Source organism: Leptodactylus fuscus, chromosome 3 (assembly GCF_031893055.1).
Source record: "Leptodactylus fuscus isolate aLepFus1 chromosome 3, aLepFus1.hap2, whole genome shotgun sequence".
NCBI lineage: Eukaryota > Metazoa > Chordata > Amphibia > Anura > Leptodactylidae > Leptodactylus > Leptodactylus fuscus.
In genome coordinates this window covers 242,064,524-242,135,027 of record NC_134267.1, presented here as the reverse complement: position 1 = coordinate 242,135,027, position 70,504 = coordinate 242,064,524, and the positions used below count along the sequence as shown (strand labels likewise).

The 70,504-nt window shown below is 53.8% G+C and overlaps 2 protein-coding genes across 3 annotated transcripts; one reads left to right on the top strand and one right to left on the bottom strand.

Moving 5' to 3' along the window:
• Positions 1-15,253: 15,253 nt before the first annotated feature.
• On the top strand, positions 15,254-20,125 carry LOC142198683 (putative G-protein coupled receptor 139). The gene is made up of 2 exons (XM_075269711.1): positions 15,254-15,323; positions 19,131-20,125. Exons 1-2 carry the CDS (start codon positions 15,254-15,256, stop codon positions 20,123-20,125), a joined length of 1,065 nt encoding a protein of 354 aa, XP_075125812.1.
• Positions 20,126-20,601: 476 nt separating this feature from the next.
• Positions 20,602-67,873, bottom strand: CCDC121 (coiled-coil domain containing 121). 2 transcript variants are annotated; one of them, XM_075266852.1, is made up of 2 exons: positions 67,762-67,873; positions 20,602-21,898 (listed from the first exon to the last, which is right to left on the bottom strand). In XM_075266852.1, the coding sequence occupies exon 2, from the start codon at positions 21,896-21,898 to the stop codon at positions 21,032-21,034; it is 867 nt and encodes a 288-aa protein (XP_075122953.1). In that variant the 5' UTR covers positions 67,762-67,873; the 3' UTR covers positions 20,602-21,031. The 2 variants fall into 2 exon arrangements, with proteins under 2 accessions (XP_075122953.1, XP_075122954.1); XM_075266853.1 differs by lacking the exon at positions 67,762-67,873 and adding an exon at positions 56,191-56,205.
• Positions 67,874-70,504: the final 2,631 nt, after the last annotated feature.

Here is a 70,504-nt window from a genome sequence, read left to right as displayed (position 1 = left end):
AATAACTTTATGTACAGTAAACACAGAACGCGTCACGTGATGTTCAGTCTACCACTCAGAACACGTGACTGATGTTATTTGGGCGGGTCTGAGCCCGGGCGGGGCCTTTTAGTATGTGAAGGATCCGGAGCTGACTGTGCAATTATCTATAAGGAGACCGTGCTCAATGCCAAAGACTGGGGCAACTAAAGGGGGCAGTAATGTCCTTACAGGTGCCCTCAGTACAATGTCCTCCTCCAGGTGCCCTCAGTATAATCCAAACCTCCCAACTTCTGAAGAACAGAAAATTTAGTAAATTTAGCCCCGCCCACTTTTATGTTGACTCCGCCCATTCTCATTCATTTTCCATGTGCCCCCCCCCACACACAGTATACTCCTCCTACAGTCACCTGTACACTATATATCCCCCGTCCATCTCTGCCCCCAGATTCATGTCCCCTCCATCTCTGCCCTCAGATTCATGTCCCCCCTCCATCTCTGCCCTCAGATTCATGTCCCCTCCATCTCTGCCCCCAGATTCATGTCCCCCATCTCTGCCCCCAGATTCATGTCCCCCCTCCATCTCTGCCCCCAGATTCATGTCCCCCATCTCTGCCCCCAGATTCATGTCCCCCCTCCATCTCTGCCCCCAGATTCATGTCCCCTCCATCTCTGCCCCCAGATTCATGTCCCTCTCCATCTCCTGCCCTCAGATTCATGTCCCCCCATCTCTGCCCCCAGATTCATGTCCCCTCCATCTCTGCCCCCAGATTCATGTCCCCTCCATCTCTGCCCCCAGATTCATGTCCCCCCCTCCATCTCTGCCCCCCAGATTCATGTCCCCTCCATCTCTGCCCCCAGATTCATGTCCCTCCATCTCTGCCCCAGATTCATGTCCCCTCCATCTCTGCCCCCCAGATTCATGTCCCCTCCATCTCTGCCCCCAGATTCAATTCCCTCCATCTCTGGCCCCCAGACTCATGTCCCCCCATCTCTGCCCCCAGATTCATGTCCCCTCCATCTCTGCCCCCAGATTCATGTCCCCCTCCATCTCTGCCCCCAGATTTCGTGTCCCCCCCTCCATCTCTGCCCCAGATTCGTGTCCCCCCCTCCATCTCTGCCCCCAGATTCATGTCCCTCCATTCTCTGCCCCCAGATTTCATATTCCCTCCATCTCTGCCCCCAGATTCATGTCCCCCCCCATCTCTGCCCCCAGATTCATGTCCCCCCCCTCCATCTCTGCCCCCAGATTCATGTCCCCTCCATCTCTGCCCCCAGATTTCGCGTCCCCCCTCCATCTCTGCCCCCAGATTCATGTCCCTGCATCTCTGCCCCCAGATTCATGTCCCCCCATCTCTGCCCCCAGATTCATGTCCCCCCATCTCTGCCCCCAGATCATGTCCCCTCCATCTTTGCCCCCCAGATTCATGTTCCCTCCATCTCTGCTCCCAGATTCATGTCCCCCCATCTCTGCCCCCCAGATTCGTGTCCCCCCTCCATCTCTGCCCCCAGGATTCATGTCCCCTCCATCTCTGCCCCCCAGATTCATGTCCCCCCCTCCATCTCTGCCCCCAGATTCATGTCCCCCCATCTCTGCCCCCCAGATTCGTGTTCCCCCCCTCCATCTCTGCCCCCAGATTCATGTCCCTCCATCTCTGCCCCCAGATTCCATGTCCCTCCATCTCTGCCCCCAGATTCATGTCCCTCCATCTCTGCCCCCAAGATTCATGTCCCCCCCTCCATCTCTGCCCCCAGATTCATGTCCCCTCCATCTCTGCCCCCAGATTCATGTCCCTCCATCTCTGCCCCCAGATTCATGTCCCCTCCATCTCTGCCCCCAGATTCATGTCCCTCCATCTCTGCCCCCCAGATTCATGTCCCCCCCATCTCTGCCCCCAGATTCATGTCCCCCCCATCTCTGCCCCCAGATTCATGTCCCCTCCATCTTTGCCCCCAGATTCATGTTTCCCTCCATCTCTGCCCCCAGATTCATGTCCCCCCATCTCTGCCCCCAGATTCATGTCCCCCTCCATCTCTGCCCCCAGATTCATGTCCCTCCATCTCTGCCCCCAGTTTTCATGTCACCCCTCCATCTCTCCCCCCAGTTTCATGTCCCCCCATCTCTGCCCAGATTCATGTCCCCCCCTCCATCTCTCCCCCAGATTCAGTTTCCCCTTTCATCTCTGCCCCCCAGATTCATGTCCCCCATTTTCATGTCCCCTCCATCTCTGCCCCAGATTCATGTCCCCCATCTCTGCCCCCCAGATTCATGTCCCCCCCATCTCTGCCCCCAGATTCATGTCCCCTCCATCTTTGCCCCCAGATTCATGTTCCCCTCCATCTCTGCCCCCAGATTCATGTCCCCCCCATCTCTGCCCCCAGATTTCGTGTCCCCCCTCCATCTCTGCCCCCAGATTCAATGTTCCCCTCCATCCTCTGCCCCCCAGATTCGTGTCCCCCCTCCATCTCTGCCCCCCAGATTCATGTCCCTCCATCTCTGCCCCCAGATTCATGTCCCCCCCATCTCTGCCCCCAGATTCATGTCCCCCCCATCTCTGCCCCCAGATTCATGTCCCCCTCCATCTTTGCCCCCAGATTCATGTTCCCCTCCATCTCTGCCCCCAGATTCATGTCCCCCCCATTCTCTGCCCCCAGATTCATGTCCCCTCCATCTCTGCCCCCAGATTCATGTCCTCCATCTCTGCCCCCAGTTTTCATGTCCCCCCCATCTCTGCCCAGATTCATGTCCCCCCCTCCATCTCTCCCCCCAGATTCAGTTCCCCTTTCATCTCTGCCCCCAGATTCATGTCCCCATTTCATGTCCCCCTCCATCCTCTGCCCCCAGATTCATGTCCCCCCATCTCTGCCCCCAGATTCATGTTGCCCCATCTCCTGCCGCCAGTTTTCATGTCCCCCCTCCATCTCTGCCCCCCAGATTCCATGTCCCCCATCTCTGCCCCCAGATTCATGTCCCCCATCTCTGCCCCCAGATTCATGTCTCCTCCATCTCTGCCCCCAGATTCATGTCCCCCATCTCTCCCCCAGTTTCATGTCCCCCATCTCTGCCCCGGTTTCCATGTCCCCATCTCTGCCCCCTAGATTCATGTCCCCCCATCTCTGCCCCTCAGTTTTCATGTCCCCCATCTCTGCCCCCAGATTTCATGTCCCTCCATCTCTGCCCCCAGTTTTATGTCTCCCCATCTCTGCCCCCAGTTTCATGTCCCCCATCTCTGCCCCCAGATTCATGTCCCCATCTCTGCCCCCAGTTTTTATGTCTCCCCATCTCTGCCCCCCAGATTCATGTCCCCCCCTCCATCTCTCCCCCAGTTTCATGTCCCCCCATCTCTGCCCAGATTCATTTCCCCCCTCCATCTCTCCCAAAGTTTCATTTTCCCCCATCCTCTGCCCAGTTTCATGTCCCCCCATCTCTGCCCCCAGATTCATGTCCCCTCCATCTCTGCCCCCAGATTCATGTCCCTCCAACTCTGCCCCCCAGATTCATGATCCTCCATCTCTGCCCCCAGATTCATGTCCCCTCCATCTCTGCCCCCAGATTCATGTCTCCTCCATCTCTGCCCAGTTTCATGTCCCCCCATCTCTGCCCAGTTTCATGTCCCCCTCCATCTCTGCCCAGATTCATGTCCCCCCTCCATCTCTCCCCCCAGTTTCATGTCCCCCCATCTTTGCCCCCAGATTCATGTCCCCCCATCTCTTGCCCAGTTTTCATGTCCCCCCCCATCTCTGCCCAGTTTCATGTCCCCCCCATCTCTGCCCACAGAATTCCATGTCCCCTCCATCTCCTGCCCCCAGATTTCATGTCCCTCCCATCTCTACCCCCAGATTCATGTCCCTCCATCTCTGCCCCCAGATTCATGTCCCCTCCATCTCTGCCCCCAGTTTCATGGTCCCCCTCCATCTCTGCCCCCAGTTTCATGTCCCCCTCCATCTCTGCCCCCAGATTCCATGTCCCCTCCCATCTCTGCCCCCAGATTCATGTCACCCTCCATCTCTGCCTAGTTTTCATGTCCCCCATCCTCTGCTCCACAGTTTCATGTCTCCCTCCATCTCTGCCCAGTTTTCATGTTGTCGTCCCCTTCATCTGCCCCAGTTTCATGCCGCCCCCCCCTTCATCTGCCCCCAGTTTCATGGATCCGCTTCATTATGTTCCATCTCAATGTTTAACACAAAACCTACTTATAGTCACCTTTCCATCGCTCCCCCGCTGCTCTCTCTTCAGTCCCTCATTCACAGAGTTGGTAGGCGCGATGTGAGTGACGTCCATCACATCCACTAGCAGTAGCTAGTGTCACTGAGCTGTGACAGCTTCTGCCTTACTAGCATATGTATTCAAACTCATCTGAGTTGAAACCAGGGACATACCTCCCACCGACCAGGACTGCGGGATAGGACACCAAATTCGTGAATATCCCATGGAATCCAGGACGCTTGGGAGGTATGATAATGTCCTCTTCCAGTTGCCCTCAGTCCACACACATGTCCCTCTCCGCTCCTGCTTCACCAATGTATTTAACTCAGCTACATCCTCTTAGGACGCAGATGAGTTAAATCCAGGACATAAACTCCCACTGAAAGGGGACCGTGGGACAAGACACGGAATCTGGGACTGTCCCCGCTGAATCCAGGGCGGTTGGGAGGTATTACTGGTAGTAGTTTGGCAGTATATACATCCTATCTCTCCTGGTAGTAGTTGGCGGTATATACATCCCTATCTCTCTCCTGGTAGTAGTTGGCGGTATATACATCCTATCTCTCCTGGTAGTAGTTGGCGGTATATACATCCTATCTCTCCTGGTAGTAGTTTGGCGGTATATACATCCTATCTCTCCTGGTAGTAGTTGGCGGTATATACATCCTATCCTCTCCTGGTAGTAGTTGTGGCGGTATATACATCCTATCTCTCCTGGTAGTAGTTGGCGGTATATACATCCTATCTCTCCTGGTAGTAGTTGGCGGTATATACATCCTATCTCTCCTGGTAGTAGTTTGGCGGTATATACATCCTATCTCTCCTGCTAGTAGTTGGCGGTATATACATCCTATCTCTCCTGGTAGTAGTTGGCTGTATATACAATCCTATCTCTCCTGGGTAGTAGTTGGCGGTATTATAACATCCTATCTCTCCTGTTAGTAGTTGGCGGTATATACATCCTATCTCTCCCTGGTAGTAGTTGGCGGTAATATTACATCCTATCTCTCCCTGGTAGTAGTTGGCGGTATATACATCCTATCTCTCCTGGTAGTGGTTGGCGGTATATACATCCCTATCTCTCCTGGTAGTAGTTGGCGGTAATATACATCCCTATCTCTCCCTGGTAGTAGTTGGCGGTATATACATCCTATCTCTCCTGGTAGTAGTTGGCGGTAATATACATCCTATCTCTCCTGGTAGTAGTTGGCGGTAAAATACATCCTATCTCTCCTGGTAGTAGTTGGGCGGTATATACATCCTATCTCCTCCTGGTAGTAGTTGGCGGTATATACATCCTATCTCTCCTGGTAGTAGTTGGCGGTATATAACATCCTATCTCTCCTGGTAGTAGTTTGGCGGTATATACCATCCTATCTCTCCTGGTAGTAGTTGGCGGTAATATACATCCTAATCTCTCCTGGTAGTAGTTGGCGGTATATACATCCTATCTCTCCTGGTAGTAGTTGGCGGTATATACATCCTATCTCTCCTGGTAGTAGTTGGCGGTAATATACATCCTATCTCTCCTGGTAGTAGTTGGCAGTATATACATCCTATCTCTCCTGTTAGTAGTTGGCGGTATATACATCCTATCTCTCCTGGTAGTAGTTGGCGGTATATACATCCTATCTCTCCTGGTAGTAGTTGGCTGTATATACATCCGATCTCTCCCTGGTAGTGGTTGGCGGTATATATACATCCTATCTCTCCTGGTAGTAGTTGGCGGTATATACATCCTATCTCTTCCTGGTAGTAGTTGGCGGTATATAACATCCTATCTCTCCTGGTAGTAGTTGGCGGTATATACATCCTATCTCTCCTGGTAGTAGTTGGCGGTATATACATCCTATCTCTCCTGGTAGTAGTTGGCGGTATATACATCCTATCTCTCCTGGTAGTAGTTGGCGGTATATACATCCTATCTCTCCTGCTAGTAGTTGGCGGTATAATACATCCTATCTTCTCCTGGTAGTAGTTGGCGGTATATACATCCTATCTCTCCTGCTAGTAGTTGGCGGTATATACATCCTATCTCTCCTGGTAGTAGTTGGCGGTATATACATCCTATCTCTCCTGGTAGTAGTTGGCGGTATATACATCCTATCTCTCCTGTTAGTAGTTGGCGGTATATACATCCTATCTCTCCTGGTAGTAGTTGGCTGTACATACATCCGATCTCTCCTGGTAGTAGTTGGCGGTATATACATCCTATCTCTCCTGGTAGTAGTTGGCGGTATATACATCCGATCTCTCCTGTTAGTAGTTGGCGGTATATACATCCTATCTCTCCTGGTAGTAGTTGGCGGTATATACATCCTATCTCTCCTGGTAGTAGTTGGCTGTATATACATCCGATCTCTCCTGGTAGTGGTTGGCGGTATATACATCCTATCTCTCCTGGTAGTAGTTGGCGGTATATACATCCTATCTCTCCTGGTAGTAGTTGGCTGTATATACATCCGATCTCTCCTGGTAGTAGTTGGCGGTATATACATCCTATCTTTCCTGGTAGTAGTTGGCGGTATATACATCCTATCTCTCCTGGTAGTAGTTGGCGGTATATACATCCTATCTCTCCTGGTAGTAGTTGGCGGTATATACATCCTATCTCTCCTGGTAGTAGTTGGCGGTATATACATCCTATCTCTCCTGGTAGTAGTTGGCGGTATATACATCCTATCTCTCCTGTTAGTAGTTGGCGGTATATACATCCTATCTCTCCTGGTAGTAGTTGGCGGTATATACATCCTATCTCTCCTGGTAGTAGTTGGCTGTATATACATCCGATCTCTCCTGGTAGTGGTTGGCGGTATATACATCCTATCTCTCCTGGTAGTAGTTGGCGGTATATACATCCTATCTCTCCTGGTAGTTGTTGGCGGTATATACATCCTATCTCTCCTGGTAGTAGTTGGCGGTATATACATCCTATCTCTCCTGGTAGTAGTTGGCGGTATATACATCCTATCTCTCCTGGTAGTAGTTGGCGGTATATACATCCGATCTCTCCTGGTAGTAGTTGGCGGTATATACATCCTATCTCTCCTGGTAGTAGTTGGCTGTATATACATCCTATCTCTCCTGGTAGTAGTTGGCGGTATATACTTCCTATCTCTCCTGGTAGTAGTTGGCGGTATATACATCCTATCTCTCCTGGTAGTAGTTGGCGGTATATACATCCTATCTCTCCTGGTAGTAGTTGGCGGTATATACATCCTATCTCTCCTGGTAGTAGTTGGCGGTATATACATCCTATCTCTCCTGGTAGTAGTTGGTGGTATATACATCCTATCTCTCCTGGTAGTAGTTGGCGGTATATACATCCTATCTCTCCTGGTAGTAGTTGGCGGTATATACATCCTATCTCTCCTGGTAGTAGTTGGCGGTATATACATCCTATCTCTCCTGGTAGTAGTTGGCTGTATATACATCCTATCTCTCCTGGTAGTAGTTGGCTGTATATACATCCGATCTCTCCTGGTAGTGGTTGGCGGTATATACATCCTATCTCTCCTGGTAGTAGTTGGCGGTATATACATCCTATCTCTCCTGGTAGTAGTTGGCTGTATATACATCCGATCTCTCCTGGTAGTAGTTGGCGGTATATACATCCTATCTTTCCTGGTAGTAGTTGGCGGTATATACATCCTATCTCTCCTGGTAGTAGTTGGCGGTATATACATCCTATCTCTCCTGGTAGTAGTTGGCGGTATATACATCCTATCTCTCCTGGTAGTAGTTGGCGGTATATACATCCTATCTCTCCTGGTAGTAGTTGGCGGTATATACATCCTATCTCTCCTGGTAGTAGTTGGCGGTATATACATCCTATCTCTCCTGTTAGTAGTTGGCGGTATATACATCCTATCTCTCCTGGTAGTAGTTGGCGGTATATACATCCTATCTCTCCTGGTAGTAGTTGGCTGTATATACATCCGATCTCTCCTGGTAGTGGTTGGCGGTATATACATCCTATCTCTCCTGGTAGTAGTTGGCGGTATATACATCCTATCTCTCCTGGTAGTTGTTGGCGGTATATACATCCTATCTCTCCTGGTAGTAGTTGGCGGTATATACATCCTATCTCTCCTGGTAGTAGTTGGCGGTATATACATCCTATCTCTCCTGGTAGTAGTTGGCGGTATATACATCCGATCTCTCCTGGTAGTAGTTGGCGGTATATACATCCTATCTCTCCTGGTAGTAGTTGGCTGTATATACATCCTATCTCTCCTGGTAGTAGTTGGCGGTATATACTTCCTATCTCTCCTGGTAGTAGTTGGCGGTATATACATCCTATCTCTCCTGGTAGTAGTTGGCGGTATATACATCCTATCTCTCCTGGTAGTAGTTGGCGGTATATACATCCTATCTCTCCTGGTAGTAGTTGGCGGTATATACATCCTATCTCTCCTGGTAGTAGTTGGTGGTATATACATCCTATCTCTCCTGGTAGTAGTTGGCGGTATATACATCCTATCTCTCCTGGTAGTAGTTGGCGGTATATACATCCTATCTCTCCTGGTAGTAGTTGGCGGTATATACATCCTATCTCTCCTGGTAGTAGTTGGCTGTATATACATCCTATCTCTCCTGGTAGTAGTTGGCTGTATATACATCCGATCTCTCCTGGTAGTGGTTGGCGGTATATACATCCTATCTCTCCTGGTAGTAGTTGGCGGTATATACATCCTATCTTTCCTGGTAGTAGTTGGCGGTATATACATCCTATCTCTCCTGGTAGTAGTTGGCGGTATATACATCCTATCTCTCCTGGTAGTAGTTGGCGGTATATACATCCTATCTCTCCTGGTAGTAGTTGGCGGTATATACATCCTATCTCTCCTGGTAGTAGTTGGCGGTATATACATCCTATCTCTCCTGGTAGTTGTTGGCGGTATATACATCCTATCTCTCCTGGTAGTAGGTTGGCGGTATATACATCCTATCTCTCCTGGTAGTAGTTGGCGGTATATACATCCTATCTCTCCTGGTAGTAGTTGGCGGTATATACATCCTATCTCTCCTGGTAGTAGTTGGCGGTATATACATCCTATCTCTCCTGGTAGTAGTTGGCGGTATATACATCCTATCTCTCCTGGTAGTGGTTGGCGGTATATACATCCTATCTCTCCTGGTAGTAGTTGGCGGTATATACATCCTATCTCTCCTGGTAGTAGTTGGTGGTATATACATCCTATCTCTCCTGGTAGTAGTTGGCTGTATATACATCCTATCTCTCCTGGTAGTAGTTGGCTGTATATACATCCTATCTCTCCTGGTAGTAGTTGGCGGTATATACATCCTATCTCTCCTGGTAGTAGTTGGCGGTACATACATCCTATCTCTCCTGGTAGTTGTTGGCGGTATATACATCCTATCTCTCCTGGTAGTAGTTGGCTGTATATACATCCTATCTCTCCTGGTAGTAGTTGGCTGTATATACATCCTATCTTTCCTGGTAGTAGTTGGCGGTATATACATCCTATCTCTCCTGGTAGTAGTTGGCGGTACATACATCCTATCTCTCCTGGTAGTAGTTGGCGGTACATACATCCTATCTCTCCTGGTAGTTGTTGGCGGTATATACATCCTATCTCTCCTGGTAGTAGTTGGCTGTATATACATCCTATCTCTCCTGGTAGTAGTTGGCTGTATATACATCCTATCTCTCCTGGTAGTAGTTGGCGGTATATACATCCTATCTCTCCTGGTAGTAGTTGGCGGTATATACATCCTATCTCTCCTGGTAGTGGTTGGCGGTATATACATCCTATCTCTCCTGGTAGTGGTTGGCGGTATATACATCCTATCTCTCCTGGTAGTAGTTGGCGGTATATACATCCTATCTCTCCTGGTAGTAGTTGGCTGTATATACATCCTATCTCTCCTGGTAGTAGTTGGCGGTATATACATCCTATCTCTCCTGGTAGTAGTTGGCGGTATATACATCCTATCTCTCCTGGTAGTAGTTGGCGGTATATACATCCTATCTCTCCTGGTAGTAGTTGGCGGTATATACATCCTATCTCTCCTGGTAGTAGTTGGCGGTATATACATCCTATCTCTCCTGGTAGTAGTTGGCGGTATATACATCCTATCTCTCCTGGTAGTAGTTGGCGGTATATACATCCTATCTCTCCTGGTAGTAGTTGGCGGTATATACATCCTATCTCTCCTGGTAGTAGTTGGCGGTATATACATCCTATCTCTCCTGGTAGTAGTTGGCTGTATATACATCCTATCTCTCCTGGTAGTAGTTGGCGGTATATACATCCTATCTCTCCTGGTAGTAGTTGGCGGTATATACATCCTATCTCTCCTGGTAGTAGTTGGCTGTATATACATCCTATCTCTCCTGGTAGTAGTTGGCGGTATATACATCCTATCTCTCCTGGTAGTAGTTGGCTGTATATACATCCTATCTCTCCTGGTAGTAGTTGGCGGTATATACATCCTATCTCTCCTGGTAGTAGTTGGCGGTATATACATCCTATCTCTCCTGGTAGTAGTTGGCGGTATATACATCCTATCTCTCCTAGTAGTAGTTGCCGGTATATACATCCTATCTCTCCTGGTAGTAGTTGGCGGTATATACATCCTATCTCTCCTGGTAGTAGTTGGCGGTATATACATCCTATCTCTCCTGGTAGTAGTTGGCGGTATATACATCCTATCTCTCCTGGTAGTAGTTGGCGGTATATACATCCTATCTCTCCTGGTAGTAGTTGGCTGTATATACATCCGATCTCTCCTGGTAGTGGTTGGCGGTATATACATCCTATCTCTCCTGGTAGTAGTTGGCGGTATATACATCCGATCTCTCCTGGTAGTAGTTGGCGGTATATACATCCGATCTCTCCTGGTAGTAGTTGGCGGTATATACATCCTATCTCTCCTGGTAGTAGTTGGCGGTATATACATCCTATCTCTCCTGGTAGTAGTTGGCGGTATATACATCCTATCTCTCCTGGTAGTAATTGGCGGTTTATACATCCTATCTCTCCTGGTAGTAGTTGGCGGTATATACATCCTATCTCTCCTGGTAGTAGTTGGCGGTATATACATCCTATCTCTCCTGGTAGTAGTTGGCGGTATATACATCCTATCTCTCCTGGTAGTAGTTGGCGGTATATACATCCTATCTCTCCTGGTAGTAGTTGGCGGTATATACATCCTATCTCTCCTGGTAGTAGTTGGCGGTATATACATCCTATCTCTCCTGGTAGTAGTTGGCGGTATATACATCCTATCTCTCCTGGTAGTAGTTGGCGGTATATACATCCTATCTCTCCTGGTAGTAGTTGGCGGTATATACATCCTATCTCTCCTGGTAGTAGTTGGCGGTATATACATCCTATCTCTCCTGGTAGTAGTTGGCGGTATATACATCCTATCTCTCCTGGTAGTAGTTGGCGGTATATACATCCTATCTCTCCTGGTAGTAGTTGGCGGTATATACACCCTATCTCTCCTGGTAGTAGTTGGCGGTATATACACCCTATCTCTCCTGGTAGTAGTTGGCGGTATATACATCCTATCTCTCCTGGTAGTAGTTGGCGGTATATACATCCTATCTCTCCTGGTAGTAGTTGGCGGTATATACATCCTATCTCTCCTGGTAGTAGTTGGCGGTATATACATCCTATCTCTCCTGGTAGTAGTTGGCGGTATATACATCCTATCTCTCCTGGTAGTAGTTGGCGGTATATACACCCTATCTCTCCTGGTAGTAGTTGGCGGTATATACATCCTATCTCTCCTGGTAGTAGTTGGCGGTATATACATCCTATCTCTCCTGGTAGTAGTTGGCGGTATATACATCCTATCTCTCCTGGTAGTAGTTGGCGGTATATACATCCTATCTCTCCTGGTAGTAGTTGGCGGTATATACATCCTATCTCTCCTGGTAGTAGTTGGCGGTATATACATTCTCTCTGAATGATCTGTGACAATTACACAATTATCTTCTTCTCCGGCCTTCGGGGACCGGCATTTAATAATCTTTGCGGCACCGGCAGCCTCGTCTCCGGGGGATGGGCTGTCATCTCAGCTCAGTGCACCATGACTGATCGCAGTGCCTGGAGATTATCCACTACTATATAGGGCACGGGGGACACCGAAAATAACCACAAGTACATGAGAACCCAGGAGTCACTGACAACTGCTGGAATGTCATAGACAGTGCAACTGTGACCCTCAGTAACCCCATAATCCTGGGTGACAACCAGTATGGCCTCTGTCACAGTCTCACATAGGTTGTCACCAGCTGTATCATGTGTCCTTCTATTCTGAGCAGTCAGGTATCTTTTACCTGTGATCTCCCCCAATTCACTGCCTAGGAAGAGGTGATAGGTCCGACCTTGGATGTGACTGTATTGGAGTACATTCACTTTGCTTCACCTCTGCTAGGCATCTTCGTGGTGTCCAGGGGTCCCCTGGTGCCCTCTGGCGTTCCTAAAGTGTCTTAAGGTCAATGTTAAAGCCTTTGATTTGGCCTCAGTGGTCACATGGGGTGCGCCAATATCATGGCACCCAGCATCATGGTGTTGGCGCACTCACGTCGTCTAGAGACTGTTAGAGGATACCGGGGGTTGCAGGACACCATCAGGCCAGGTGAGTATCACTGTTTGTTGTTTCTACTCCGCTCCCTTTGGCCCCAACTTAGTATAATTTGGGGTCTGAGGAGACCTCATAGTATAATAATAGCACTAATGGGTTTGTGCCCAACAGGTTTCATCCAAAATGAGCCAGCGGGCCGAACCTCACAAATGGTTAACAAAATGAACCTCATGAGATTTCTCCACCTCTGATCTGGAGATCCACTGAAAAAGTAAAACCTCTCAGGAGGACATTATGGGATCAGTCCCCATGTTAGGAGCAGCTACAGAGTTATTGGCTGATGCCCAGGCCATTAGATTGGCTGCCCATGACGGGGCCTTATCTCGTATCTCGGGGAGCCTTGTGGATGAGGTCTCGGAAAATACTGCATACAAGATCTAAAAATGAACTATGTGCTACAACGTTACAGGAGGACAAGTTTTGGGCCTTCCCTGGATGAGATCTTAAAAAAGGCATCTGATAAAAGAAAGGATTCCCAGAAGATAGAACGTGCAAATGTCCAGTCGAGGGTCTATAAGGAGTAGATGAGGAGGGAGAGAAAACCAACAAAATCCTCCTTAACCCCCATCATTGTTCCAACATCTCGTACAAAGAATAACTTTTTGGTTGGGAAAGTTGTAAAGGTTTTGTCCAGGAACAAAGGTAACCATTCAGGAGGGCCTGAGGAGGGTCTTCTATTCCTCCTGGTTTGGGGTGACCTCCTCACCTTCCCCTTCCGCCTAGGACAGGACTTTTTGGACTTCTATCCATGCTTGAGTCAGGAGTGCTGGATCCTGATGATCGGAGAGAGGTCGGCCATTTTTCAACGCCTTGGGTCCTATTGAATAATTATAAACTTGACGTTTCTGAACATGAAGACATGAAATTCAAAATGGAGAACCTAATATCCTCCTCCCCTGATTCCTTGGATATTTATTACCACATTCCACTCATCTCCTAAGATTCTTCACATCTGCGGTTCAAGCTTTAGGACGATGGTTCTCAGCTAAGAACCTCTGGTCTATATCACATGTGATCTGAACTGTCCAGCCTGCGGGGTTAGGGTTATTCGTAGAGGCTGAAGGACGTCTCTGGTCACATCACAACCCCCGGGACCATCAGCTGCCATAACCTGGGACAGCCAAATGAATTAACAGCCCCTTGGACAACCCCTCTAAAAATCTTGTAGTCTTTAGTTAAAGCCTTGTGAGCGGGGTGTTGTCTATGGGATGTCGTGGAAATTGGCGGTAAGATCGAGCAGGACGCTTACTATTCCTGCTCCCTTTTTAGCCTCACAAAATAATGTGAGACCATAATTTGGTGTTGATTTTGGAAGTGGAATTCTGCCTCGTGAGCACAGACTTACTTTACCTCCTTAGGCCTCATTCACACGCCAGCGACGGATCTGATGTCCATAAAAATGGCCGTGAACGTTCTTTTTGCATCTGCTCTGCTCCGTTTTTGATGGCCGTTTGTCAACCATTGTGCATCAGCTTATAATGGGCTGTTACATAACAGGCGAATTTCATTGTTTCCAACGGACATAACTCAGACGTCAATCCTTAAAAACCAATCCCTTGATTTCTATTGGGTCTGTTTTTCCATGAAAATTGGCAAAGACGGAGCACGTTGGTTTTTCTAACTATCCGCTTTCTCTGTCCCTCACTCATTCACTCTGTTTTTACTATGGCCATGCCCGTATTAAAGACACTTCCCCGTACATTCTCCTGCCATCTAGTATTTTGTCGAGTTGAGTGAATGGGCCCAGGTGAGGGCTGTCTCTGGGGGTTTCAGCTGATTATTCGTGACAGTCTCACATGGCGTCAGAGCCCAGGTGTCTGGTATAATGGCGCTCTGTGCTGGGATGCCTTCTGACTGTCAGTATGTGAATGAGGCCCCTGGGAGGCGCTATCTCTCTCTCTCTCTAAATGACACTAAACATAAGTAGAGTTTACTCAGTGGACACTTACCTCACACTGAAGTGGCCAATCAGGGCCAGGAAGGGGGTATGAGGAGGGCTATTAAAGGCATGAGCAAGGATGGGGGTCCGTGAGGAGAGGAGAATGTATGTGGTGTATAACAAGGGTATCACTGAAGGCGAGAGGCAAAAATCAGACAGACTCAGTATTACAGGGGCAGTTATTGACTAAGCGCTGAGTCTTGGGGCAGTGACTGTAGGGAGTAGGTGTTGGCTCAAGCATGGTCTATTATAGGCAGTAGTTGCATAGAAAAGGGAAGCTGCAGTTAGTGGTGGTCTTGTGAGAAGAGCGGTCACTGGAGAGGGGCCGTGTCTGGGGGCAATTGTTGGCAGCAGTGGATGTTTTAGGTTGGGTTTTGCAGTGGTAGTTGGAGAGGAGAAGCATGTGAGGGACAGATATAGCTTAGATACAGTGTGTGGGGGAAAAATTGAAGGAAAAGTATATTTTACCTATTGGGGGTTTGAAAACCATCGGGGGTACAACGATGGACGAGCCTTGGATCCGGACTGTGCAGAGGCTCTTTTACCCCATCATGTGTGTGTTTGGGATGCCTGGTGAGTGTACGTGGTTTCATGGTGACATGGTGTGACCGAGCTCCTAAGACCACCACAATGCGGGAACCACCAACACTGGAGTTTTGCCCTTCAGTGGCTCTTGTATGCCAGTATCTCGAGTTACCGATTTGCCAAGAAAGCTCAGCAATTTTCCTTAAATGGGTTTTTCCAGGTCAATGATATGAATGATTTATTAGTCTGACAGCCGGGACCCATGTCGATCAGCTGTTTAAAGAGCTTGTGCCATTTCGGTGAGCTACCCGTCCTTTCCTTAGGACAGTGACATTGTGCCCATTAGTCACAAATAGGTACTATTCCGTTATCGGGCCAGCAGCAGCGCAGTTCAGCAGCAGCTTTCGGGACAGCAGTTCAGCAGCGGGAATTACAATGACATCCGAGGACTGCTGGCCCGATGCTTGTGCCCAGTAACCAGTACATCGATGACCCCCCTCCCCCATCCTTCTCCTCCTGCCAGTGCTGCCCCCCAGCTCTCCTTACATCTTCCCCGTACCCTCTCCCCGCCACACGACTAGGCCTCACCTCAGCGCTAGTACCGAGACCGAAAGGAAAGACACCGGGGCTCAATCCAGGCCCTGACAAGAAACACGCCGACTATAGGAACGGTGAGCTACAGCGAGCCGGAGGGACAAACTTTCTGCAGCGTCCGGCGGCTATCTAGTAGCATTCATTGCTCAAGATTTACGGTGAGGCCTATTACAGGGAGAGGGTACGGGGCAGATGTAAGAAGAGCTGGGGGGCAGCACTGGAAGGAAGAGGAGGATGAGGGCATCGATCGATGTACTGCCTACTACACACAAGCACGGCCTCTATCATCGGGCCAGCATCGGCTTAGTCATGTGGCGGGGAGAGGGTACGGGGTAGATGTAAGGAGAGCTGGGGGGCAGCACTGGAAGGAGGAGGAGATGGAGGGGGGGTCATTGATGTACTGGCTACTGGGCACAAGCATCGGGCCAGCAGTCCTCGGATGTCATTGTAATTCCCGCTGCTGAACTGAACTGCTGTCCCGAAAGCTGGTGCTGAAATGCGCTGCTGCTGGCCCGATAACGGAATAGTACCCACAAATATATGGGGCTCAGATGCCAAACCAAGCACAATCACTATGCGATGGATGGCACTGTGCTAATCAGTGAAGAGGCCATAGCACTTGTCCAACTTCTGCAGCCCCTTTATTCACGCGGCCTGATGTTGATGACCTATCCTAAGGACAGGAGATCAATATCATAGTCCTGGAGAAGCCTTTAACATTTTTGTTATGTGTAGTAAGAAGGATTTTTTACAACTTTTCTGGAAGGTCTCCCTTAACTGCAAAAAAGATATACTGCTTGTGCTGATAATTTTGAATCAGTGACTGGCGGTATTATCGCTGCATTCTGAAATATTGGGGGCTCGTTCGGGATATCAATATATGTGGCGGCAGCAAATGCTAAATCAGTTTGACCCTCTATGGATAAAGCGGGTTTGTCCCATGGCAGTACTGTTAAAGGGGTGTGGTTATATATAACGCTTTATAGATACAGATGGGGGTGTATTTATCAATAGTAGTCCACAACTTCTCTATTTACGCCAAAATTTCCAGTGAACAGTGTTTCCAACATATTTATGAACATCAATTCCTATAACTCACACCAGAAAACTGGGATGTCTGATAGGGATTGTGGCAAACGTGCATCAATATCGGCAGAAAACCGCACTATGTACAATAAATCAGATGGGGGCATCTGCCATGAGCATTGCCACATTACAGCACCAAAACGATTGTAGACAACCAAGGAGAATCTCTGGAGTTATTCCAATGATTCTGTTCTTTGGTTCTGGGTCATTGTGTGGATCTTTCCGTATACCCTTCATATAGTCACCTCCTTTCTTACTACAATGGGTTGGTGGTCTCTCAAGATTACAATCTGATTTTCTTTATTGTTTGTCTGCCTTGTCTTGCCTACAACAGATTATTTATGGGCAAGTTATTAGGACCGACCTCCTGCCCATACATGAATTACGGATAGGGTTGAGCCGATCTTGAGATTTCAGGATCAATTTTAAAATCCGATTTCCGATCATTTTCCAGCCGATCTCGATCATGAAATTTGCTCGATCGCGATCGGAATCCGATCTTTTCCAATCCCGATTGCTCAACTCTAGTCAATGTTTCTCTATGGGAAAAGTCACTTTTAGGGTTGAGCCGATCTTAAGATAACCTCCGACCGCGATCAGCCTGGAAAAGATCAGGATCAGAATTCTGATCCCGATCGTGAAATTTACTCGATCGCCGATCGGAATCTGATCTTTTCCGATCCCGATCACTCAACCCCAATTATGGAACGTTCTTTTGATTACTAATCCTCGTTCTATGTCCTTCGAGGGTTTATGCACTTGAGGGGTTCTCTTGTTTTTAGCTATTGTTATAGATATCACAGTGATTGGTTATTGTGTCCATTCTTAATGATATAGTGACAGCTACAACAACCCACCACTACTAGTCCTGGCTTTTTCACGCTCCTGAGCGGCACATCTGCCTAGTTATGGTAGACTTGTCATTCAAATGTCAAGAAAAGACGGGTAACAACTTCTATAGCAGCTGTCATGGTGATACCACTAGAATCAGATGTTTTTACAAGAAGGAGGAGGATTGGATCTCAGCTCAGGTAAAAGCAGAAACATTCGCTGGTGTTCCCTTATTAGTAAGCCATTCCTATGGTACTACAAGTCTAAGCATGTCCAGCAGCCTGATCAGTCACCCCAGCAGAGACTTTGGGATAGCTGACTCACATTTCAGGTAACATTGTGCGAGGTTTGTTCCCATGGGGCAGATGTGTAGTTACCTGGAGGACCCCGTGTAACAGCTCTACTACAGAGCACCCCCACCCCCTGGGTGCTGACGGCACCGGCACAATTAATGTACAAGAATAGTCTTGTCTGGCTCGGGAATGTCAGCGCTTCAGGTGTACACAATTACTAATGGGGCTGCACAGGTGGAAGTCTCTGTCAGTTACCAAAACCCCTCAGTCTTCGCAGCCATACAAGAAAGCAGGACAGCTACACAGTCCAGTCCCATTAATGTGACCACCTGTCACAATCCAGAATAACCCCCTTTGGCAGAGCGGACGGCTGCGAGACGTGCAGGAAGAGAGGGGATGTTGTGATGATGTCACTGGGATGTTGAGCCATGCCGACTCCAGTGCCGTGGCCAGCTGCGCTAGGTTACGCGGTTGAGCGTCCATGGCGCGAACATCCCGATCGAGGTGGTCCCACAGATTCTCGATTGGGTTCAAGTCCGGGGAATTTGTTGGCCAAGCGAGTACGGTAAACTCATTCTGGTGCTCCTCGGACCACGCACGTACACTGCGAGCTTTAGGACACGTCGCATTGTCCTGCTGGTAGATGAGGAAAAACAATTCACATGTAGGGGTGAACATGGTCCGCAAGGATAGAAGCATACTTGTGCTGATCCATCGTGCCTTCCACAATGATGAGTGCACCCAGATGGCCGATGACACGTGCCTTCTGTGATTGGTTATTTAACGTTGACGTCAAAAGTAGGCGGTGCTCAGATTAATAGGACTGGACTGTGTATATAGCAGATCATCCTGCAATGAGGTCATTAATGGTAAACAGGAGATCCCAGGAATCCAATATCTTTATCTCTGTAGTCCCCACCTTCTTGGCCCCAAGCTTCATTTCTCCACCTTCTCCTTCAGGGGGTTCTAGGATGAGCCGATGTCTGTAGTCGCTGAGATCTCTGTCTTATAAAGTTGATCTGTTGACTGATCAGTTTTTCTTCTCTTGTAGCCAGCCTGATGACCATGGCCGTACTGTGGAAGGGGAACCTGGACATGTCCAAGTCCATCATATACTACCTGGTGGCCCTAGCAGTGGCCAATCTCCTACTCATCCTCGTGGTAACAGTTTTTCGGGATATCTTCTACTTCTACGTGGACATTACTCTGTGGTGGCCGGAGCCCTCCTGCGGGGTCAGTAACTGGATCTATTTCACATGTGTCTACTCCCTCATCTGGCTCACGGTGGCCTTCTCCGTTGACCGTTATATCATTGTATGTTGTATGAAGCTGAAGCTCAGGTTCTGTAAGCCCTCGGTCACGCGGTGGGTCATCATTAGCGTGTACGTATGTGCATTCTTTGTAGCCATGCCGACCTTGTGGATGTATGTACCGGTCCGTACCACTAAACCAGATGGGACCCTCTTTCATATTTGTTCCCTACATCGCAACCTGAGTTCGATACCTTTCCTGTCAGTCTACGACCACATTCAGACCACGGTTTGGATAGTTTTCCCGCTGGTTTCATTAGTACTGACCAATGGCTTGACTGTCTGGCACATCAGTTTGACCACCAAGGTACGACTAGGCCTGAAGGGCTCATTCACTGGGAAGCAAATAGAAGATCCGGAGGTGGCGAGGAGAAAAAAGTCTGTAACTCTCCTGGCAATGATTTCCATCTCGTTTCTGGTTCACTGGCTGCCTAAAATGGTTGTCAAAGTGGTGGAAAGGTTCACGTATCCACCGGTCAACCGCTACGACTTCTACCATCCAGTCAACGTGGTGAGGATGTTGTGTAACATGCTGATTGTCTTCAGCTCATTCAGTAATCTGTGTATCTACTCCCTCACCGTCACCAAATTCAGGGAGGAACTGTTCAGAGGTGCCAAATTTACCATTGGTTACCTCTGCAACAATCCTCGCTCGCCCTTCCTTCCACGCAAACCTACAGAAATCTTCACGATACAAGACACCACGAAGCTGACGGCCGCTATGGAAAACAGATAAAAGGTGGACTGTACTCGTGTGACCGGAGAACGTCTCATCTCAGTTAGCCAGATCGCTGACGGAACTCCAGACACGGTAATGACACGGGACCCGGTATCTCACTAGAGATGTTACGAAGGCAAAACGTGCGGACAACGGACAGGCATAAATGCGTATGGACGCAAGAAATGATCAGACTCAATGGTAACGGATGTGGGTGGGGTGGGGGGAGTGACAGTATGGAGCATATACAGTACCATCCTCCAGGAGGCGCAGCTGCACCATGAGATACGGGGTCCACTGCTATGTAATGCTGGCTACCCTAGGACATGGCGTATACCATATCACTGTCCTGTAGTGTGCAACTTGCTGAATAAACATGTCCCCTGCTTCTGAAGTATTGATATGAACTGCAGAGGTTTTTCACAGAATAATGACCACAGGGGGCGCTGTATGACTGGCACTATTACGTTATTATTGTTTGATGACAGCTCTGATACATGATTCACTGACAGGAGGAGCAATACAATAAGCGAATCGTAAGCCAAGCCACTAGTCAACTGTGGGCCGACAACCCGAGACAAATCCAACCTAAAACCAGTCACATGCTGATGTCGGCCATTGAGGTCCTGCAATCTTCTTCAGGCGTCTATACGCCGGCTGCAGGCTACAATGTCTTTCTGGGTAGTCTCAATCTTTCTGTTTAACCCCTGCGTGTTGTTGATAACCATCATGTGACTGGTTATAGTGAGATCGGGGGTCACCGTATAGAGCCCCCGGAGTAAAGTATTACTGGTACATGAGGGTGGCCACATGACAGTCAATATGGCGACAGGAAGTGGCTTCGAGGGCGTGTAGATGATATGTAGACCACACCACTGTGGAGTATGAGCCGTGACCGGGCAGTCAATCCTCTCCTCAGCTTCTTCATAGATTCGGGAGGGTGGGCGCCATCTTTAGCTTCCTCTGAATGTTCCCTACCTCGTTGCGGCACTGTTGCTCCCTCAGCAGCTGCTTGTTCTTGTCTTCGAGCCTTTTCTTCTGGACTTGTAGAAGTCGGTATTGCTGGATGAGCTGGAGCAGTTCTTGTCTCAGGTTCTGGTTTTCCTCCTTGACCTTGGTGCTGACCTCCTGCAGGGCCTTCCTGGCCTCCTCCTGGGCTTTCTGGGTAAGCTGGGTGAGTTGCTGCTCTGAGTTTTTCTGACATTGATTTTTCTCACGCAGGAAGGCGCTCTTCACCCGTAGCAGGGCCTCGGCATGCTTCCCACGATGGGCCATGACTTCATCTTCCAGACGTTTGATGAGGGAGACTTGCTCCTTCTGAAGCTCTCTCATGGGCTCCAGTTCTTGCAGCTCCTTCCTCAGGTTGGCGAGTTCAGCTTCTCTCCTGAGCAGAAGGTCCCTTAATTCCTTTTCTTCAGCAGAGAACTTAGACTCAAGTTCTTCTTTCTGCTGCTGAATGTTCTGCAGCTCCCGCTGGTTCTGGTCGTTCAGGCTGATGATGACGTCTTGGCGTCGCTGGCTTCTCTTGCTCATGTACAGAAGATATTCCTGGCTCTCCACCCGGACCTTCTCAGCCTCTTCTTGAAGGAACTCGTTCTCTCTCCGTAGCTGCTCCAGTCGTCTTCTCAGTCCGTCTTGTTCTGCCACCAGCTGGTTGTGTTCATCCTGCAGCCGAGCCTCCCGCTCGCTCACCACAACCTCCTTTACCTCACATCCCTCCTCTGAAGGTTCAGGGGCTTCACGTTTGGAGGATTTAGATGGTTTCCCTGGTGACTTTTTCTTTGGTGGCATCTGTAAATTACACAAGGTAGGTGAATTCTAGACCACTAGACCATCTGGCCACCTATTATCTCGGTGTACAGTCAGCCAATATACGATTATCCCAATATATTATTAACCCTATGATAACAATGTACTACCCTGTGAATGAACTACGAGAGCATTCACATCATATAGTGCGGGGATCCCAAAAACTACAGAACTTACTGAAGCCCGAGACAATACAGGCATACAAACATGCGAAAAGTATAAGCGGGGCCCTCACCGAGGTACTTCCTTATCATAGTCCTTTATTTCATCCTTCTTAAAACAGATTGCACAGGAAGAGAGGAAAAGCAAAGCGACGGCCGTTTCGTGCACACAGCACTTCGTCAGGCGTGTACAGGAATATAGGCCACTATGGAAGTTTTATTTTACCTTTAACCCATTAGTGAACCTGAGCCCGATCCCCAAACATCTCTCACCCAACTACAATTTCAGGGATCAGCGCAAACTCCAATCCTGGACATTTAACCCCTTAAAAAGTGATGACAAGTGTAAATTTTATAAAAAAAAAAATCAAAAAAAAAAAAAAAGAATTTGGGTATCAGTGTCCGAAAATTGTTGAACTATAATAATAATAATAACAACATTTTTATTTAAATTATTCATCTCGCACAGTGAGGACGTTACCAGAGAACTCGACAGGATGGAAGGTGTCGGGGAGAACAGGATGGAAGGTGTCGGGGGGAACAGGATGGAAGGTGTCGGGGGGAACAGGATGGAAGGTGTCAGGGGGAACAGGATGAAAGGTGTCGGGGAGAACAGGATGGAAGGTGTCGGGGAGAACAGGATGAAAGGTGTCGGGGGGAACAGGATGGAAGGTGTCGGGGGGAACAGGATGAAAGGTGTCGGGGGGAACAGGATGAAAGGTGTCGGGGGGAACAGGATGGAAGGTGTCGGAGGGAACAGGATGAAAGGTGTCGGGGGGAACAGGATGGAAGGTGTCGGGGGGAACAGGATGAAAGGTGTCGGGGGGAACAGGATGAAAGGTGTCGAGGGGAACAGGATGGAAGGTGTCGGGGGGAACAGGATGGAAGGTGTCGGGGGGAACAGGATGAAAGGTGTCGGGGGGAACAGGATGGAAGGTGTCGGGGGGAACAGGATGGAAGGTGTCGGGGGGAACAGGATGGAAGGTGTCAGGGGGGAACAGGATGGAAGGTGTCGGGGGGAACAGGATGGAAGGTGTCGGGGGGAACAGGATGAAAGGTGTCGGGGGGAACAGGATGGAAGGTGTCGGGGGGAACAGGATGAAAGGTGTCGGGGGGAACAGGATGGAAGGTGTCGGGGGGAACAGGATGGAAGGTGTCGGGGGGAACAGGATGGAAGGTGTCGGGGGGAACAGGATGGAAGGTGTCGGGGGGAACAGGATGGAAGGTGTCAGAGGGAACAGGATGGAAGGTGTCGGGGAGAACAGGATGGAAGGTGTCGGGGGGCACAGGATGGAAGGTGTCGGGGGGAACAGGATGGAAGGTGTCGGGGGGAACAGGATGGAAGGTGTCGGGGGGCACAGGATGGAAGGTGTCGGGGGGCACAGGATGGAAGGTGTCGGGGGGAACAGGATGGAAGGTGTCGGGGGGAACAGGATGGAAGGTGTCGGGGGGAACAGGATGGAAGGTGTCGGGGGGAACAGGATGGAAGGTGTCGGGGGGAACAGGATGGAAGGTGTCGGGGGGAACAGGATGGAAGGTGTCAGAGGGAACAGGATGGAAGGTGTCGGGGAGAACAGGATGGAAGGTGTCGGGGGGCACAGGATGGAAGGTGTCGGGGGGAACAGGATAAAAGATGTCGGGGGGAACAGGATGGAAGGTGTCGGGGGGCACAGGATGGAAGGTGTCGGGGGGAACAGGATGAAAGGTGTCGGGGGGAACAGGATGAAAGGTGTCGGGGGGAACAGGATGGAAGGTGTCAGAGGGAACAGGATGGAAGGTGTCGGGGAGAACAGGATGGAAGGTGTCGGGGGGCACAGCATGGAAGGTGTCGGGGGGAACAGGATGGAAGGTGTCGGGGGGAACAGGATGGAAGGTGTCAGGGGGAACAGGATGGAAGGTGTCGGGGAGAACAGGATGGAAGGTGTCGGGGGGCACAGGATGGAAGGTGTCGGGGGGAACAGGATGAAAGGTGTCGGGGGTAACAGGATGGAAGGTGTCGGGGGGCACAGGATGGAAGGTGTCGGGGGGAACAGGATGGAAGGTGTCGGGGGGAACAGGATGGAAGGTGTCGGGGAGAACAGGATGGAAGGTGTCGGGGGGCACAGGATGGAAGGTGTCGGGGGGAACAGGATGACAGGTGTCGGGGGGAACAGGATGGAAGGTGTCGGGGGGCACAGGATGAAAGGTGTCGGGGGGAACAGGATGAAAGGTGTCGGGGGGAACAGGATGGAAGGTGTCAGAGGGAACAGGATGGAAGGTGTCGGGGAGAACAGGATGGAAGGTGTCGGGGGGCACAGGATGGAAGGTGTCGGGGGGAACAGGATGGAAGGTGTCGGGGGAACAGGATGGAAGGTGTCGGGGGGAACAGGATGGAAGGTGTCAGGGGGAACAGGATGGAAGGTGTCGGGGAGAACAGGATGGAAGGTGTCGGGGGGCACAGGATGGAAGGTGTCGGGGGGCACAGGATGGAAGGTGTCGGGGGAACAGGATGGAAGGTGTCGGGGGGCACAGGATGGAAGGTGTCGGGGGGAACAGGATGGAAGGTGTCGGGGAGAACAGGATGGAAGGTGTCGGGGGGCACAGGATAGAAGGTGTCGGGGGGAACAGGATGGAAGGTGTCGGGGGGAACAGGATGGAAGGTGTCAGGGGGAACAGGATGGAAGGTGTCGGGGAGAACAGGATGGAAGGTGTCGGGGGGCACAGGATGGAAGGTGTCGGGGGGAACAGGATGGAAGGTGTCAGGGGGAACAGGATGAAAGGTGTCGGGGTGCACAGGATGGAAGGTGTCGGGGGGAACAGGATGGAAGGTGTCAGAGGGAACAGGATGGAAGGTGTCGGGGGGAACAGGATGGAAGGTGTCAGAGGGAACAGGATGGAAGGTGTCGGGGAGAACAGGATGGAAGGTGTCGGGGGGCACAGGATGGAAGGTGTCGGGGGGAACAGGATGGAAGGTGTCGGGGGGAACAGGATGGAAGGTGTCGGGGGGAACAGGATGGAAGGTGTCGGGGAGAACAGGATGGAAGGTGTCGGGGGGCACAGGATGGAAGGTGTCGGAGGGAACAGGATGGAAGGTGTCGGGGGGCACAGGATGGAAGGTGTCGGGGGGAACAGGATGGAAGGTGTCGGGGGGAACAGGATGGAAGGTGTCGGAGAGAACAGGATGGAAGGTGTCGGGGGGAACAGGATGGAAGGTGTCGGGGGAACAGGATGGAAGGTGTCAGGGGGAACAGGATGAAAGGTGTCGGGGTGCACAGGATGGAAGGTGTCGGGGGGAACAGGATGGAAGGTGTCGGGGGGAACAGGATGGAAGGTATCGGGGGGCACAGGATGGAAGGTGTCGGGGGGCACAGGATGGAAGGTGTCAGGGGGAACAGGATGGAAGGTGTCGGGGGGAACAGGATGGAAGGTGTCAGAGGGAACAGGATGGAAGGTGTCAGGGGGAACAGGATGGAAGGTGTCAGGGGGAACAGGATGGAAGGTGTCAGGGGGAACAGGATGGAAGGTGTCGAGGGGCACAGGATGAAAGGTGTCAGAGGGAACAGGATGGAAGGTGTCGGGGAGAACAGGATGGAAGGTGTCGGGGAGAACAGGATGGAAGGTGTCGGGGGGAACAGGATGGAAGGTGTCGGGGGGAACAGGATGGAAGGTGTCGGGGAGAACAGGATGGAAGGTGTCGGGGGGAACAGGATGGAAGGTGTCGGGGAGAACAGGATGGAAGGTGTCGGGGAGAACAGGATGGAAGGTGTCGGGGGGAACAGGATGGAAGGTGTCGGGGGGAACAGGATGGAAGGTGTCAGAGGGAACAGGATGGAAGGTGTCAGAGGGAACAGGATGGAAGGTGTCAGAGGGAACAGGATGGAAGGTGTCGGGGGGAACAGGATGGAAGGTGTCGGGGGGAACAGGATGGAAGGTGTCGGGGAGAACAGGATGGAAGGTGTCGGGGAGAACAGGATGGAAGGTGTCGGGGAGAACAAGATGGAAGGTGTCGGGGAGAACAGGATGGAAGGTGTCGGGGGGAACAGGATGGAAGGTGTCGGGGGGAACAGGATGGAAGGTGTCAGAGGGAACAGGATGGAAGGTGTCAGAGGGAACAGGATGGAAGGTGTCAGAGGGAACAGGATGGAAGGTGTCGGGGGGCACAGGATGGAAGGTGTCGGGGGGAACAGGATGGAAGGTGTCAGAGGGAACAGGATGGAAGGTGTCGGGGGGAACAGGATGGAAGGTGTCGGGGAGAACAGGATGGAAGGTGTCAGAGGGAACAGGATGGAAGGTGTCGGGGAGAACAGGATGGAAGGTGTCAGGGGGAACAGGATGGAAGGTGTCAGGGGGAACAGGATGAAAGGTGTCGGGGAGAACAGGATGGAAGGTGTCGGGGGGAACAGGATGGAAGGTGTCGGGGGGAACAGGATGGAAGGTGTCGGGGGGAACAGGATGGAAGGTGTCGGGGGGCACAGGATGGAAGGTGTCAGGGGGAACAGGATGGAAGGTGTCGGGGAGAACAGGATGGAAGGTGTCGGGGAGAACAGGATGGAAGGTGTCAGGGGGAACAGGATGGAAGGTGTCGGGGGGAACAGGATGGAAGGTGTCGGGAGAACAGGATGGAAGGTGTCAGGAGGAACAGGATGGAAGGTGTCGGGGGGGAACAGGATGGAAGGTGTCGGGGGGAACAGGATGGAAGGTGTCGGGGGGAACAGGATGGAAGGTGTCAGGGGGAACAGGATGGAAGGTGTCGGGAGAACAGGATGGAAGGTGTCGGGAGAACAGGATGGAAGGTGTCGGGGGGAACAGGATGGAAGGTGTCGGGGAGAACAGGATGGAAGGTGTCGGGGGGAACAGGATGGAAGGTGTCGGGGGGAACAGGATGGAAGGTGTCGGGGGGAACAGGATGGAAGGTGTCGGGGGGAACAGGATGGAAGGTGTCAGGGGGAACAGGATGGAAGGTGTCAGGGGGAACAGGATGGAAGGTGTCAGAGGGAACAGGATGGAAGGTGTCAGGGGGAACAGGATGGAAGGTGTCAGAGGGAACAGGATGAAAGGTGTCGGGGGGAACAGGATGGAAGGTGTCGGGGGGAACAGGATGGAAGGTGTCGGGGGGAACAGGATAGAAGGTGTCAGGGGGAACAGGATGGAAGGTGTCGGGGGAACAGGATGGAAGGTGTCGGGGGGCACAGAATGGAAGGTGTCAGGGGGAACAGGATGGAAGGTGTCGGGGGAACAGGATGGAAGGTGTCGGGGGAACAGGATGGAAGGTGTCAGGGAGAACAGGATGAAAGGTGTCGGGGGGAACAGGATGGAAGGTGTCGGGGGGAACAGGATGGAAGGTGTCAGAGGGAACAGGATGGAAGGTGTCGGGGGGAACAGGATGGAAGGTGTCGGGGGGAACAGGATGGAAGGTGTCAGAGGGAACAGGATGGAAGGTGTCAGAGGGAACAGGATGGAAGGTGTCAGAGGGAACAGGATGGAAGGTGTCGGGGGGCACAGGATGGAAGGTGTCGGGGGGAACAGGATGGAAGGTGTCAGAGGGAACAGGATGGAAGGTGTCGGGGGGAACAGGATGGAAGGTGTCGGGGAGAACAGGATGGAAGGTGTCAGGGGAAACAGGATGGAAGGTGTCAGGGGGAACAGGATGGAAGGTGTCGGGAGAACAGGATGGAAGGTGTCGGGGGGAACAGGATGGAAGGTGTCGGGGAGAACAGGATGGAAGGTGTCGGGGGGAACAGGATGGAAGGTGTCGGGGGGAACAGGATGGAAGGTGTCGGGGGGAACAGGATGGAAGGTGTCGGGGGGAACAGGATGGAAGGTGTCGGGGGGAACAGGATGGAAGGTGTCAGGGGGAACAGGATGGAAGGTGTCAGGGGGAACAGGATGGAAGGTGTCAGAGGGAACAGGATGGAAGGTGTCAGGGGGAACAGGATGGAAGGTGTCAGAGGGAACAGGATGAAAGGTGTCGGGGGGAACAGGATGGAAGGTGTCGGGGGGAACAGGATGGAAGGTGTCGGGGGGAACAGGATAGAAGGTGTCAGGGGGAACAGGATGGAAGGTGTCGGGGGAACAGGATGGAAGGTGTCGGGGGGCACAGAATGGAAGGTGTCAGGGGGAACAGGATGGAAGGTGTCGGGGGAACAGGATGGAAGGTGTCGGGGGAACAGGATGGAAGGTGTCGGGGAGAACAGGATGAAAGGTGTCGGGGGGAACAGGATGGAAGGTGTCGGGGGGAACAGGATGGAAGGTGTCAGAGGGAACAGGATGGAAGGTGTCGGGGGGAACAGGATGGAAGGTGTCAGGGAGAACAGGATGGAAGGTGTCGGGGGGAACAGGATGGAAGGTGTCAGGGGGAACAGGATGGAAGGTGTCAGGGGGAACAGGATGGAAGGTGTCGGGGGAACAGGATGAAAGGTGTCGGGGGGGCACAGGATGGAAGGTGTCGGGGAGAACAGGATGGAAGGTGTCGGGGGGCACAGGATGGAAGGTGTCGGGGGGAACAGGATGGAAGGTGTCGGGGGGAACAGGATGGAAGGTGTCGGGGGGAACAGGATGGAAGGTGTCGGGGAGAACAGGATGGAAGGTGTCAGGGGGCACAGGATGGAAGGTGTCGGGGGGAACAGGATGGAAGGTGTCGGGGGGCACAGAATGGAAGGTGTCAGGGGGAACAGGATGGAAGGTGTCGGGGGAACAGGATGGAAGGTGTCGGGGGAACAGGATGGAAGGTGTCGGGGAGAACAGGATGAAAGGTGTCGGGGGGAACAGGATGGAAGGTGTCGGGGGGAACAGGATGGAAGGTGTCAGAGGGAACAGGATGGAAGGTGTCGGGGGGAACAGGATGGAAGGTGTCAGGGAGAACAGGATGGAAGGTGTCGGGGGGAACAGGATGGAAGGTGTCAGGGGGAACAGGATGGAAGGTGTCAGGGGGAACAGGATGGAAGGTGTCGGGGGAACAGGATGGAAGGTGTCGGGGGGCACAGGATGGAAGGTGTCGGGGAGAACAGGATGGAAGGTGTCGGGGGGCACAGGATGGAAGGTGTCGGGGGGAACAGGATGGAAGGTGTCGGGGGGAACAGGATGGAAGGTGTCAGGGGGAACAGGATGGAAGGTGTCGGGGAGAACAGGATGGAAGGTGTCAGGGGGCACAGGATGGAAGGTGTCGGGGGGAACAGGATGGAAGGTGTCGGGGGGCACAGGATGGAAGGTGTCGGGGGGAACAGGATGGAAGGTGTCGGGGAGAACAGGATGGAAGGTGTCAGGGGGAACAGGATGGAAGGTGTCAGGGGGAACAGGATGGAAGGTGTCAGGGGGAACAGGATGAAAGGTGTCGGGGTGCACAGGATGGAAGGTGTCAGGGGGAACAGGATGGAAGGTGTCGGGGGGAACAGGATGGAAGGTATCGGGGGGCACAGGATGGAAGGTGTCGGGGGGCACAGGATGGAAGGTGTCGGGGGGAACAGGATGGAAGGTGTCAGGGGGAACAGGATGGAAGGTGTCGGGGGGAACAGGATGGAAGGTGTCGGGGGGAACAGGATAGAAGGTGTCAGGGGGAACAGGATGGAAGGTGTCGGGGGAACAGGATGGAAGGTGTCGGGGGGCACAGAATGGAAGGTGTCAGGGGGAACAGGATGGAAGGTGTCGGGGGAACAGGATGGAAGGTGTCGGGGGAACAGGATGGAAGGTGTCGGGGAGAACAGGATGAAAGGTGTCGGGGGGAACAGGATGGAAGGTGTCGGGGGGAACAGGATGGAAGGTGTCAGAGGGAACAGGATGGAAGGCGTCGGGGGGAACAGGATGGAAGGTGTCAGGGAGAACAGGATGGAAGGTGTCGGGGGGAACAGGATGGAAGGTGTCAGGGGGAACAGGATGGAAGGTGTCAGGGGGAACAGGATGGAAGGTGTCGGGGGAACAGGATGGAAGGTGTCGGGGGGCACAGGATGGAAGGTGTCGGGGAGAACAGGATGGAAGGTGTCGGGGGGCACAGGATGGAAGGTGTCGGGGGGAACAGGATGGAAGGTGTCGGGGGGAACAGGATGGAAGGTGTCGGGGGGAACAGGATGGAAGGTGTCGGGGAGAACAGGATGGAAGGTGTCGGGGGGCACAGGATGGAAGGTGTCGGGGGGAACAGGATGGAAGGTGTCGGGGGGCACAGGATGGAAGGTGTCGGGGGGAACAGGATGGAAGGTGTCGGGGGGAACAGGATGGAAGGTGTCGGGGAGAACAGGATGGAAGGTGTCAGGGGGAACAGGATGGAAGGTGTCAGGGGGAACAGGATGGAAGGTGTCAGGGGGAACAGGATGAAAGGTGTCGGGGTGCACAGGATGGAAGGTGTCGGGGGGAACAGGATGGAAGGTGTCAGGGGAAACAGGATGGAAGGTGTCAGGGGGAACAGGATGGAAGGTGTCAGGGGGAACAGGATGAAAGGTGTCGGGGTGCACAGGATGGAAGGTGTCAGGGGGAACAGGATGGAAGGTGTCGGGGGGAACAGGATGGAAGGTATCGGAGGGCACAGGATGGAAGGTGTCGGGGGGCACAGGATGGAAGGTGTCAGGGGGAACAGGATGGAAGGTGTCGGGGGGAACAGGATGGAAGGTGTCAGAGGGAACAGGATGGAAGGTGTCAGGGGGAACAGGATGGAAGGTGTCAGGGGGAACAGGATGGAAGGTGTCAGGGGGAACAGGATGGAAGGTGTCGGGGGAAAAGGATGGAAGGTGTCGGGGGGAACAGGATGGAAGGTGTCAGGGGGAACAGGATGGAAGGTGTCAGGGGGAACAGGATGAAAGGTGTCGGGGAGAACAGGATGGAAGGTGTCGGGGAGAACAGGATGGAAGGTGTCGGGGGGAACAGGATGGAAGGTGTCGGGGGGAACAGGATGGAAGGTGTCAGAGGGAACAGGATAGAAGGTGTCAGAGGGAACAGGATGGAAGGTGTCAGAGGGAACAGGATGGAAGGTGTCGGGGGGAACAGGATGGAAGGTGTCAGGGGGAACAGGATGGAAGGTGTCGGGGGAAAAGGATGGAAGGTGTCGGGGGGCACAGGATGGAAGGTGTCGGGGAGAACAGGATGGAAGGTGTCGGGGGGCACAGGATGGAAGGTGTCGGGGGGAACAGGATGGAAGGTGTCGGGGGGAACAGGATGGAAGGTGTCGGGGAGAACAGGATGGAAGGTGTCGGGGGGCACAGGATGGAAGGTGTCGGGGGGAACAGGATGGAAGGTGTCGGGGGGCACAGGATGGAAGGTGTCGGGGGGAACAGGATGGAAGGTGTCGGGGGGAACAGGATGGAAGGTGTCGGGGAGAACAGGATGGAAGGTGTCAGGGGGAACAGGATGGAAGGTGTCAGGGGGAACAGGATGGAAGGTGTCAGGGGGAACAGGATGAAAGGTGTCGGGGTGCACAGGATGGAAGGTGTCGGGGGGAACAGGATGGAAGGTGTCAGGGGAAACAGGATGGAAGGTGTCAGGGGGAACAGGATGGAAGGTGTCAGGGGGAACAGGATGAAAGGTGTCGGGGTGCACAGGATGGAAGGTGTCAGGGGGAACAGGATGGAAGGTGTCGGGGGGAACAGGATGGAAGGTGTCAGAGGGAACAGGATGGAAGGTGTCAGGGGGAACAGGATGGAAGGTGTCAGGGGGAACAGGATGGAAGGTGTCAGGGGGAACAGGATGGAAGGTGTCAGGGGGAACAGGATGGAAGGTGTCAGGGGGAACAGGATGGAAGGTGTCGAGGGGCACAGGATGAAAGGTGTCAGAGGGAACAGGATGGAAGGTGTCGGGGAGAACAGGATGGAAGGTGTCGGGGAGAACAGGATGGAAGGTGTCGGGGGGAACAGGATGGAAGGTGTCGGGGGGAACAGGATGGAAGGTGTCAGAGGGAACAGGATAGAAGGTGTCAGAGGGAACAGGATGGAAGGTGTCAGAGGGAACAGGATGGAAGGTGTCAGAGGGAACAGGATGGAAGGTGTCGGGGAGAACAGGATGGAAGGTGTCGGGGAGAACAGGATGGAAGGTGTCGGGGAGAACAGGATGGAAGGTGTCGGGGGGAAAAGGATGGAAGGTGTCGGGGGGAACAGGATGGAAGGTGTCAGAGGGAACAGGATGGAAGGTGTCAGAGGGAACAGGATGGAAGGTGTCAGAGGGAACAGGATGGAAGGTGTCGGGGGGCACAGGATGGAAGGTGTCGGGGGGAACAGGATGGAAGGTGTCAGAGGGAACAGGATGGAAGGTGTCGGGGGGAACAGGATGGAAGGTGTCGGGGAGAACAGGATGGAAGGTGTCAGAGGGAACAGGATGGAAGGTGTCGGGGAGAACAGGATGGAAGGTGTCAGGGGGAACAGGATGGAAGGTGTCGGGGGGAACAGGATGAAAGGTGTCGGGGAGAACAGGATGGAAGGTGTCGGGGGGAACAGGATGGAAGGTGTCGGGGGAACAGGATGGAAGGTGTCGGGGGGAACAGGATGGAAGGTGTCGGGGGGCACAGGATGGAAGGTGTCAGGGGGAACAGGATGGAAGGTGTCGGGGAGAACAGGATGGAAGGTGTCGGGGGGAACAGGATGGAAGGTGTCGGGGGGAACAGGATGGAAGGTGTCGGGAGAACAGGATGGAAGGTGTCGGGGGGGAACAGGATGGAAGGTGTCGGGGGGAACAGGATGGAAGGTGTCGGGGGAACAGGATGGAAGGTGTCGGGGGGAACAGGATGGAAGGTGTCAGGGGGAACAGGATGGAAGGTGTCGGGAGAACAGGATGGAAGGTGTCGGGGGGAACAGGATGGAAGGTGTCGGGGGGAACAGGATGGAAGGTGTCAGAGGGAACAGGATGGAAGGTGTCGGGGGAACAGGATGGAAGGTGTCGGGGGAACAGGATGGAAGGTGTCAGGGAGAACAGGATGAAAGGTGTCGGGGGGAACAGGATGGAAGGTGTCGGGGGGAACAGGATGGAAGGTGTCAGAGGGAACAGGATGGAAGGTGTCAGAGGGAACAGGATGGAAGGCGTCGGGGGGAACAGGATGGAAGGCGTCGGGGGGAACAGGATGGAAGGCGTCAGGGAGAACAGGATGGAAGGTGTCGGGGGAACAGGATGGAAGGTGTCAGGGGAACAGGATGGAAGGTGTCAGGGGGAACAGGATGGAAGGTGTCGGGGGAACAGGATGGAAGGTGTCAGGGGGAACAGGATGGAAGGTGTCAGGGGGAACAGGATGGAAGGTGTCAGAGGGAACAGGATGGAAGGTGTCGGGGGGCACAGGATGGAAGGTGTCAGAGGGAACAGGATGGAAGGTGTCAGGGGGAACAGGATGGAAGGTGTCAGGGGGAACAGGATGGAAGGTGTCGGGGGAACAGGATGGAAGGTGTCGGGGGGCACAGGATGGAAGGTGTCAGAGGGAACAGGATGGAAGGTGTCAGGGGGAACAGGATGGAAGGTGTCAGGGGGAACAGGATGGAAGGTGTCAGGGGGAACAGGATGGAAGGTGTCAGGGGGAACAGGATGGAAGGTGTCAGGGGGAACAGGATGGAAGGTGTCGAGGGGCACAGGATGGAAGGTGTCAGGGGGAACAGGATGGAAGGTGTCAGGGGGAACAGGATGGAAGGTGTCAGGGGGAACAGGATGGAAGGTGTCGGGGGAACAGGATGGAAGGTGTCGGGGGGCACAGGATGGAAGGTGTCAGAGGGAACAGGATGGAAGGTGTCAGGGGGAACAGGATGGAAGGTGTCAGGGGGAACAGGATGGAAGGTGTCAGGGGGAACAGGATGGAAGGTGTCAGGGGGAACAGGATGGAAGGTGTCAGGGGGAACAGGATGGAAGGTGTCGAGGGGCACAGGATGAAAGGTGTCAGAGGGAACAGGATGGAAGGTGTCGGGGAGAACAGGATGGAAGGTGTCAGAGGGAACAGGATGGAAGGTGTCAGAGGGAACAGGATGGAAGGTGTCGGGGGGCACAGGATGGAAGGTGTCGGGGAGAACAGGATGGAAGGTGTCGGGGAGAACAGGATGGAAGGTGTCGGGGAGAACAGGATGGAAGGTGTCGGGGGGAACAGGATGGAAGGTGTCGGGGGGAACAGGATGGAAGGTGTCAGAGGGAACAGGATGGAAGGTGTCAGAGGGAACAGGATGGAAGGTGTCAGAGGGAACAGGATGGAAGGTGTCGGGGGGCACAGGATGGAAGGTGTCGGGGGGAACAGGATGGAAGGTGTCAGAGGGAACAGGATGGAAGGTGTCGGGGGAACAGGATGGAAGGTGTCAGAGGGAACAGGATGGAAGCTGTCGGGGAGAACAGGATGGAAGGTGTCAGGGGGAACAGGATGGAAGGTGTCGGGGGGAACAGGATGAAAGGTGTCGGGGAGAACAGGATGGAAGGTGTCGGGGGGAACAGGATGAAAGGTGTCGGAGGGAACAGGATGGAAGGTGTCAGGGGGAACAGGATGAAAGGTGTCGGGGGGAACAGGATGGAAGGTGTTGGGGGGAACAGGATGAAAGGTGTCGGGGGGAACAGGATGGAAGGTGTCGGGGGGAACAGGATGAAAGGTGTCGGGGGGAACAGGATGAAAGGTGTCGGGGGGAACAGGATGGAAAGTGTCGGGGGGAACAGGATGGAAGGTGTCGGGGGGAACAGGATGAACGGTGTCGGGGGGAACAGGATGGAAGGTGTCGGGGGGAACAGGATGAAAGGTGTCGGGGGGAACAGGATGAAAGGTGTCGGGGGGAACAGGATGGAAGGTGTCAGAGGGAACAGGATGGAAGGTGTCGGGGGGAACAGGATGGAAGGTGTCGGGGAGAACAGGATGGAAGGTGTCGGGGGGAACAGGATGAAAGGTGTCGGGGGGAACAGGATGGAAGGTGTCAGAGGGAACAGGATGGAAGGTGTCGGGGGGAACAGGATGAAAGGTGTCGGGGGGAACAGGATGAAAGGTGTCGGGGGGAACAGGATGAAAGGTGTCGGGGGGAACAGGATGGAAGGTGTCACAGGGAACAGGATGGAAGGTGTCGGGGGGAACAGGATGAAAGGTGTCGAGGGGAACAGGATGAAAGGTGTCGGGGGGAACAGGATGGAAGGTGTCAGAGGGAACAGGATGGAAGGTGTCGGGGAGAACAGGATGGAAGGTGTCAGAGGGAACAGGATGGAAGGTGTCAGAGGGAACAGGATGGAAGGTGTCGGGGGGCACAGGATGGAAGGTGTCGGGGGGAACAGGATGGAAGGTGTCGGGGGGAACAGGATGAAAGGTGTCGGGGGGAACAGGATGGAAGGTGTTGGGGGAACAGGATGGAAGGTGTCGGGGGGAACAGGATGGAAGGTGTCAGGGGGGAACAGGATGGAAGGTGTCGGGGGGAACAGGATGGAAGGTGTCGGGGGGAACAGGATGAAAGGTGTCGGGGGGAACAGGATGGAAGGTGTCGGGGGGAACAGGATGAAAGGTGTCGGGGGGAACAGGATGGAAGGTGTCGGGGGGAACAGGATGAAAGGTGTCGGGGAGAACAGGATGGAAGGTGTCGGGGGGAACAGGATGGAAGGTGTCGGGGGGAACAGGATGGAAGGTGTCGGGGGGAACAGGATGGAAGGTGTCGGGGGGCACAGGATGGAAGGTGTCAGGGGGAACAGGATGGAAGGTGTCGGGGAGAACAGGATGGAAGGTGTCGGGGGGCACAGGATGGAAGGTGTCGGGGGGAACAGGATGGAAGGTGTCGGGGGGAACAGGATGGAAGGTGTCGGGAGAACAGGATGGAAGGTGTCAGGAGGAACAGGATGGAAGGTGTCGGGGGGGAACAGGATGGAAGGTGTCGGGGGGAACAGGATGGAAGGTGTCGGGGGGAACAGGATGGAAGGTGTCGGGGGGAACAGGATGGAAGGTGTCGGGAGAACAGGATGGAAGGTGTCGGGGGGAACAGGATGGAAGGTGTCGGGGAGAACAGGATGGAAGGTGTCAGAGGGAACAGGATGGAAGGTGTCGGGGGAACAGGATGGAAGGTGTCGGGGGAACAGGATGGAAGGTGTCAGGGAGAACAGGATGAAAGGTGTCGGGGGGAACAGGATGGAAGGTGTCGGGGGGAACAGGATGGAAGGTGTCAGAGGGAACAGGATGGAAGGTGTCAGAGGGAACAGGATGGAAGGCGTCGGGGGGAACAGGATGGAAGGCGTTAGGGAGAACAGGATGGAAGGTGTCGGGGGGAACAGGATGGAAGGTGTCAGGGGGAACAGGATGGAAGGTGTCAGGGGGAACAGGATGGAAGGTGTCGGGGGAACAGGATGGAAGGTGTCAGGGGGAACAGGATGGAAGGTGTCAGGGGGAACAGGATGGAAGGTGTCAGAGGGAACAGGATGGAAGGTGTCGGGGGGCACAGGATGGAAGGTGTCAGAGGGAACAGGATGGAAGGTGTCAGGGGGAACAGGATGGAAGGTGTCAGGGGGAACAGGATGGAAGGTGTCGGGGGAACAGGATGGAAGGTGTCGGGGGGCACAGGATGGAAGGTGTCAGGGGGAACAGGATGGAAGGTGTCAGGGGGAACAGGATGGAAGGTGTCAGGGGGAACAGGATGGAAGGTGTCAGGGGGAACAGGATGGAAGGTGTCGAGGGGCACAGGATGGAAGGTGTCAGGGGGAACAGGATGGAAGGTGTCAGGGGGAACAGGATGGAAGGTGTCAGGGGGAACAGGATGGAAGGTGTCAGGGGAACAGGATGGAAGGTGTCGGGGGGCACAGGATGGAAGGTGTCAGAGGGAACAGGATGGAAGGTGTCAGGGGGAACAGGATGGAAGGTGTCAGGGGGAACAGGATGGAAGGTGTCAGGGGGAACAGGATGGAAGGTGTCAGGGGGAACAGGATGGAAGGTGTCAGGGGAAACAGGATGGAAGGTGTCGAGGGGCACAGGATGAAAGGTGTCAGAGGGAACAGGATGGAAGGTGTCGGGGAGAACAGGATGGAAGGTGTCAGAGGGAACAGGATGGAAGGTGTCAGAGGGAACAGGATGGAAGGTGTCGGGGGGCACAGGATGGAAGGTGTCGGGGGGAACAGGATGGAAGGTGTCGGGGAGAACAGGATGGAAGGTGTCGGGGAGAACAGGATGGAAGGTGTCGGGGAGAACAGGATGGAAGGTGTCGGGGAGAACAGGATGGAAGGTGTCGGGGGAACAGGATGGAAGGTGTCGGGGGGAACAGGATGGAAGGTGTCAGAGGGAACAGGATGGAAGGTGTCAGAGGGAACAGGATGGAAGGTGTCAGAGGGAACAGGATGGAAGGTGTCGGGGGGCACAGGATGGAAGGTGTCGGGGGGAACAGGATGGAAGGTGTCAGAGGGAACAGGATGGAAGGTGTTGGGGGGAACAGGATGGAAGGTGTCAGAGGGAACAGGATGGAAGCTGTCGGGGAGAACAGGATGGAAGGTGTCAGGGGGAACAGGATGGAAGGTGTCGGGGGGAACAGGATGAAAGGTGTCGGGGAGAACAGGATGGAAGGTGTCGGGGGGAACAGGATGAAAGGTGTCGGAGGGAACAGGATGGAAGGTGTCAGGGGGAACAGGATGAAAGGTGTCGGGGGGAACAGGATGGAAGGTGTCGGGGGGAACAGGATGAAAGGTGTCGGGGGGAACAGGATGGAAGGTGTCGGGGGGAACAGGATGAAAGGTGTCGGGGGGAACAGGATGAAAGGTGTCGGGGGGAACAGGATGGAAAGTGTCGGGGGGAACAGGATGGAAGGTGTCGGGGGGAACAGGATGAAAGGTGTCGGGGGGAACAGGATGGAAGGTGTCGGGGGGAACAGGATGAAAGGTGTCGGGGGGAACAGGATGAAAGGTGTCGGGGGGAACAGGATGGAAGGTGTCAGAGGGAACAGGATGGAAGGTGTCGGGGGGAACAGGATGGAAGGTGTCGGGGGGAACAGGATGGAAGGTGTCGGGGGGAACAGGATGAAAGGTGTCGGGGGGAACAGGATGGAAGGTGTCAGAGGGAACAGGATGGAAGGTGTCGGGGGGAACAGGATGAAAGGTGTCGGGGGGAACAGGATGAAAGGTGTCGGGGGGAACAGGATGAAAGGTGTCGGGGGGAACAGGATGGAAGGTGTCACAGGGAACAGGATGGAAGGTGTCGGGGGGAACAGGATGAAAGGTGTCGGGGGGAACAGGATGAAAGGTGTCGGGGGGAACAGGATGGAAGGTGTCAGAGGGAACAGGATGGAAGGTGTCGGGGAGAACAGGATGGAAGGTGTCAGAGGGAACAGGATGGAAGGTGTCGGGGGGAACAGGATGAAAGGTGTCGGGGGGAACAGGATGAAAGGTGTCGGGGGGAACAGGATGGAAGGTGTCGGGGGGAACAGGATGAAAGGTGTCGGGGGGAACAGGATGAAAGGTGTCGGGGGGAACAGGATGGAAGGTGTCGGGGGGAACAGGATGAAAGGTGTCGGGGGGAACAGGATGGAAGGTGTCGGGGGGAACAGGATGGAAGGTGTCGGGGGGAACAGGATGGAAGGTGTCAGGGGGGAACAGGATGGAAGGTGTCGGGGGGAACAGGATGGAAGGTGTCGGGGGGAACAGGATGAAAGGTGTCGGGGGGAACAGGATGGAAGGTGTCGGGGGGAACAGGATGAAAGGTGTCGGGGGGAACAGGATGGAAGGTGTCGGGGGGAACAGGATGGAAGGTGTCGGGGGGAACAGGATGGAAGGTGTCGGGGGGAACAGGATGGAAGGTGTCGGGGGGAACAGGATGGAAGGTGTCGGGGGGCACAGGATGGAAGGTGTCGGGGGGCACAGGATGGAAGGTGTCGGGGGGAACAGGATGGAAGGTGTCGGGGGGAACAGGATGGAAGGTGTAAGGGGGAACAGGATGGAAGGTGTAAGGGGGAACAGGATGGAAGGTGTCAGGGGGAACAGGATGAAAGGTGTCAGAGGGAACAGGATGGAAGGTGTCAGGGGGAACAGGATGCAAGGTGTCAGGGGGAACAGGATGGAAGGTGTCAGAGGGAACAGGATGGAAGGTGTCAGAGGGAACAGGATGGAAGGTGTCGGGGGGTACAGGATGGAAGGTGTCGGGGGGAACAGGATGGAAGGTGTCGGGGGGAACAGGATGGAAGGTGTCAGGGGGAACAGGATGGAAGGTGTCAGGGGGAACAGGATGAAAGGTGTCGGGGGGAACAGGATGGAAGGTGTCAGAGGGAACAGGATGGAAGGTGTCAGAGGGAACAGGATGGAAGGCGTCGGGGGGAACAGGATGGAAGGTGTCGGGGAGAACAGGATGGAAGGTGTCGGGGGGAACAGGATGGAAGGTGTCGGGGGGCACAGGATGGAAGGTGTGGGGGGGGACAGGACGGAAGGTGTCGGGGAGAACAGGATGGAAGGTGTCGGGGGGCACAGGATGGAAGGTGTCGGGGGGAACAGGATGGAAGATGTCGGGGGGAACAGGATGGAAGGTTTCAGGGGGAACAGGATGGAAGGTGTCGGGGAGAACAGGATGGAAGGTGTCGGGGGGCACAGGATGGAAGGTGTCAGGGGGAACAGGATGGAAGGTGTCAGGGGGAACAGGATGAAAGGTGTCGGGGTGCACAGGATGGAAGGTGTCGGGGGGAACAGGATGGAAGGTGTCAGAGGGAACAGGATGGAAGGTGTCGGGGGGCACAGGATGGAAGGTGTCGGGGGGAACAGGATGGAAAGTGTCAGAGGGAACAGGATGGAAGGTGTCGGGGAGAACAGGATGGAAGGTGTCGGGGGGCACAGGATGGAAGGTGTCGGGGGGAACAGGATGGAAGGTGTTGGGGGGAACAGGATGGAAGGTGTCGGGGGGAACAGGATGGAAGGTGTCGGGGAGAACAGGATGGAAGGTGTCGGGGGGCACAGGATGGAAGGTGTCGGGGGGAACAGGATGGAAGGTGTCGGGGGGCACAGGATGGAAGGTGTCGGGGGGAACAGGATGGAAGGTGTCGGGGGGAACAGGATGGAAGGTGTCGGGGAGAACAGGATGGAAGGTGTCCGGGGGAACAGGATGGAAGGTGTCAGGGGGAACAGGATGGAAGGTGTCAGGGGGAACAGGATGAAAGGTGTCGGGGTGCACAGGATGGAAGGTGTCGGGGAGAACAGGATTGAAGGTGTCGGGGAGAACAGGATGGAAGGTGTCGGGGAGAACAGGATGGAAGGTGTCGGGGGGAACAGGATGGAAGGTGTCGGGGGGAACAGGATGGAAGGTGTCAGAGGGAACAGGATGGAAGGTGTCAGAGGGAACAGGATGGAAGGTGTCAGAGGGAACAGGATGGAAGGTGTCGGGGGGCACAGGATGGAAGGTGTCGGGGGGAACAGGATGGAAGGTGTCAGAGGGAACAGGATGGAAGGTGTCGGGGGGAACAGGATGGAAGGTGTCAGAGGGAACAGGATGGAAGGTGTCGGGGAGAACAGGATGGAAGGTGTCAGGGGGAACAGGATGGAAGGTGTCGGGGGGAACAGGATGAAAGGTGTCGGGGAGAACAGGATGGAAGGTGTCGGGGGGAACAGGATGGAAGGTGTCGGGGGGAACAGGATGGAAGGTGTCGGGGGGCACAGGATGGAAGGTGTCGGGGGGAACAGGATGGAAGGTGTCGGGGGGCACAGGATGGAAGGTGTCAGGGGGAACAGGATGGAAGGTGTCGGGGAGAACAGGATGGAAGGTGTCGGGGAGAACAGGATGGAAGGTGTCGGGGGGAACAGGATGGAAGATGTCGGGGGGAACAGGATGGAAGGTGTCGGGAGAACAGGATGGAAGGTGTCAGGAGGAACAGGATGGAAGGTGTCGGGGGGGAACAGGATGGAAGGTGTCGGGGGGAACAGGATGGAAGGTGTCGGGGGGAACAGGATGGAAGGTGTCAGGGGGAACAGGATGGAAGGTGTCGGGAGAACAGGATGGAAGGTGTCGGGGGGAACAGGATGGAAGGTGTCGGGGAGAACAGGATGGAAGGTGTAGGGGGGAACAGGATGGAAGGTGTCGGGGGGAACAGGATGGAAGGTGTCGGGGGGAACAGGATGGAAGGTGTCGGGGGGAAAAGGATGGAAGGTGTCAGGGGGAACAGGATGGAAGGTGTCAGTGGGAACAGGATGGAAGGTGTCAGAGGGAACAGGATGGAAGGTGTCAGGGGGAACAGGATGGAAGGTGTCAGAGGGAACAGGATGAAAGGTGTCGGGGGGAACAGGATGGAAGGTGTCGGGGGGAACAGGATGGAAGGTGTCGGGGGGAACAGGATGGAAGGTGTCGGGGGGAACAGGATAGAAGGTGTCAGGGGGAACAGGATGGAAGGTGTCGGGGGAACAGGATGGAAGGTGTCCGGGGGCACAGAATGGAAGGTGTCAGGGGGAACAGGATGGAAGGTGTCGGGGGAACAGGATGGAAGGTGTCAGGGAGAACAGGATGAAAGGTGTCGGGGGGAACAGGATGGAAGGTGTCGGGGGGAACAGGATGGAAGGTGTCAGAGGGAACAGGATGGAAGGTGTCAGAGGGAACAGGATGGAAGGCGTCGGGGGGAACAGGATGGAAGGTGTCAGGGAGAACAGGATGGAAGGTGTCGGGGGGAACAGGATGGAAGGTGTCAGGGGGAACAGGATGGAAGGTGTCAGGGGGAACAGGATGGAAGGTGTCGGGGGAACAGGATGGAAGGTGTCGGGGGGCACAGGATGGAAGGTGTCGGGGAGAACAGGATGGAAGGTGTCGGGGGGCACAGGATGGAAGGTTTCGGGGGAACAGGATGGAAGGTGTCGGGGGGAACAGGATGGAAGGTGTTGGGGGGAACAGGATGGAAGGTGTCGGGGAGAACAGGATGGAAGGTGTCGGGGGGCACAGGATGGAAGGTGTCGGGGGGAACAGGATGGAAGGTGTCGGGGGGCACAGGATGGAAGGTGTCGGGGGGAACAGGATGGAAGGTGTCGGGGGGGAACAGGATGGAAGGTGTCGGGGAGAACAGGATGGAAGGTGTCAGGGGGAACAGGATGGAAGGTGTCAGGGGGAACAGGATGGAAGGTGTCAGGGGGAACAGGATGAAAGGTGTCGGGGTGCACAGGATGGAAGGTGTCGGGGGGAACAGGATGGAAGGTGTCAGGGGGAACAGGATGGAAGGTGTCAGGGGGAACAGGATGGAAGGTGTCAGGGGGAACAGGATGGAAGGAGTCAGGGGGAACAGGATGAAAGGTGTCGGGTGAACAGGATGGAAGGTGTCAGGGGGAACAGGATGGAAGGTGTCAGGGAGAACAGGATGAAAGGTGTCAGGGGGAACAGGATGGAAGGTGTCAGGGGGAACAGGATGGAAGGAGTCAGGGGGAACAGGATGGAAGGTGTCAGGGGGAACAGGATGGAAGGAGTCAGGGGGAACAGGATGGAAGGTGTCGGGGGGCACAGGATGGAAGGTGTCGGGGGAAACAGGATGGAAGGTGTCGGGGAGAACAGGATGGAAGGTGTCAGGGGGAACAGGATGGAAGGTGTCAGGGGGAACAGGATGGAAGGTGTCAGGGGGAACAGGATGAAAGGTGTCGGGGTGCACAGGATGGAAGGTGTCGGGGGGAACAGGATGGAAGGTGTCAGGGGGAACAGGATGGAAGGTGTCAGGGGGAACAGGATGGAAGGTGTCAGGGGGAACAGGATGGAAGGAGTCAGGGGGAACAGGATGAAAGGTGTCGGGTGAACAGGATGGAAGGTGTCAGGGGGAACAGGATGGAAGGTGTCAGGGAGAACAGGATGAAAGGTGTCAGGGGGAACAGGATGGAAGGTGTCAGGGGGAACAGGATGGAAGGAGTCAGGGGGAACAGGATGGAAGGTGTCAGGGGGAACAGGATGGAAGGAGTCAGGGGGAACAGGATGGAAGGTGTCGGGGGGCACAGGATGGAAGGTATCGGGGGAAACAGGATGGAAGGTGTCGGGGGGAACAGGATGGAAGGTGTCGGGGAGAACAGGATGGAAGGTGTCAGGGGGAACAGGATGGAAGGTGTCAGGGGGAACAGGATGGAAGGAGTCAGGGGGAACAGGATGAAAGGTGTCGGGGTGCACAGGATGGAAGGTGTCGGGGGGCACAGGATGGAAGGTGTCGGGGGGAACAGGATGGAAGGTGTCGGGGGGCACAGGATGGAAGGTGTCGGGGGGAACAGGATGGAAGGTGTCGGGGAGAACAGGATGTAAGGTGTCGGGGGGCACAGGATGGAAGGTGTCGGGGGGAACAGGATGGAAGGTGTCAGGGGGAACAGGATGGAAGGTGTCGGGGAGAACAGGATGGAAGGTGTCGGGGGGCACAGGATGGAAGGTGTCAGGGGGAACAGGATGGAAGGTGTCAGGGGGAACAGGATGAAAGGTGTCGGGGTGCACAGGATGGAAGGTGTCGGGGGGAACAGGATGGAAGGTGTCAGAGGGAACAGGATGGAAGGTGTCGGGGGGAACAGGATGGAAAGTGTCAGAGGGAACAGGATGGAAGGTGTCGGGGAGAACAGGATGGAAGGTGTCGGGGGGCACAGGATGGAAGGTGTCGGGGGGAACAGGATGGAAGGTGTCGGGGGGAACAGGATGGAAGGTGTCGGGGGGAACAGGATGGAAGGTGTCGGGGAGAACAGGATGGAAGGTGTCGGGGGGCACAGGATGGAAGGTGTCGGGGGGAACAGGATGGAAGGTGTCGGGGGGCACAGGATGGAAGGTGTCGGGGGGAACAGGATGGAAGGTGTCGGGGGGAACAGGATGGAAGGTGTCGGGGAGAACAGGATGGAAGGTGTCCGGGGGAACAGGATGGAAGGTGTCAGGGGGAACAGGATGGAAGGTGTCAGGGGGAACAGGATGAAAGGTGTCGGGGTGCACAGGATGGAAGGTGTCGGGGAGAACAGGATGGAAGGTGTCGGGGAGAACAGGATGGAAGGTGTCGGGGGGAACAGGATGGAAGGTGTCGGGGGGAACAGGATGGAAGGTGTCAGAGGGAACAGGATGGAAGGTGTCAGAGGGAACAGGATGGAAGGTGTCGGGGGGCACAGGATGGAAGGTGTCGGGGAGAACAGGATGGAAGGTGTCGGGGGGCACAGGATGGAAGGTTTCGGGGGGAACAGGATGGAAGGTGTCGGGGGGAACAGGATGGAAGGTGTCGGGGGGAACAGGATGGAAGGTGTCGGGGAGAACAGGATGGAAGGTGTCGGGGGGCACAGGATGGAAGGTGTCGGGGGGAACAGGATGGAAGGTGTCGGGGGGCACAGGATGGAAGGTGTCGGGGGGAACAGGATGGAAGGTGTCGGGGGGAACAGGATGGAAGGTGTCGGGGAGAACAGGATGGAAGGTGTCAGGGGGAACAGGATGGAAGGTGTCAGGGGGAACAGGATGGAAGGTGTCAGGGGGAACAGGATGAAAGGTGTCGGGGTGCACAGGATGGAAGGTGTCGGGGGGAACAGGATGGAAGGTGTCAGGGGGAACAGGATGGAAGGTGTCAGGGGGAACAGGATGGAAGGTGTCAGGGGGAACAGGATGGAAGGAGTCAGGGGGAACAGGATGAAAGGTGTCGGGTGAACAGGATGGAAGGTGTCAGGGGGAACAGGATGGAAGGTGTCAGGGGGAACAGGATGGAAGGTGTCAGGGGGAACAGGATGAAAGGTGTCTGGGTGCACAGGATGGAAGGTGTCGGGGTGCACAGGATGGAAGGTGTCAGGGGGAACAGGATGGAAGGTGTCAGGGGGAACAGGATGGAAGGTGTCAGGGGGAACAGGATGGAAGGAGTCAGGGGGAACAGGATGGAAGGTGTCGGGGGGCACAGGATGGAAGGTGTCGGGGGAAACAGGATGGAAGGTGTCGGGGGGAACAGGATGGAAGGTGTCGGGGAGAACAGGATGGAAGGTGTCAGGGGGAACAGGATGGAAGGTGTCAGGGGGAACAGGATGGAAGGAGTCAGGGGGAACAGGATGAAAGGTGTCGGGGTGCACAGGATGGAAGGTGTCGGGGGGCACAGGATGGAAGGTGTCGGGCGGAACAGGATGGAAGGTGTCGGGGGGCACAGGATGGAAGGTGTCGGGGGGAACAGGATGGAAGGTGTCGGGGAGAACAGGATGTAAGGTGTCGGGGGGCACAGGATGGAAGGTGTCGGGGGGAACAGGATGGAAGGTGTCAGGGGGAACAGGATGGAAGGTGTCGGGGAGAACAGGATGGAAGGTGTCGGGGGGCACAGGATGGAAGGTGTCAGGGGGAACAGGATGGAAGGTGTCAGGGGGAACAGGATGAAAGGTGTCGGGGTGCACAGGATGGAAGGTGTCGGGGGGAACAGGATGGAAGGTGTCAGAGGGAACAGGATGGAAGGTGTCGGGGGGAACAGGATGGAAAGTGTCAGAGGGAACAGGATGGAAGGTGTCGGGGAGAACAGGATGGAAGGTGTCGGGGGGCACAGGATGGAAGGTGTCGGGGGGAACAGGATGGAAGGTGTCGGGGGGAACAGGATGGAAGGTGTCGGGGGGAACAGGATGGAAGGTGTCGGGGAGAACAGGATGGAAGGTGTCGGGGGGCACAGGATGGAAGGTGTCGGGGGGAACAGGATGGAAGGTGTCGGGGGGCACAGGATGGAAGGTGTTGGGGGGAACAGGATGGAAGGTGTCGGGGGGAACAGGATGGAAGGTGTCGGGGAGAACAGGATGGAAGGTGTCCGGGGGAACAGGATGGAAGGTGTCAGGGGGAACAGGATGGAAGGTGTCCGGGGGAACAGGATGGAAGGTGTCGGGGTGCACAGGATGGAAGGTGTCGGGGAGAACAGGATGGAAGGTGTCGGGGAGAACAGGATGGAAGGTGTCGGGGGGAACAGGATGGAAGGTGTCGGGGGGAACAGGATGGAAGGTGTCAGAGGGAACAGGATGGAAGGTGTCAGAGGGAACAGGATGGAAGGTGTCGGGGGGCACAGGATGGAAGGTGTCGGGGGGAACAGGATGGAAGGTGTCAGAGGGAACAGGATGGAAGGTGTCGGGGGGAACAGGATGGAAGGTGTCGGGGAGAACAGGATGGAAGGTGTCAGAGGGAACAGGATGGAAGGTGTCGGGGAGAACAGGATGGAAGGTGTCAGGGGGAACAGGATGGAAGGTGTCGGGGGGAACAGGATGAAAGGTGTCGGGGAGAACAGGATGGAAGGTGTCGGGGGGAACAGGATGGAAGGTGTCGGGGGGAACAGGATGGAAGGTGTCGGGGGGAACAGGATGGAAGGTGTCGGGGGGCACAGGATGGAAGGTGTCGGGGGGAACAGGATGGAAGGTGTCGGGGGGCACAGGATGGAAGGTGTCAGGGGGAACAGGATGGAAGGTGTCGGGGAGAACAGGATGGAAGGTGTCGGGGAGAACAGGATGGAAGGTGTCGGGGGGAACAGGATGGAAGGTGTCGGGGGGAACAGGATGGAAGGTGTCGGGAGAACAGGATGGAAGGTGTCAGGAGGAACAGGATGGAAGGTGTTGGGGGGGAACAGGATGGAAGGTGTCGGGGGGAACAGGATGGAAGGTGTCGGGGGGAACAGGATGGAAGGTGTCAGGGGGAACAGGATGGAAGGTGTTGGGAGAACAGGATGGAAGGTGTCGGGGGGAACAGGATGGAAGGTGTCGGGGAGAACAGGATGGAAGGTGTCGGGGGGAACAGGATGGAAGGTGTCGGGGGGAACAGGATGGAAGGTGTCGGGGGGAACAGGATGGAAGGTGTCAGGGGGAACAGGATGGAAGGTGTCAGAGAGAACAGGATGGAAGGTGTCAGGGGGAACAGGATGGAAGGTGTCAGAGGGAACAGGATGAAAGGTGTCGGGGGGAACAGGATGGAAGGTGTCGGGGGGAACAGGATGGAAGGTGTCGGGGGGAACAGGATGGAAGGTGTCGGGGGGAACAGGATAGAAGGTGTCAGGGGGAACAGGATGGAAGGTGTCGGGGGAACAGGATGGAAGGTGTCGGGGGGCACAGGATGGAAGGTGTCGGGGAGAACAGGATGGAAGGTGTCGGGGGGCACAGGATGGAAGGTTTCGGGGGGAACAGGATGGAAGGTGTCGGGGGGAACAGGATGGAAGGTGTCGGGGGGAACAGGATGGAAGGTGTCGGGGAGAACAGGATGGAAGGTGTCGGGGGGCACAGGATGGAAGGTGTCGGGGGGAACAGGATGGAAGGAGTCAGGGGGAACAGGATGGAAGGTGTCAGGGGGAACAGGATGGAAGGTGTCAGAGGGAACAGGATGGAAGGTGTCGGGGGGAACAGGATGGAAGGTGTCGGGGGGAACAGGATGGAAGGTGTCGGGGGGAACAGGATGGAAGGTGTCGGGGGGAACAGGATAGAAGGTGTCAGGGGGAACAGGATGGAAGGTGTCGGGGGAACAGGATGGAAGGTGTCGGGGGGCACAGAATGGAAGGTGTCAGGGGGAACAGGATGGAAGGTGTCGGGGGAACAGGATGGAAGGTGTCGGGGGAACAGGATGGAAGGTGTCAGGGAGAACAGGATGAAAGGTGTCGGGGGGAACAGGATGGAAGGTGTCGGGGGGAACAGGATGGAAGGTGTCAGAGGGAACAGGATGGAAGGTGTCAGAGGGAACAGGATGGAAGTCGTCGGGGGGAACAGGATGGAAGGTGTCAGGGAGAACAGGATGGAAGGTGTCGGGGGGAACAGGATGGAAGGTGTCAGGGGGAACAGGATGGAAGGTGTCGGGGGAACAGGATGGAAGGTGCTAGGGGGCACAGGATGGAAGGTGTCAGAGGGAACAGGATGGAAGGTGTCAGAGGGAACAGGATGGAAGGTGTCAGGGGGAACAGGATGGAAGGTGTCAGGGGGAACAGGATGGAAGGTGTCAGGGGGAACAGGATGGAAGGTGTCAGGGGGAACAGGATGGAAGGTGTCGAGGGGCACAGGATGAAAGGTGTCAGAGGGAACAGGATGGAAGGTGTCGGGGAGAACAGGATGGAAGGTGTCGGGGAGAACAGGATGGAAGGTGTCGGGGGGAACAGGATGGAAGGTGTCAGGGGGAACAGGATGGAAGGTGTCAGAGGGAACAGGATGGAAGGTGTCAGAGGGAACAGGATGGAAGGTGTCGGGGGGGAACAGGATGGAAGGTGTCGGGGAGAACAGGATGGAAGGTGTCGGGGAGAACAGGATGGAAGGTGTCGGGGAGAACAGGATGGAAGGTGTCGGGGAGAACAGGATGGAAGGTGTCGGGGGGAACAGGATGGAAGGTGTCGGGGGGAACAGGATGGAAGGTGTCGGGGGGAACAGGATGGAAGGTGTCGGGGGGAACAGGATGGAAGGTGTCAGAGGGAACAGGATGGAAGGTGTCAGAGGGAACAGGATGGAAGGTGTCAGAGGGAACAGGATGGAAGGTGTCGGGGGGAACAGGATGGAAGGTGTCAGAGGGAACAGGATGGAAGGTGTCGGGGGGAACAGGATGGAAGGTGTCGGGGGGAACAGGATGGAAGGTGTCGGGGGGAACAGGATGGAAGGTGTCGGGGGGAACAGGATGAAAGGTGTCGGGGAGAACAGGATGGAAGGTGTCGGGGGGAACAGGATGGAAGGTGTCGGGGGGAACAGGATGGAAGGTGTCGGGGGGGAACAGGATGGAAGGTGTCGGGGGGCACAGGATGGAAGGTGTCAGGGGGAACAGGATGGAAGGTGTCGGGGAGAACAGGATGGAAGGTGTCGGGGAGAACAGGATGGAAGGTGTCGGGGGGCACAGGATGGAAGGTGTCAGGGGGAACAGGATGGAAGGTGTCGGGGAGAACAGGATGGAAGGTGTCGGGGAGAACAGGATGGAAGGTGTCAGGGGGAACAGGATGGAAGGTGTCGGGGGGAACAGGATGGAAGGTGTCGGGAGAACAGGATGGAAGGTGTCAGGAGGAACAGGATGGAAGGTGTCGGGGGGGAACAGGATGGAAGGTGTCGGGGGGAACAGGATGGAAGGTGTCAGGGGGAACAGGATGGAAGGTGTCAGGGGGAACAGGATGGAAGGTGTCGGGAGAACAGGATGGAAGGTGTCGGGGGGAACAGGATGGAAGGTGTCGGGGAGAACAGGATGGAAGGTGTCAGAGGGAACAGGATGGAAGGTGTCAGAGGGAACAGGATGGAAGGCGTCGGGGGGAACAGGATGGAAGGTGTCGGGGAGAACAGGATGGAAGGTGTCAGAGGGAACAGGATGGAAGGTGTCGGGGAGAACAGGATGGAAGGTGTCAGGGGGAACAGGATGGAAGGTGTCGGGGGGAACAGGATGAAAGGTGTCGGGGAGAACAGGATGGAAGGTGTCAGAGGGAACAGGATGGAAGGTGTCAGAGGGAACAGGATGGAAGGTGTCAGAGGGAACAGGATGGAAGGTGTCGGGGGGCACAGGATGGAAGGTGTCGGGGGGAACAGGATGGAAGGTGTCAGAGGGAACAGGATGGAAGGTGTCGGGGGGAACAGGATGGAAGGTGTCGGGGAGAACAGGATGGAAGGTGTCAGAGGGAACAGGATGGAAGGTGTCGGGGAGAACAGGATGGAAGGTGTCAGGGGGAACAGGATGGAAGGTGTCGGGGGGAACAGGATGAAAGGTGTCGGGGAGAACAGGATGGAAGGTGTCGGGGGGAACAGGATGGAAGGTGTCGGGGGGAACAGAATGGAAGGTGTCGGGGGGCACAGGATGGAAGGTGTCAGGGGGAACAGGATGGAAGGTGTCGGGGAGAACAGGATGGAAGGTGTCGGGGAGAACAGGATGGAAGGTGTCGGGGAGAACAGGATGGAAGGTGTCAGGGGGAACAGGATGGAAGGTGTCGGGGGGAACAGGATGGAAGGTGTCGGGAGAACAGGATGGAAGGTGTCAGGAGGAACAGGATGGAAGGTGTCGGGGGAGAACAGGATGGAAGGTGTCGGGGGGAACAGGATGGAAGGTGTCGGGGGGAACAGGATGGAAGGTGTCAGGGGGAACAGGATGGAAGGTGTCGGGAGAACAGGATGGAAGGTGTCGGGGGGAACAGGATGGAAGGTGTCGGGGAGAACAGGATGGAAGGTGTCGGGGGGAACAGGATGGAAGGTGTCAGGGGGAACAGGATGGAAGGTGTCGGGGGGAACAGGATGGAAGGTGTCGGGGGGAACAGGATGGAAGGTGTCGGGGGGAACAGGATGGAAGGTGTCAGGGGGAACAGGATGGAAGGTGTCAGAGGGAACAGGATGGAAGGTGTCGGGGGGAACAGGATGGAAGGTGTCGGGGGGAACAGGATGGAAGGTGTCGGGGGGAACAGGATGGAAGGTGTCGGGGGGAACAGGATAGAAGGTGTCAGGGGGAACAGGATGGAAGGTGTCGGGGGAACAGGATGGAAGGTGTCGGGGGGCACAGAATGGAAGGTGTCGGGGGGCACAGAATGGAAGGTGTCAGGGGGAACAGGATGGAAGGTGTCGGGGGAACAGGATGGAAGGTGTCGGGGGAACAGGATGGAAGGTGTCAGGGAGAACAGGATGAAAGGTGTCGGGGGGAACAGGATGGAAGGTGTCGGGGGGAACAGGATGGAAGGTGTCAGAGGGAACAGGATGGAAGGTGTCAGAGGGAACAGGATGGAAGGCGTCGGGGGGAACAGGATGGAAGGTGTCGGGGAGAACAGGATGGAAGGTGTCGGGGGGAACAGGATGGAAGGTGTCAGGGGGAACAGGATGGAAGGTGTCGGGGGAACAGGATGGAAGGTGTCGGGGGGCACAGGATGGAAGGTGTCAGAGGGAACAGGATGGAAGGTGTCAGGGGGAACAGGATGGAAGGTGTTAGGGGGAACAGGATGGAAGGTGTCAGGGGGAACAGGATGGAAGGTGTCAGGGGGAACAGGATGGAAGGTGTCGAGGGGCACAGGATGAAAGGTGTCAGAGGGAACAGGATGGAAGGTGTCGGGGAGAACAGGATGGAAGGTGTCGGGGAGAACAGGATGGAAGGTGTCGGGGGGAACAGGATGGAAGGTGTCGGGGGGAACAGGATGGAAGGTGTCAGAGGGAACAGGATGGAAGGTGTCAAAGGGAACAGGATGGAAGGTGTCGGGGGGAACAGGATGGAAGGTGTCGGGGAGAACAGGATGGAAGGTGTCGGGGAGAACAGGATGGAAGGTGTCGGGGAGAACAGGATGGAAGGTGTCGGGGAGAACAGGATGGAAGGTGTCGGGGGGAACAGGATGGAAGGTGTCGGGGGGAACAGGATGGAAGGTGTCAGAGGGAACAGGATGGAAGGTGTCAGAGGGAACAGGATGGAAGGTGTCAGAGGGAACAGGATGGAAGGTGTCGGGGGGAACAGGATGGAAGGTGTCAGAGGGAACAGGATGGAAGGTGTCGGGGGGAACAGGATGGAAGGTGTCGGGGGGAACAGGATGGAAGGTGTCAGGGGGAACAGGATGGAAGGTGTCGGGGGGAACAGGATGAAAGGTGTCGGGGAGAACAGGATGGAAGGTGTCGGGGGGAACAGGATGGAAGGTGTCGGGGGGAACAGGATGGAAGGTGTCGGGGGGAACAGGATGGAAGGTATCGGGGGGAACAGGATGGAAGGTGTCGGGGGGCACAGGATGGAAGGTGTCAGGGGGAACAGGATGGAAGGTGTCGGGGAGAACAGGATGGAAGGTGTCGGGGAGAACAGGATGGAAGGTGTCGGGGGGCACAGGATGGAAGGTGTCAGGGGGAACAGGATGGAAGGTGTCGGGGAGAACAGGATGGAAGGTGTCGGGGAGAACAGGATGGAAGGTGTCAGGGGGAACAGGATGGAAGGTGTCGGGGGGAACAGGATGGAAGGTGTCGGGAGAACAGGATGGAAGGTGTCGGGAGAACAGGATGGAAGGTGTCAGGAGGAACAGGATGGAAGGTGTCGGGGGGGAACAGGATGGAAGGTGTCGGGGGGAACAGGATGGAAGGTGTCAGGGGGAACAGGATGGAAGGTGTCAGGGGGAACAGGATGGAAGGTGTCAGGGGGAACAGGATGGAAGGTGTCGGGAGAACAGGATGGAAGGTGTCGGGGGGAACAGGATGGAAGGTGTCGGGGAGAACAGGATGGAAGGTGTCGGGGGGAACAGGATGGAAGGTGTCGGGGGGAACAGGATGGAAGGTGTCGGGGGGAACAGGATGGAAGGTGTCGGGGGGAACAGGATGGAAGGTGTCGGGGGGAACAGGATGGAAGGTGTCGGGGGGAACAGGATGGAAGGTGTCGGGGGGAACAGGATGGAAGGTGTCGGGGGGAACAGGATGGAAGGTGTCAGGGGAACAGGATGGAAGGTGTCGGGGGGAACAGGATGGAAGGTGTCGGGGGAACAGGATGGAAGGTGTCGGGGGAACAGGATGGAAGGTGTCAGGGAGAACAGGATGAAAGGTGTCGGGGGGAACAGGATGGAAGGTGTCGGGGGGAACAGGATGGAAGGTGTCAGAGGGAACAGGATGGAAGGTGTCAGAGGGAACAGGATGGAAGGCGTCGGGGGGAACAGGATGGAAGGTGTCAGGGGGAACAGGATGGAAGGTGTCGGGGAGAACAGGATGGAAGGTGTCAGAGGGAACAGGATGGAAGGTGTCGGGGAGAACAGGATGGAAGGTGTCAGGGGGAACAGGATGGAAGGTGTCGGGGGGAACAGGATGGAAGGTGTCGGGGGGAACAGGATGAAAGGTGTCGGGGAGAACAGGATGGAAGGTGTCAGAGGGAACAGGATGGAAGGTGTCAGGGGGAACAGGATGGAAGGTGTCAGGGGGAACAGGATAAAAGGTGTCGAGGGGCACAGGATGAAAGGTGTCAGAGGGAACAGGATGGAAGGTGTCGGGGAGAACAGGATGGAAGGTGTCGGGGAGAACAGGATGGAAGGTGTCGGGGGGAACAGGATGGAAGGTGTCAGAGGGAACAGGATGGAAGGTGTCAGGGGGAACAGGATGAAAGGTGTCGGGGGGAACAGGATGAAAGGCGTCGGGGGGAACAGGATGGAAGGTGTCAGGGAGAACAGGATGGAAGGTGTCGGGGGGAACAGGATGGAAGGTGTCAGGGGGAACAGGATGGAAGGTGTCGGGGGGAACAGGATGGAAGGTGTCAGAGGGAACAGGATGGAAGGTGTCAGAGGGAACAGGATGGAAGGTGTCGGGGGGCACAGGATGGAAGGTGTCGGGGCGAACAGGATGGAAGGTGTCGGGGAGAACAGGATGGAAGGTGTCGGGGAGAACAGGATGGAAGGTGTCGGGGAGAACAGGATGGAAGGTGTCGGGGACAACAGGATGGAAGGTGTCGGGGGGAACAGGATGGAAGGTGTCGGGGGGAACAGGATGGAAGGTGTCAGAGGGAACAGGATGGAAGGTGTCAGAGGGAACAGGATGGAAGGTGTCGGGGGGCACAGGATGGAAGGTGTCGGGGGGAACAGGATGGAAGGTGTCAGAGGGAACAGGATGGAAGGTGTCGGGGGGAACAGGATGGAAGGTGTCGGGGGGAACAGGATGGAAGGTGTCGGGGAGAACAGGATGGAAGGTGTCAGAGGGAACAGGATGGAAGGTGTCGGGGAGAACAGGATTGAAGGTGTCGGGGAGAACAGGATGGAAGGTGTCAGGGGGAACAGGATGGAAGGTGTCGGGGAGAACAGGATGGAAGGTGTCAGGGGGAACAGGATGGAAGGTGTCGGGGGGAACAGGATGAAAGGTGTCGGGGAGAACAGGATGGAAGGTGTCGGGGGGAACAGGATGGAAGGTGTCGGGGGGAACAGGATGGAAGGTGTCGGGGGGAACAGGATGGAAGGTGTCGGGGGGCACAGGATGGAAGGTGTCAGGGGGAACAGGATGGAAGGTGTCGGGGAGAACAGGATGGAAGGTGTCGGGGAGAACAGGATGGAAGGTGTCAGGGGGAACAGGATGGAAGGTGTCGGGGGGAACAGGATGGAAGGTGTCGGGAGAATAGGATGGAAGGTGTCAGGAGGAACAGGATGGAAGGTGTCGGGGGGGAACAGGATGGAAGGTGTCGGGGAGAACAGGATGGAAGGTGTCGGGGGGAACAGGATGGAAGGTGTCGGGGAGAACAGGATGGAAGGTGTCGGGGGGAACAGGATGGAAGGTGTCGGGGGAACAGGATGGAAGGTGTCGGGGGGAACAGGATGGAAGGTGTCGGGGGGAACAGGATGGAAGGTGTCGGGGGGAACAGGATGGAAGGTGTCAGGGGGAACAGGATGGAAGGTGTCAGAGGGAACAGGATGGAAGGTGTCGGGGGGGAACAGGATGGAAGGTGTCAGGGGGAACAGGATGGAAGGTGTCGGGGAGAACAGGATGGAAGGTGTCGGGGGGAACAGGATGGAAGGTGTCGGGGAGAACAGGATGGAAGGTGTCGGGGGGAACAGGATGGAAGGTGTCGGGGGGAACAGGATGGAAGGTGTCGGGGGGAACAGGATGGAAGGTGTCGGGGGGAACAGGATGGAAGGTGTCAGGGGGAACAGGATGGAAGGTGTCAGGGGGAACAGGATGGAAGGTGTCAGAGGGAACAGGATGGAAGGTGTCAGGGGGAACAGGATGGAAGGTGTCAGAGGGAACAGGATGAAAGGTGTCGGGGGGAACAGGATGGAAGGTGTCGGGGGGAACAGGATGGAAGGTGTCGGGGGGAACAGGATGGAAGGTGTCGGGGGGAACAGGATAGAAGGTGTCAGGGGGCACAGAATGGAAGGTGTCAGGGGGAACAGGATGGAAGGTGTCGGGGGAACAGGATGGAAGGTGTCGGGGGAACAGGATGGAAGGTGTCAGGGAGAACAGGATGAAAGGTGTCGGGGGGAACAGGATGGAAGGTGTCGGGGGGAACAGGATGGAAGGTGTCAGAGGGAACAGGATGGAAGGTGTCAGAGGGAACAGGATGGAAGGCGTCGGGGGGAACAGGATGGAAGGTGTCGGGGAGAACAGGATGGAAGGTGTCAGAGGGAACAGGATGGAAGGTGTCGGGGAGAACAGGATGGAAGGTGTCAGGGGGAACAGGATGGAAGGTGTCGGGGGGAACAGGATGAAAGGTGTCGGGGAGAACAGGATGGAAGGTGTCAGAGGGAACAGGATGGAAGGTGTCAGGGGGAACAGGATGGAAGGTGTCAGGGGGAACAGGATGGAAGGTGTCGGGGGGAACAGGATGGAAGGTGTCAGGGGGAACAGGATGGAAGGTGTCAGAGGGAACAGGATGGAAGGTGTCGGGGAGAACAGGATGAAAGGTGTCGGGGGGAACAGGATGGAAGGTGTCAGAGGGAACAGGATGGAAGGTGTCGGGGAGAACAGGATGAAAGGTGTCGGGGAGAACAGGATGGAAGGTGTCAGAGGGAACAGGATGGAAGGTGTCAGAGGGAACAGGATGGAAGGTGTCGGGGAGAACAGGATGGAAGGTGTCGGGGGGCACAGGATGGAAGGTGTCGGGGGGAACAGGATGGAAGGTGTCGGGGGGAACAGGATGGAAGGTGTCAGGGGGAACAGGATGGAAGGTGTCGGGGAGAACAGGATGGAAGGTGTTGGGGGTCACAGGATGGAAGGTGTCGGGGGGAACAGGATGGAAGGTGTCGGGGGGCACAGGATGGAAGGTGTCGGGGGGAACAGGATGGAAGGTGTCGGGGGGAACAGGATGGAAGGTGTCAGGGGGAACAGGATGGAAGGTGTCAGGGGGAACAGGATGGAAGGTGTCGGGGGGCACAGGATGGAAGGTGTCGGGGGGCACAGGATGGAAGGTGTCAGGGAGAACAGGATGGAAGGTGTCAGGGAGAACAGGATGGAAGGTGTCAGGGAGAACAGGATGGAAGGTGTCAGGGGGAACAGGATGGAAGGTGTCGGGGGGAACAGGATGGAAGGTGTCGGGGGGAACAGGATGGAAGGTGTAAAGCTGAGATGACTTGTGTTAGTCGAGGTCGAAAGGTGTAGGAATGGGAAGCCAGCTGTGTTAGAAGAGGTCGGAATGTTTCAGAAAAGAGGTGACGTGTAAGGAGATTGGAGGTGACGTGTAAGGAGATTGGAGGTGACGTGTAAGGAGATTGGAGGTGACGTGTAAGGAGATTGGAGGTGACGTGTAAGGAGATTGGAGGGTGCTGGAGCAGACGTTACTTGTGTTCGGGGAGGGTGACGGGTGTCAGAGAGCAGGCACTTATGTCAGAGAAGGTCACCAGGAGAAGACGTGACGTTACATGTAATAGGTTAGAGGATGGAGGAACAGAAGAGACTTGTGTTAGAGGAGGCTGAAGGTATAAAAGTGGAGGAGATGAGAAGGTGACGGCGGAGAAGTGAGGAGAAAAGATTACAAGGTCTTACAGTGGAGGCGGAGTGTCAGAGGGGGATGGGAGGAGCAGGAAGAAAAGTAAATGACATCACAGGATATTGGAAGACTTCGGAATAAGTGACAGCGCAGCTTTGGGTGTGATTGACATACAAGCTAGGATGTAAGAGCAGAACAAACACTGCAGCTCTGGCTGTGACTGATGTACAGGATAGTGACTGCAGCTCTGGCGGTGACTGATGTACAGGACAGTGACTGCAGCTCTGGCTGTGACTGATGTACAGGATAGTAACTGCAGCTCTGGCTGTGACTGATGTACAGGACAGTGACTGCAGCTCTGGCTGTGACTGATGTACAGGACAGTGACTGCAGCTCTGGCTGTGACTGATGTATAGGACAGTGACTGCAGCTCTGGCGGTGACTGATGTACAGGATAGTGACTGCAGCTCTGGCTGTGACTGATGTACAGGACAGTGACTGCAGCTCTGGCTGTGACTGATGTACAGGACAGTGACTGCAGCTCTGGCTGTGACTGATATACAGGACAGTGACTGCAGCTCTGGCTGTGACTGATGTACAGGACAGTGACTGCAGCTCTGGCTGTAACTGATGTACAGGACAGTGACTGCAGCTCTGGCTGTGACTGATGTACAGGACAGTGACTGCAGCTCTGGCTGTGACTGATGTACAGGACAGTGACTGCAGCTCTGGCTGTGACTGATGTACAGGATAGTGATTGCAGCTCTGGCGGTGACTGATGTACAGGATAGTGACTGCAGCTCTGGCTGTGACTGATGTACAGGATAGTGATTGCAGCTCTGGCTGTGACTGATGTACAGGACAGTGACTGCAGCTCTGGCTGTGACTGATGTACAGGATAGTGACTGCAGCTCTGGCTGTGACTGATGTACAGGACAGTGACTGCAGCTCTGGCTGTGACTGATGTACAGGACAGTGACTGCAGCTCTGGCTGTGACTGATGTACAGGACAGTGACTGCAGCTCTGGCTGTGACTGATGTACAGGATAGTGACTGCAGCTCTGGCTGTGACTGATGTACAGGACAGTGACTGCAGCTCTGGCTGTGACTGATGTACAGGACAGTAACTGCAGCTCTGGCTGTGACTGATGTACAGGACAGTGACTGCAGCTCTGGCTGTGACTGATGTACAGGACAGTGACTGCAGCTCTGGCTGTGACTGATGTATAGGACAGTGACTGCAGCTCTGGCGGTGACTGATGTACAGGATAGTGACTGCAGCTCTGGCTGTGACTGATGTACAGGGCAGTGATTGCAGCTCTGGCTGTGACTGATGTACAGGATAGTGACTGCAGCTCTGGCTGTGACTGATGTACAGGACAGTGACTGCAGCTCTGGCTGTGACTGATGTACAGGGCAGTGACTGCAGCTCTGGCTGTAACTGATGTACAGGACAGTGATTGCAGCTCTGGCTGTGACTGATGTACAGGATAGTGACTGCAGCTCTGGCTGTGACTGATGTACAGGACAGTGACTGCAGCTCTGGCTGTGACTGATGTACAGGACAGTGATTGCAGCTCTGGCTGTGACTGATGTACAGGACAGTGACTGCAGCTCTGGCTGTAACTGATGTACAGGATAGTGACTGCAGCTCTGGCTGTGACTGATGTACAGGACAGTGACTGCAGCTCTGGCTGTGACTGATGTACAGGACAGTGACTGCAGCTCTGGCTGTAACTGATGTACAGGACAGTGCCTGCAGCTCTGGCTGTGACTGATGTACAGGACAGTGACTGCAGCTCTGGCTGTGACTGATGTACAGGACAGTGACTGCAGCTCTGGCTGTGACTGATGTACAGGACAGTGACTGCAGCTCTGGCTGTGACTGATGTACAGGACAGTGACTGCAGCTCTGGCTGTGACTGATGTACAGCACAGTGACTGCAGCTCTGGCTGTGACTGATGTACAGGACAGTGACTGCAGCTCTGGCTGTGACTGATGTACAGGACAGTGACTGCAGCTCTGGCTGTGACTGATGTACAGGACAGTGACTGCAGCTCTGGCTGTGACTGATGTACAGGACAGTGACTGCAGCTCTGGCTGTGACTGATGTACAGGACAGTGACTGCAGCTCTGGCTGTGACTGATGTACTGGACAGTGACTGCAGCTCTGGCTGTGACTGATGTACATGACAGTGACTGCAGCTCTGGCGGTGACTGATGTACAGGACAGTGACTGCAGCTCTGGCTGTGACTGATGTACAGGACAGTGACTGCAGCTCTGGCTGTGACTGATGTACAGGACAGTGACTGCAACTCTGGCTGTGACTGATGTACAGGACAGTGACTGCAGCTCTGGCTGTGACTGATGTACAGGATAGTGACTGCAGCTCTGGCGGTGACTGATGTACAGGACAGTGACTGCAGCTCTGGCTGTGACTGATGTACAGGACAGTGACTGCAGCTCTGGCGGTGACTGATGTACAGGACAGTGAGTGCAGCTCTGGCTGTGACTGATGTACAGGATAGTGACTGCAGCTCTGGCTGTGACTGATGTACAGGACAGTGACTGCAGCTCTGGCTGTGACTGATGTACAGGACAGTGACTGCAGCTCTGGCTGTGACTGATGTACAGGATAGTGACTGCAGCTCTGGCTGTGACTGATGTACAGGACAGTGACTGCAGCTCTGGCTGTGACTGATGTACAGGATAGTGACTGCAGCTCTGGCGGTGACTGATGTAGAGGACAGTGACTGCAGCTCTGGCGGTGACTGATGTACAGGACAGTGACTGCAGCTCTGGCTGTGACTGATGTACAGGACAGTAACTGCAGCTCTGGCTGTGACTGATGTACAGGATAGTGACTGCAGCTCTGGCGGTGACTGATGTACTGGACAGTGACTGCAGCTCTGGCTGTGACTGATGTACAGGACAGTGACTGCAGCTCTGGCTGTGACTGATGTACAGGATAGTGACTGCAGCTCTGGCTGTGACTGATGTACAGGATAGTGACTGCAGCTCTGGCTGTGACTGATGTACAGGACAGTGACTGCAGCTCTGGTTGTGACTGATGTACAGGATAGTGACTGCAGCTCTGGCTGTGACTGATGTACAGGATAGTGACTGCAGCTCTGGCTGTGACTGATGTACAGGACAGTGACTGCAGCTCTGGCTGTGACTGATGTACAGGATAGTGACTGCAGCTCTGGTTGTGACTGATGTACAGGATAGTGACTGCAGCTCTGGCTGTGACTGATGTACAGGATAGTGACTGCAGCTCTGGCGGTGACTGATGTACTGGACAGTGACTGCAGCTCTGGCTGTGACTGATGTACAGGACAGTGACTGCAGCTCTGGCGGTGACTGATGTACTGGACAGTGATTGCAGCTCTGGCTGTGACTGATGTACAGGACAGTGACTGCAGCTCTGGCTGTGACTGATGTACAGGACAGTGACTGCAGCTCTGGCTGTGACTGATGTACAGGACAGTGACTGCAGCTCTGGCGGTGACTGATGTACTGGACAGTGATTGCAGCTCTGGCTGTGACTGATGTACAGGACAGTGACTGCAGCTCTGGCTGTGACTGATGTACAGGATAGTGACTGCAGCTCTGGCGGTGACTGATGTACAGGACAGTGACTGCAGCTCTGGCTGTGACTGATGTACAGGACAGTGACTGCAGCTCTGGCGGTGACTGATGTACAGGACAGTGACTGCAGCTCTGGCTGTGACTGATGTACAGGGCAGTGACTGCAGCTCTGGCTGTAACTGATGTACAGGACAGTGACTGCAGCTCTGGCTGTGACTGATGTACAGGATAGTGACTGCAGCTCTGGCTGTGACTGATGTACAGGACAGTGACTGCAGCTCTGGCTGTGACTGATGTACAGGACAGTGACTGCAGCTCTGGCTGTGACTGATGTACAGGATAGTGACTGCAGCTCTGGCTGTGACTGATGTACAGGATAGTGACTGCAGCTCTGGCTGTGACTGATGTACAGGACAGTGACTGCAGCTCTGGCGGTGACTGATGTACAGGATAGTGACTGCAGCTCTGGCTGTGACTGATGTACAGGACAGTGACTGCAGCTCTGGCTGTGACTGATGTACAGGACAGTGACTGCAGCTCTGGCGGTGACTGATGTACAGGACAGTGACTGCAGCTCTGGCTGTGACTGATGTACAGGACAGTGACTGCAGCTCTGGCGGTGACTGATGTACAGGATAGTGACTGCAGCTCTGGCTGTGACTGATGTACAGGACAGTAACTGCAGCTCTGGCTGTGACTGATGTACAGGACAGTGACTGCAGCTCTGGCGGTGACTGATGTACAAGACAGTGACTGCAGCTCTGGCTGTGACTGATGTACAGGACAGTGACTGCAGCTCTGGCTGTGACTGATGTACAGGATAGTGACTGCAGCTCTGGCTGTGACTGATGTACAGGACAGTGACTGCAGCTCTGGCTGTGACTGATGTACAGGATAGTGACTGCAGCTCTGGCTGTGACTGATGTACAGGACAGTGACTGCAGCTCTGGCTGTGACTGATGTACAGGACAGTGACTGCAGCTCTGGCTGTGACTGATGTACTGGACAGTGACTGCAGCTCTGGCTGTGACTGATGTACAGGATAGTGATTGCAGCTCTGGCGGTGACTGATGTACAGGATAGTGACTGCAGCTCTGGCTGTGACTGATGTACAGGATAGTGATTGCAGCTCTGGCTGTGACTGATGTACTGGACAGTGACTGCAGCTCTGGCTGTGACTGATGTACAGGATAGTGACTGCAGCTCTGGCTGTGACTGATGTACAGGACAGTGACTGCAGCTCTGGCTGTGACTGATGTACAGGACAGTGACTGCAGCTCTGGCTGTGACTGATGTACAGGACAGTGACTGCAGCTCTGGCTGTGACTGATGTACAGGACAGTGACTGCAGCTCTGGCTGTGACTGATGTACAGGACAGTGACTGCAGCTCTGGCTGTGACTGATGTACAGGACAGTGACTGCAGCTCTGGCTGTGACTGATGTACTGGACAGTGACTGCAGCTCTGGCTGTGACTGATGTACAGGATAGTGACTGCAGCTCTGGCTGTGACTGATGTACAGGACAGTGACTGCAGCTCTGGCGGTGACTGATGTACTGGACAGTGATTGCAGCTCTGGCTGTGACTGATGTACAGGATAGTGACTGCAGCTCTGGCTGTGACTGATGTACAGGACAGTGACTGCAGCTCTGGCTGTGACTGATGTACAGGACAGTGACTGCAGCTCTGGCTGTGACTGATGTACAGGATAGTGATTGCAGCTCTGGCTGTGACTGATGTACAGGACAGTGACTGCAGCTCTGGCTGTGACTGATGTACAGGACAGTGACTGCAGCTCTGGCTGTGACTGATGTACTGGACAGTGACTGCAGCTCTGGCTGTGACTGATGTACAGGACAGTGACTGCAGCTCTGGCGGTGACTGATGTACTGGACAGTGATTGCAGCTCTGGCTGTGACTGATGTACAGGATAGTGACTGCAGCTCTGGCTGTGACTGATGTACAGGATAGTGACTGCAGCTCTGGCTGTGACTGATGTACAGGATAGTGACTGCAGCTCTGGCTGTGACTGATGTACAGGACAGTGCCTGCAGCTCTGGCTGTGACTGATGTATAGGACAGTGACTGCAGCTCTGGCTGTGACTGATGTACAGGACAGTGATTGCAGCTCTGGCTGTGACTGATGTGCAGGATAGTGACTGCAGCTCTGGCTGTGACTGATGTACAGGACAGTGACTGCAGCTCTGGCGGTGACTGATGTACTGGACAGTGATTGCAGCTCTGGCTGTGACTGATGTACAGGACAGTAACTGCAGCTCTGGCTGTGACTGATGTACAGGACAGTAACTGCAGCTCTGGCTGTGACTGATGTACAGGATAGTGACTGCAGCTCTGGTTGTGACTGATGTACAGGATAGTGACTGCAGCTCTGGCTGTAACTGATGTACAGGACAGTAACTGCAGCTGCGGATGTAGAAGGGAATTTAACAGAAAAAACAAACAAACAAAAAGTTTCTAAAAATCTTCTATTAATAGAAATAAATGTGAGAGTTCCGGACCCCTCCCCCCCTTTACTATGGAACATCTAAACAGAAATAAAATCTGACAAAATGCCCAACTAGAAAATTGTCATCCCAGATGGAACCGCCCGCCGCCACGTAAAGGGAACCTGTCAGGTCAAATGGGGACACTAAACCACCCCAAACCACGAAACCTAATAGACCGAGGGTGGGGGTGGGGGTGAGACCCCGTACACAGGACCGAGTGCACATCCGATGTGAGGCGCAATCTGCAGCGGAAGGAACTCGGAGGTGGCTGTGATGTCATCACCTCTATATGGGGTCTATGGACCACCCTGTGCTGATGACACGGAGCGGGCTAGGACCCCCATACTCATCAGAAAGGACCAGAAGCCGCCCCTCCCCCTTCCCCGGGTGCCTGCCTAATACCCAGCAGACACTTAGCTTCTGCCCTTAACCACACCACCCCTTTAAGTCCGGCACTGCCCCCTCCCCCCACCGCCTGTGACTGACAGCTCTGCACTGTGCTCAGTAGTCAGACAAGGCGACCCCCCCCCCCCCCATCACTGACATCTGTGGGGCTTACTGCTAACAATGAAGAAAACTACCCAAAAATAATAAAAAAACAACTCAAGAATTAAATTTTTTGGCAAAATCACCCAAACCTATCCTGGATTATAGAACATGTTATATCAGCAGGTTAATGGCTGCAGCTTTGGATGTGACTGGAGTATAAAACATGCTATAACAGCAGATTAGTGACTGCAGCTCTGGATGTGACTGGAGTAGAAGACATGCTATAATAGCAGGTTAATGGCTGCAGCTCTGGAGGTGACTGGAGTAGAAGACATGCTATAATAGCAGATTAGTGACTGCAGCTCTGGATGTGACTGGAGTAGAAGACATGCTATAATAGCAGGTTAATGGCTGCAGCTCTGGATGTGACTGGAGTACAAAACATATTATATCAGCAGATTAGTGACTGCAGCTCTGGATGTGACTGGAGTAGAAGACATGCTATAATAGCAGATTAGTGACTGCAGCTCTGGATGTGACTGGAGTAGAAGACATGCTATAATAGCAGGTTAATGGCTGCAGCTCTGGATGTGACTGGAGTAGAAGACATGCTATAACAACAGGTTAATGGCTGCAGCTCTGGATGTGACTGGAGTATAAGACATGCTATAACAACAGAATAATGGCTGCAGCTCTGGATGTGACTGGAGTAGAAGACATGCTATAATAGCAGATTAGTGACTGCAGCTCTGGATGTGACTGGAGTAGAAGACATGCTATAATAGCAGGTTAATGGCTGCAGCTCTGGATGTGACTGGAGTACAAAACATATTATATCAGCAGATTAGTGACTGCAGCTCTGGATGTGACTGGAGTAGAAGACATGCTATAATAGCAGGTTAATGGCTGCAGCTCTGGAGGTGACTGGAGTAGAAGACATGCTATAATAGCAGATTAGTGACTGCAGCTCTGGATGTGACTGGAGTATAAGACATGCTATAATAGCAGGTTAATGGCTGCAGCTCTGGATGTGACTGGAGTAGAAGACATGCTATAATAGCAGATTAGTGACTGCAGCTCTGGATGTGACTGGAGTATAAGACATGCTATAATAGCAGGTTAATGGCTGCAGCTCTGGATGTGACTGGAGTAGAAGACATGCTATAATAGCAGATTAGTGACTGCAGCTCTGGATGTGACTGGAGTATAAAACATGCTATAATAGCAGATTAGTGACTGCAGCTCTGGATGTGACTGGAGTAGAAGACATGCTATAATAGCAGATTAGTGACTGCAGCTCTGGATGTGACTGGAGTAGAAGACATGCTATAATAGCAGGTTAATGGCTGCAGCTCTGGATGTGACTGGAGTAGAAGACATGCTATAACAACAGGTTAATGGCTGCAGCTCTGGATGTGACTGGAGTATAAGACATGCTATAACAACAGAATAATGGCTGCAGCTCTGGATGTGACTGGAGTAGAAGACATGCTATAATAGCAGATTAGTGACTGCAGCTCTGGATGTGACTGGAGTAGAAGACATGCTATAACAACAGGTTAATGGCTGCAGCTCTGGATGTGACTGGAGTATAAGACATGCTATAACAACAGAATAATGGCTGCAGCTCTGGATGTGACTGGAGTAGAAGACATGCTATAATAGCAGGTTAATGGCTGCAGCTCTGGATGTGACTGGAGTACAAAACATATTATATCAGCAGATTAGTGACTGCAGCTCTGGATGTGACTGGAGTAGAAGACATGCTATAATAGCAGGTTAATGGCTGCAGCTCTGGAGGTGACTGGAGTAGAAGACATGCTATAATAGCAGATTAGTGACTGCAGCTCTGGATGTGACTGGAGTATAAGACATGCTATAATAGCAGGTTAATGGCTGCAGCTCTGGATGTGACTGGAGTAGAAGACATGCTATAATAGCAGATTAGTGACTGCAGCTCTGGATGTGACTGGAGTATAAGACATGCTATAATAGCAGGTTAATGGCTGCAGCTCTGGATGTGACTGGAGTAGAAGACATGCTATAATAGCAGATTAGTGACTGCAGCTCTGGATGTGACTGGAGTATAAAACATGCTATAATAGCAGATTAGTGACTGCAGCTCTGGATGTGACTGGAGTAGAAGACATGCTATAATAGCAGGTTAATGGCTGCAGCTCTGGATGTGACTGGAGTACAAAACATATTATATCAGCAGATTAGTGACTGCAGCTCTGGATGTGACTGGAGTAGAAGACATGCTATAATAGCAGGTTAATGGCTGCAGCTCTGGATGTGACTGGAGTAGAAGACATGCTATAACAACAGGTTAATGGCTGCAGCTCTGGATGTGACTGGAGTATAAGACATGCTATAACAACAGAATAATGGCTGCAGCTCTGGATGTGACTGGAGTAGAAGACATGCTATAATAGCAGATTAGTGACTGCAGCTCTGGATGTGACTGGAGTAGAAGACATGCTATAATAGCAGGTTAATGGCTGCAGCTCTGGATGTGACTGGAGTAGAAGACATGCTATAATAGCAGATTAATGGCTGCAGCTCTGGATGTGACTGGAGTAGAAGACATGCTATAATAGCAGATTAGTGACTGCAGCTCTGGATGTGACTGGAGTAGAAGACATGCTATAATAGCAGGTTAATGGCTGCAGCTCTGGATGTGACTGGAGTACAAAACATATTATATCAGCAGATTAGTGACTGCAGCTCTGGATGTGACTGGAGTAGAAGACATGCTATAATAGCAGATTAGTGACTGCAGCTCTGGATGTGACTGGAGTAGAAGACATGCTATAATAGCAGGTTAATGGCTGCAGCTCTGGATGTGACTGGAGTAGAAGACATGCTATAACAACAGGTTAATGGCTGCAGCTCTGGATGTGACTGGAGTATAAGACATGCTATAACAACAGAATAATGGCTGCAGCTCTGGATGTGACTGGAGTAGAAGACATGCTATAATAGCAGATTAGTGACTGCAGCTCTGGATGTGACTGGAGTAGAAGACATGCTATAATAGCAGGTTAATGGCTGCAGCTCTGGATGTGACTGGAGTACAAAACATATTATATCAGCAGATTAGTGACTGCAGCTCTGGATGTGACTGGAGTAGAAGACATGCTATAATAGCAGGTTAATGGCTGCAGCTCTGGATGTGACTGGAGTAGAAGACATGCTATAATAGCAGATTAGTGACTGCAGCTCTGGATGTGACTGGAGTACAAAACATATTATATCAGCAGATTAGTGACTGCAGCTCTGGATGTGACTGGAGTAGAAGACATGCTATAATAGCAGATTAGTGACTGCAGCTCTGGATGTGACTGGAGTAGAAGACATGCTATAATAGCAGGTTAATGGCTGCAGCTCTGGATGTGACTGGAGTAGAAGATATGCTATAACAACAGGTTAATGGCTGCAGCTCTGGATGTGACTGGAGTATAAGACATGCTATAACAACAGAATAATGGCTGCAGCTCTGGATGTGACTGGAGTAGAAGACATGCTATAATAGCAGATTAGTGACTGCAGCTCTGGATGTGACTGGAGTAGAAGACATGCTATAATAGCAGGTTAATGGCTGCAGCTCTGGATGTGACTGGAGTACAAAACATATTATATCAGCAGATTAGTGACTGCAGCTCTGGATGTGACTGGAGTAGAAGACATGCTATAATAGCAGGTTAATGGCTGCAGCTCTGGATGTGACTGGAGTACAAAACATATTATATCAGCAGATTAGTGACTGCAGCTCTGGATGTGACTGGAGTAGAAGACATGCTATAATAGCAGGTTAATGGCTGCAGCTCTGGATGTGACTGGAGTAGAAGACATGCTATAACAACAGGTTAATGGCTGCAGCTCTGGATGTGACTGGAGTATAAGACATGCTATAACAACAGAATAATGGCTGCAGCTCTGGATGTGACTGGAGTAGAAGACATGCTATAATAGCAGATTAGTGACTGCAGCTCTGGATGTGACTGGAGTAGAAGACATGCTATAATAGCAGGTTAATGGCTGCAGCTCTGGATGTGACTGGAGTAGAAGACATGCTATAATAGCAGATTAGTGACTGCAGCTCTGGATGTGACTGGAGTAGAAGACATGCTATAACAACAGAATAATGGCTGCAGCTCTGGATGTGACTGGAGTAGAAGACATAATGTAATAACAGATTAGTGACTGCAGCTCTGTATGTGACTGGAGTAGAAGACATGCTATAATAGCAGATTAATGGCTGCAGCTCTGGATGTGACTGGAGTAGAAGACATAATGTAATAACAGATTAGTGACTGCAGCTCTGTATGTGACTGGAGTAGAAGACATGCTATAATAGCAGGTTAATGGCTGCAGCTCTGGATGTGACTGGAGTAGAAGACATGCTATAATAGCAGATTAGTGACTGCAGCTCTGGATGTGACTGGAGTAGAAGACATGCTATAACAGCAGATTAGTGACTGCAGCTCTGTATGTGACTGGAGTAGAAGACATGCTATAATAGCAGATTAATGGCTGCAGCTCTGGATGTGACTGGAGTAGAAGACATAATGTAATAACAGATTAGTGACTGCAGCTCTGGATGTGACTGGAGTATAAGACATGCTATAACAACAGATTAGTGACTGCAGCTCTGGATGTGACTGGAGTAGAAGACATGCTATAACAACAGATTAGTGACTGCAGCTCTGGATGTGACTGGAGTAGAAGACATAATGTAATAACAGATTAGTGACTGCAGCTCTGGATGTGACTGGAGTAGAAGACATGCTATAACAACAGATTAGTGACTGCAGCTCTGGATGTGACTGGAGTAGAAGACATGCTATAACAACAGATTAATGGCTGCAGCTCTGGATGTGACTGGAGTAGAAGACATGCTATAACAGCAGACTAGTGACTGCAGCTCTGGATGTGACTGGAGACTTGATGTATAGTAGTATAGTATAGTAACAGCAGCTGTGTCTGGCACAGTCAGTGCAGATTTAGAAGGGACTACAGTATGCTCATGATCTACCTGTGGCACACAGAGCCGATGTACTAGGAGAAGCCTGCCCGCAGCTCTGGATGTGACTGGAGTGTGATCTGCCGCTTGAGGTCTGGGTTGTCTTCGGTCCCGTTCACACTCAGCTCTCACCTCAGGCTCCGCGCTGACAGCGGCCGCTCCCGTCTCCATGGTAACAGTACACACCGCCGCCCCCAGCTCTAGGCGGGGAGACCTCTGGTGGCGGGAGGAGGAACAGCAGGCGCTCTGGTATCCAGGACTGTGCTGATTGGTCAGCTGGCGGTGATCACGTGGTTAGGACAGAGAGGCTCTACCAATCAGATGACTAGTCTGTGGTCAGGTGACAGCAGGTGTGTTATATCGGATGCTGACAGCAGGGGGAGCCGGAGCGCTCTCACATCCCAGAACCTTCTGGCTATTGGCTGGTGGCTGTTATGGCGATGGCTGTGGTCGGGGGCTTCTTCAGTCTGTGCGGAGCCCCCCTGCATTACATTGCTGAGTAACAGGCGTGTCATTCATGGCATCACGTGTGTGATAAAGAAGGCCGCCTGGCCTAGGGGTAAGTAAGGGACAGGCCTGAGGGGCAACGTGTCTGACACCAGGGCAAAAGTGCCAAAATCTGGAGAAACTCATCACAGCGGGATGGCGGCATTATCATGGGGGTGGGGCTGTTATACAATTAAGTGTATGGCGGCATTATCAGTTTGTATAAGGCCGTATTATACAGTCAGTGTATAGCGGCATTATCAGTCAGTATACAGGGGTATTATCAGTCAGTGTATGGCGGCATTATCAGTCATGATAGCGATGATAGGGAATACAGAGACTTAAACCGGGATTTTGTTGAATGGTGCCAGCAGAACCAGCTCAGGATTAATGCTGGGAAGACCAAGGAGATGGTGGTGGACTTTAGTAAACAGAGAGGTGCTCCGACCCCGGTGGAGATCCAAGGGACATGTATTGAGATAGTCAGGACCTGTAAGTACCTGGGCGTGCTCCTCAGTAATAAACTAGACTGGGCTGACCACCTGGAGGCGCTGCACAGAAAGGGCCACAGCAGACTCTACCTGCTCAGGAGGCTGAGGGCCTTCGGAGTCCAGGGGACACTTCTTAGGGCCTTCTTCAACTCTGTGGTTGCTTCAGCCATCTTTTTCGGTGTGGCCTGCTGGGGAAACAGTATATCAACCAGGGACAGAAATAGACTTGACAGGCTGATCAGGAGCGCCAGCTCTGTCCTGGGGGGCCCCTTGGACCCAGTACAGGTGGTGGGTGACAGAAGGATACTGTCTGTGGTGACCTCCATGCGGGGGAACAAATCCCACCCCATGTATGGGACCCTGATGGGACTTGGCAGCACTGTAAGTGACCGTCTGCTTCACCCCGTGTGAGAAGGAACTATCGCAGGTCCTTCCTTCCAACCGCGACCAGGCTGTATAATCTACATCAGACCAAACGAAGAGCTCTCCGCACAGAGAACTAATGATTATGAGGATGACCATGAGGTCTTCCTCTTTCTCTTCTGTTTTTCCTTAGCTGCCATGGACTCCTAGTATATCTTCTCTTCTCAACTTATCTGTGTCTACGTCTGTAATATATTACTCTGTATTATCCTGTATCTGTATTACTATGCTGCTGTAACACGCTGAAATTTCCCCAAGGTGGGACTATTAAAGGATTATCTTATCTTATCTTATTATCAGTCAGTGTATGGTGGTATTATCAGTCAGTATACAGGGGTATTATCAGTCAGTGTATGGTGGTATTATCAGTCAGTATACAGGGGTATTATCAGTCAGTGTATGGTGGTATTATCAGTCAGTATACAGGGGTATTATCAGTCAGTGTATGGCGGTATTATCAGTCAGTATACAGGGGTATTATCAGTCAGTGTATGGCGGTATTATCAGTCAGTATACAGGGGTATTATCAGTCAGTGTATGGCGGTATTATCAGTGATTGTTGGGGGGTATTATTAGTCACTATATAGGGGGAATTATGCAGTCAGTGTATGGTGGTATTATCAGTCAGTATACAGGGGTATTATCAGTCAGTGTATGGCGGTATTATCAGTCAGTATACAGGGGTATTATGCAGTCAGTGTATGGCGGTATTATCAGTCAGTGTATGGTGGTATTATCAGTCAGTATACAGGGGTATTATCAGTCAGTGTATGGCGGTATTATCAGTCAGTATACAGGGGTATTATCAGTCAGTGTATGGCGGTATTATCAGTCAGTATACAGGGGTATTATCAGTCAGTGTATGGCGGTATTATCAGTCAGTATACAGGGGTATTATCAGTCAGTGTATGGCGGTATTATCAGTGATTGTTGGGGGGTATTATTAGTCACTATATAGGGGGAATTATGCAGTCAGTGTATGGTGGTATTATCAGTCAGTATACAGGGGTATTATGCAGTCAGTGTATGGCGGTATTATCAGTCAGTATACAGGGGTATTATCAGTCAGTGTATGGCGGTATTATCAGTGATTGTATGGGGGGTATTATTAGTCACTATATAGGGGGAATTATGCAGTCAGTGTATGGTGGTATTATCAGTCAGTATACAGGGGTATTATGCAGTCGTATGGAGGCATTATCAGTCACTATATGGGGGTGTTATACAATTAAGTGTATGGCAGTATTATCAGTTTGTATATGGCCGTATTATACAGTCAGTCTATGGCCGTATTATACAGTCAGTGTATGGCGGCATTATCATAAAGTATACAGGGGTATTATGCAGTCAGTGTA

Coding starts and splice junctions, on each gene's coding strand:
- CCDC121 (XM_075266852.1), bottom strand. CDS start 21,898: ATGCCACCAAAGAAAAAGTCACCAGGGAAACCATCTAAATCCTCCAAA.
- LOC142198683 (XM_075269711.1), top strand. CDS start 15,254: ATGGACGAGCCTTGGATCCGGACTGTGCAGAGGCTCTTTTACCCCATC. Junction 15,324..19,130: donor GTGTGTGTTTGGGATGCCTG/GTGAGTGTACGT, acceptor CTTCTCTTGTAG/CCAGCCTGATGACCATGGCC.